General features: G+C 39.2%; 1 protein-coding gene and 1 long non-coding RNA gene across 51 annotated transcripts; one reads left to right on the forward strand and one right to left on the reverse strand.

Moving 5' to 3' along the window:
* Nucleotides 1–3,856: 3,856 nt before the first annotated feature.
* Nucleotides 3,857–60,393, forward strand: LOC127852926 (uncharacterized). Of its 50 annotated transcripts, XM_052386968.1 has the most exons (40): nucleotides 3,857–4,023; nucleotides 6,397–6,548; nucleotides 7,774–7,943; nucleotides 8,303–8,463; nucleotides 8,765–8,844; nucleotides 12,669–12,748; nucleotides 15,240–15,438; nucleotides 18,630–18,709; nucleotides 24,406–24,546; nucleotides 26,160–26,262; nucleotides 26,993–27,129; nucleotides 27,747–27,854; nucleotides 28,781–28,847; nucleotides 29,245–29,345; nucleotides 29,779–29,943; nucleotides 30,207–30,329; nucleotides 31,087–31,179; nucleotides 31,573–31,630; nucleotides 32,000–32,149; nucleotides 32,521–32,600; nucleotides 34,179–34,288; nucleotides 36,083–36,187; nucleotides 36,804–36,882; nucleotides 37,880–37,994; nucleotides 38,321–38,401; nucleotides 40,467–40,576; nucleotides 41,401–41,517; nucleotides 43,460–43,621; nucleotides 44,394–44,522; nucleotides 45,979–46,109; nucleotides 48,676–48,807; nucleotides 49,536–49,659; nucleotides 51,845–53,593; nucleotides 53,792–53,857; nucleotides 53,990–54,055; nucleotides 54,320–54,385; nucleotides 54,518–54,847; nucleotides 54,914–55,045; nucleotides 55,244–58,432; nucleotides 59,120–60,393. In XM_052386968.1, exons 1-33 carry the CDS (start codon nucleotides 3,971–3,973, stop codon nucleotides 51,992–51,994), a joined length of 3,846 nt encoding a protein of 1,281 aa, XP_052242928.1. In that variant the 5' UTR covers nucleotides 3,857–3,970; the 3' UTR covers nucleotides 51,995–53,593; nucleotides 53,792–53,857; nucleotides 53,990–54,055; nucleotides 54,320–54,385; nucleotides 54,518–54,847; nucleotides 54,914–55,045; nucleotides 55,244–58,432; nucleotides 59,120–60,393. The 50 variants fall into 50 exon arrangements, with proteins under 50 accessions (XP_052242928.1, XP_052242921.1, XP_052242933.1 ...); XM_052386961.1 differs by having other exon boundaries at nucleotides 54,320–54,847; XM_052386973.1 differs by lacking the exon at nucleotides 54,320–54,385 and having other exon boundaries at nucleotides 54,584–54,847.
* Nucleotides 28,897–30,777, reverse strand: LOC127852930 (uncharacterized). Its single transcript, XR_008036369.1, has 3 exons — nucleotides 30,602–30,777; nucleotides 30,183–30,326; nucleotides 28,897–29,956 (listed from the first exon to the last, which is right to left on the reverse strand). It is a non-coding gene; the product is annotated as an uncharacterized LOC127852930 (long non-coding RNA).
* Nucleotides 60,394–60,948: the final 555 nt, after the last annotated feature.

The following is a 60,948-nucleotide window of genomic DNA, read 5'->3' on the forward strand; positions in this document are numbered from 1 at the left end:
TATATATGTTTACTATTCAACCAATATTTATTATCTTAAAAAAAAACTAAAAAAAATGTGCTCTGGTGATGATTCGAACCCACTTCGAACCAACACTCGAACACTCTTACACTTCTCTAAACAATGGCTTTACTGTCGCGGCTATCCCGCCAACGGAAAATCATTGCTTGTGAGATTCAATACCGCCAATAACACGTGACAAACTATCGATAAACTTTGCGTGTTTATTTTGTTCACATACTGTCAAAATCCGATTCAATCCAAAAAAAATTTCCTTCTGAGAAATTTCTTTACATCTATAAATCGCATACGTTACTTTACGATTTATAAAATGTATACCGCTACGCGAAAACTCCGTGCAAACGTCGCGATGGAATTCCAATCATTGACAGCGTTTTGTTTTAATTTACTCTACCACTTTCATAATTACAAAGTAATGAATACTGTGTAAAATGAAAATTTTAACTCATTAATACTGTAAGAAATAATATGCATTTACATGCATACAATTTCAATTTTTCAGGCCTTTTTCAGATAATTTATTTTCTTCAATGGGTTAATATTAGACTACAGACTAATCTAGGCAAAACTATACTGTGATCTGTATAAACTAATACATGAAGCTAGGTGTAACTCCTACACATTTCTACTTGATATTTTTTTCTAGAAAAGTGTTAGTATAAAGAGTGTAGGAGTATAGTTATAGACTAGAATAAAGAGTGGGATATTTGGTGGCTGATGGATCTATAATTAAGTAATAGTTCAACACCAAAAAAATACAAGTGCAAAGGTAAAATGGGTAATTCACACAACAGTACACCTTACCTATGTTATGACAGACAGTTGATCACTGACCTATAAACAGCCGACTGACCGCCAGGTATCTATTGTTATACGGAGTTTAAAATGTAGGACTAATCTACATGTGTATATAATCTGTCAGTGAGTTGGTTGCATATAAGTTTAAACAATGACAATTATGCACACAAATAAAACAATATTACCACTTCTATATGAATAACACTAAACACTATGTGTATGATAAACACAATGACACACTAAATAGAGTTTATATGAAATAACTCCAATAACTAAATAGAGTTATATAAAATAACTCAATTGTTATGATTTAAGTAGTGTCACACATAATTGCACCAAAGTTTTGATCCCTTAGAACATCCGTAGAATAGTGAGTCGGTGAAAACGATCCTATTCCCGGGGTTTACATTGGGTATCCTGACAATCCTGCTAGCTAATTATACTTGATCTCGTGTGCACACAGTTTATGGCAGAATAAAGGTATGTAGGGCCCACTTGCCTTCCAGTTCAAATGTGTACATGTACATGTTGTATTTCTACAAAATACCTCGGTACCGATCTGTGCGTCTGTATTCATCCATGCTTGTGTATCGTCACCCCTGCCAGCTTTACTACGTTGGGCGACAGGTGGACAGGTGAAGATAAATATAGATGTTAGTTTACCTGATACTGTATATGTCTACCTACGCCTACGTACATCTACGAATACGATGAACTTGACGGTCGGACCTGAACTGTATACTAAGTAAATTAGGTGATGTAAAGTTAAACAAAATCATTTCAAGCATTTGTACATTTTATTATGCCCCCTTCGAAGAAGAGGGGGTATATTGCTTTGCTCATGTCAGTCGGTCGGTAGGTCGGTCGGTCCGTCCACCAGATGGTTGTCAGACGATAACTCAAGAACGCTTGGGCCTAGGATCATGAAACTTCATAGGTACATTGATCATGACTCGCAGATGACCCCTATTGATTTTGAGGTCAATAGGTCAAAGGTCAAGGTCACGGTGACCCGAAATAGTAAAATGGTTTCCGGATGATAACTCAAGAACGCATACGCCTAGGATCATGAAACTTCATGGGTAGATTGATCATGACTCGCAGATGACCCCTATTGATTTTGAGGTCACTATGTCAAAGGTCAAGGTCACGGTGATTCGAAATAGTAAAATGGTTTTCGGATGATAACTCAAGAACGCATACGCCAAGGATCATGAAACTTCATGTGTAGATTGATCATGACTCGCAGATGACCCCTATTGATTTTCAGGTCACTAGGTCAAAGGTCAAGGTCACGGTGACCTGAAATTGTAAAATGCCTACCCCCCACCCCCCTCCAATTTTTGTTTAAACATCTTATAAATTACCACACCCCACATTATACCCCCCTTTCACTCCTCCCTACCACCCACCCCCCAATTTTTTTTCTTATAATATCTTATGAATTACCCCACCCCACATTGTTACCCCCTCTCACCCTTCTACCCGCCCTACCCCCCCCCCCCACCCCATCACATTTTTTTAACCATCTTATTAATTACCTCACCCCGAATTATACCCCCTCTCACCCTCTACCCTCCCACGCCCCAACCCCCCCCCCCCCCCCAATTTTTTATTTTTTTGTGTCTTATCAAGTGGGCACATTTGGTATTGCCGTTTGGAATAAATTACAATAACATGTAGCAATATGCATCACACCACTTTGTTTTCTCGATCACATTGCAGTGTAAAAAGATGTAGCATTCCAAAAAAAAAGAAGAACATTTTTCCAAACCTATTTTTTTTTTCATATTCTTGTTCTTTTGTGTCTTTCTTATCCAAATTTTGTTTCGCCTAATTTTTTCGTATGTACAATTATTTTACTGCAGGTGACCCCTATTGATTTTTTACTATACAGCCTTGCATCATGCATAGATTAGTGTACAAGTAGTACTGCTTTGTTAGTTGTTAAATATTATATGTTAAAGAATAAAATTAGTCAGTGAAAACCAAGATTTGGTCAAGGAAGTCAGTGAAAAGTCGGGGAATTTTATTTCATCAGGTTGGTGGCAACCCTGATAAACTACATAACAACTTCATATTTGGCTTACTGGGGGGCATTGTGTTTCTCAAAGAAATCTTGTTTATAAAGGAATCATTTACCGATCTGTAACACCAGTAAGGGCCGTCCAACGTTTTGGTATATTGACAAAATTTAAAAAAAGTTGTTTCAGATTCGCAAATTTTCGTTTTAGTTATAATAGTTTTGATGAAATAGTAATACTTACCATTTACCATGCTTCTTTTATATCTATTATTTGCATCTTTTTATGATTTGAAAACCGGAAAATTATAAAGCCTCGTGTGACGCGAAACGATTGAATAATTTGTAAAGTTTTGTTGTTGTCGCTTTATTTTGGGATACTACGAGGATTGCTTATATAGGTAAAAAATACATCCGCTTTAAGCATGTGCTTGGATGGTTGAGTGGTCTAGGCAGGAGACTTTTTACTTCAGGACTCCAAGGGTCAGCGGTTCGAGCTCTGTTGAGGGTTGCTTTTTTCATTTTTTTAAATTGTATTCTTTTTTTACTGGAGATATATAGTTCAAATGTTTAAATTTATCAATATAAAGCATCTAATGACAAGCTTCAATACATGCCAAAATATGTTGGACGGCCCCTTTAACCACAATTTCCGGAAAATTTCAAAAGGTGAACGTGACAATCTACACAAATGGTCCATACATTGAAAATAAACACACCATTGTAATTTATTTATATTTCATGCACGAAATTTTCTAGTATCATAAATACGTCGCTTAACAGTAAAAAAAATGCATTCGAACACTTGTCCTTTTTTAGCAACTGTGACATTGTCGCTTACATGATATTTCTCTATAGCACAAATTTTGTAAACTTACAAAGTAACAAATATGTGGACAACGCCATTTAACCGGACTCTAATCGAATCAGAAATAAATATGCTATGAAATCAGTGATACTGTTCGTTTTACTTGCATATCGACCAGTAAAAGTGATGTTATCTATGAGTTGTCACGTGATGCACATGTGACATTTATAGTACGGCGTACATGTACACAATAGGCATATTGATATAAATCGTGTAAATAGTTAACAAACGCTCAAAACTACGACATATCGGGGTAAGATATGTCTGTGCTAGGTGGTAATCTTGGAGTAGAGTGCCCAGTCTGTAAAGCAAGGTACGTGGAGTTTAAGTGTGTATTTAAATAGTCAAATTAACATGTACTGTAGTACAGTGTTTATTTCGAATATTACGTTACAGCCTATGTTATATAATTATTCAGACAATCCCATAAGATTTGAAGCCAAAAGGACATTCTGTAATTGGCTTAAAAACTTGCAGGACCGGACTGGGATTCAAAGGACCGAATCAACACATCACGGACTGAATAATTTGAATTTAGTGACATAATGATACGTGAAATCAAAGCGTTGAAGGCATAATGATACTTGAAATCAAAGCGCTGAAGGCGATAAATTTATTCATTTATCAAAATTAGGTTATAGCTTTTTTATCGAAAGTTAGAAATAAAAACAACCCATTCCAATTTGACACCGTATACAAATTCAAAATGTACAATAAGGCTTTTGACCTTTACATAACGCCAGCAATCACGAATGCATACATTCGAATATTTCATACTCACAGGCTGATACGAAAGAAATTCTCTGAACTTGGGCTTCATCGATGTGTCTGTGCAGAGATTAAAGGATGTAACACTGTTCGCTGCATGTTCAAATGACACATAGACACAAGTTGTTGCCCAGTTACAAACAGGCGTTAAAATTCATCTCGCAGAATTTCACGGTCTGTAATCGGTCGCTTAATCAACAGGGGAAGACATAATTGACTATCGATAAACACAGTTTTGTTTTCAATATGAGAAAACAAACACTGCCGAAATAGTATAGGGTCATGATAAGAGGGAAATCGTTTCATTATGTAAACAAAATGTATGTCGTACTCGGTCAGCAAGTCTTGAAATCGTTCATTAACGCCTGATATACCCGCCTGAAAAGGATACCCTAATTTGCCAGTTTGCTATATTTGCTATTTTGAATTTAATTTTAGCTCGAAAAAGAATTGTGCTAAAATGTGCCATTAACAAGACGCCATGAGATTTTTAAAGACCCGCGTCATAGTAAAATGGGTCTTATGCCTCATGCACCATCGTAGCAATTGCCCACCCAGCCTGTGCATCTTGCAGTCTGGTCAGGAGATACATAATGAGACCACAAAACCTTGAGTTATTTTATAGCAGACAGCATCGCCTCTGAGCCGACTCCGCAAACGCGCAGGCTAGGCTTGAGCTACGCTGGCCGGAACGCCATACTAAGGCCCCATTTTCGCATGGCGCGACTATGAAAGCGTGATTTGAATGTGTTGAAAGAATACCGTGGGTTAATCAAATGTTAATATACGATAATTTGCGATGGTGAAGAAAGAAATTTAGGTGTACATCAAATATTAACATACGAGATAATTTCATTTCGATGGTGAAGAAAAAAAAAACTGCGCGTTAAGCAAATATTAATATACGATATACTTCGATGGTGAAGAAAGAAAACGGCGTGTTTTTATTCAAATATTAATAACGGTATATTTCGATGGTGAAGAAAGAAACTCATGCCTATGAAAATGCAAAATTGTGAAATAAAAACGCATTAGTTAAACTTCTGTTTTTAAGTTAATTATAAAGAAACGTACATTTTCAAACATCGCAGAAAAAATGCAACGATCAGTAACGTATCGCTACTTGTGGTTCTCGTGCCTGATAAAACTGTAATGATCTTCGTATTCGTCTTAGAGAAAGACCACGTTAATTTATGAGGTCTTCAGGGCTCGCAATACGGTGGGAACCGTACATAAGGCAACAATAACACCAGTTTCTGTAAAGGCGTGGTGCAATATCAAAAGTAGTTTGAAAAAAGTCATTCCAGTCTATAAAACACACTTCAAAAGTCAGCGATCGAGTTTTCAAATATTTCGTTTTATATCAGATTATCTTGTGTGCTGTATTGGTTTAGTCATGTAGAGTATGTGAATTTGAACATGTTGGATATGTATGTATTTATCTTTTTACAAACTCGAATCATCCAACACTTACTCTTCTCATTCACAAATAATTATATCACTTTTAGAGAATTAAACGGTGACACTCTATAAATCAAACTTAAATATCAGTACACAGATGGTGATTGTAACTCTAACGATTTACACAATTTAAAGTTTACGACAAAATCGTCTATATATCAGATTTTAGCTAACTGGGAAACCTCGCTTAATAATGAATTGTAGATGTATGTGTTTGTAACGAAAGGGTATCATACTGTATCAATAAATCAGGTTAACGTAATACCAATTAATGCCTTGTTTTGTTAGATAAAGAAAACATTACTTGTTCATAATAGCTTGTTCACAAATACATTTAAATGTGATAGTATTTGTATTCTTAAATACGATATATTGTTACTAATGTGACTAGGTTACTTCACCACCGTCATATGCGGTCAATATGATAATCAGAACAGCAAATCTTGTCTACTCACAGGCACCTGCCCATTAATGGCGGCACACGCGACGTCAATGCAGGCGGAGTGCAGGTGGGGACTTGTGTCAACTGCGGACACACCTTCAAGTTCCGGGCCGTGACCCCGTACAAGTCCACAATATCATTCACTGTTAATGGCAAACAGTACACCGGTAAGCAAAGCATATGAATTTTCGTCAATTTTTAGCTAAAATTCTTATATAAAATGCAAACTATTCTACTCGCTCCGTCCTCGTCATAAGCTTGTAAGCGTCCGAAATAAGGTTAAAGTTGGTTCCATTAGCTATTCTCTCGCGTATGGCTTGAGAAAACTCATTTAAAATTGAACCATTTATTGTCTATATTAAAACTACCATATAGGCCAAGTTTGGTAACTAGTTTGACATTTGTCAAAATATATGGTCATTTTACACTTTGACATTTGTCAAAATATAGGGTCATTTTACACTTTGACATTTGTCAAAATATAGGGTCATTTTACACTTTGACATTTGCATATAAACCGTTAAGACAGGTTTATGCTTTTCGGTAAGCTAGTTTCCCTTGATGGCTTGCAGGATTTCATTCAAAGTCAATGTCACTGTCATTTAATATGGAACTGGCTTCGGCTTATGATCTCGAAAACGAATTGAGCTATTGTGATGCCAGCATATATAGTTTGTAAGATAAGATGCATTTTATGCCTATTGGACGAACGGTCAACCGTTATGGTTTGGGCATGGAATGGTTTGTAAGTAATGAAAAAAGGTTTCCCCCAATATATTAGTCGTTATGTTTTTAAAGGATGTGTTTCAAATTTAAAAAATAATTACTTGAAATCTAAAAAACATCACACGATAATCAAACGGGGACAAGAACCAGAAAATTCGAGAGCGCAGACCTCTGACAGCTCTTGTTTTCAAAGGGATAACTTTTCGATGTGATCTTAACCGAGTTGCTATAAACGTCAACGGCATATTGAGCTAACAGCATGAACAACTTAAAACTATGTATCATACTCATGGCAATTAAATGGCTATTTTTTGTATTTTTTGTATTATTATGTTGCGTCTTATTTTACTCAATCTTCTACCTCTTATTTGTGTAGCTCATATATCTTATAGCCAATACGCTAAAATACATGTACTACTGTACATTGAACTGCAGTTCTCTGAATGTGTCATTCTAAAACAAATATAATAATTGATAGACAAGTGTTATTTCCTGATTTGAGAATAAGAGACCATCAGACGTAATTGTTTATGTAAAACACACACACACACACACGTAGGAATGGCCCCGTTTTGTTCATAGTTAATAGTTCATATTTAACATTACATCACATGTTGCCATATTCTACACACACTTTTAACTATGTTTGTTTATGTCCACGTACAGTTGGCAATGAGTACGGGCCCGGTTCCGCTCTCAACGGTTTCCTTAGAGACGAGCGCATCTCGCCGGGCACCAAGCACATGTGCTACCAGGGAGGTTGCGGCACCTGCCTCGTGGAGGCAAAACTGTATGAACCAATCAGCCAACAGTATCTCAGCTACGCCGTCAACTCGGTACGTGGTGATGCTGTTGTGACCCTTTCGGTTGCAAATATGAATTATTAAATTAATAATTTGCACTCACTGCAGGGCTGTATCTGTCGCGTTTTTCTCATCGTCTCTGACCGACATCTTTCGACATATTTCCGACAGAAAACAAAAACGCAGGGACGAAAGCGTAATTTTACTAAATGAACATTATATCATGTAAAAAAACATACTAGTACTTGTATAACATGTGTTCTTAGAATATTAAATGCGTGTTATGTTGCTATTTCAGTGCTATTCAAGTAACGGCTACTCAGCTAATATTTTACATGTTCTACCTTTGTTCGCGTTCACAAAAATATGTATATATATTTCCGTTTTTACAGTGTCTGGTTCCCCTGTATTCTTGCGATGGTTGGGAGATTCGCACCGTGGAGCACATTGGAAACCTGCGAGCCGGACTCCATCCGGTACAGAAACAGATTGCAAATTACAACGGGTCCCAATGTGGGTACTGCACGCCTGGACAGGTCATGAACATGTTCGCGTGAGTGCTCGCACCTTATGTTGGTTTCAAATTATATTTGTGGTATATTTCTATAACCGTTTCATGCCAGCGTCTTAGTCATAGCAATTGAATTTGCTCACTATGGTAATGCCACAAGAAGACCATTCTAATGTCGTTGTCACGATGTTAATTGTATAAACAAATTCAAGTACTTTTACATAATAATACATGTGTTATGTTATATTCCGTACTTGTGTTTACAAATAACGTATGTCTGAACACATAAGCAACCTTAAACAGGTACGTACATAATTCAAATCAATGCTATGCGTGTTTGCAGTTTGACAGAGTTCTACGGATCGAGCCTGACAAAGCAGAAGGTTGAAGACTCGTTTGACGGCGTCATCTGCAGGTGTACAGGTACATGTATATGTCCTCTTGTCTTAAATTATTTCGTGCGTGTGTGTGGTATGTATGTTCTGGTAAAAGTACGTATACTATATGTATATTGTATGTATGTTCTGGTAAAAGCCCGTATACTACGTGAGTGTGTATTGTATGTATGTTCTGGTAAAAGCCCGTATACTACGTGTGTGTGTCGTGTGTATATGTTCTGGTAAAAGCCCGTATACTACGTGAGTGTGTGTTGTATGTATGTTCTGTTAAAAGCCCGTATACCACGTGAATGTGTGTTGTTTGTATGTTCTGGTAAAAGCCTGTATACTTCGTGAGGGTGTATTGTATGATTGTTCTGGTAAAAGCCCGTATACTATGTGAGTGTGTGTTGTATGCATGTTCTGGTAAAAGCCCGTATACTATGTGGGTGTGTGTTTTATTAATGTTCTGGTAAAATTCCTTATACTAAGTGAGTGTGTGTTGTATGTATGTTCTGGTAAAAGCCCGTATACTACGTGAGTGTGTGTTGTATGAATGTTCTGATTAAAGCCCTTATACTAAGTGAGTGTGTGTTGTATATATGGTTTGGTAAAAGCCCGTATACTACGTGTGTGTGTTGTATGAATGTTCTGGTAAAAGCCTGTATACTACGTGAGTGTGTGTTGTATATATGTTCTGGTTAAAGCCCGTATACTACGTGAGTGTGTGTTGTATGAATGTTCTGGTAAAAGCCCTTATACTAAGTGAGTGTGTTGTATATATGTTCTGGTAAAAGCCCGTATACTACGTGAGTGTGTGTTGTATATATGTTCTGGTAAAAGCCCATATACTACGTGAGTGTGAGATGTATGTATATTCTGGTAAAAGCCCGTTTACTTCGTAAGTGTGTGTTGTATGTATGTTCTGGTAAAAGCCCATATACCACGTAGGTATGTGTTGTTTGTATGTTCTGGTAAAAGCCTGTATACTACGTGAGTGTGTATTGTATGTATGTTCTGGTAAAAGCCCGTATACTATGTGAGTGTGTGTTTTATGAATGTTCTGGTAAAAGCCCTTATACTATGGGAGTGTGTGTTGTATATATGTTCTGGTAAAAGCCCGTATACTAAGTGAGTGTGTGTTGTATATATGTTCTGGTAAATGCCCGTATACTAAGTGAGCGTGTGTTGAATGTATGTTCTGGTAAAAGCCCGTATACTACGTGAGTGTGTGTTGTATATATGTTCTGGTAAAAGCCCGTATACTACGTGAGTTTGTGTTGGATGTATGTTCTGGTAAAAGCCCGTATACTAAGTGAGTGTGTGTTGTATGTATGTTCTGGTAAAAGCCCGTATAATACGTGAGTGTGTATTGTTTGTATGTTCTGGTGAAAGCCCGTATACTACGTGAGTGTGTGTTTTATTAATGTTCTGGTAAAAGTCCTTATACTAAGTGAGTGTGTGTTGTGTGTATGTTCTGGTAAAAGCCCGTATACTACGTGAGTGTGTGTTGTTTGATTGTTCTGGTAAAAGCCCGTACATAACGTCTTACCTAGAGCCAAACGCACATATGTTACATATAAATTTCTGGATCGGGTCGCGTATATGCGAAGCGGCGTGCAAATAGTTACCCTTAGACCTTTCCTGGCAATTCTACTACATTTTCGTTTCTCCTATCACTTTAATACTCTGTCTTAAAATGGTTTTATGAGCTGTTTATGGTCGCACAACAAGGCTTCCGACCAGAAAACGCACACACTGTTATTTTTTTTTTTTTTCAAAACCGAATTTAATATATTTAATTCTGCAATACTGTCGGAATATTTTGTTTATATTGTGTCAATATCAAAATATGACATTGTCATAAACGTAAGTATTATGATTTGGTTAATAGCTAAATTAATTGTGCATAACAGACACAACGATAGATGACTACTCATTTCAAACTTATGTCCGTGACCAAAGGCTTGATGGTATTTCTACAGCGAGTATATTGGCTATATAACCGTCTTTGTACACGTTATTTTCTGTTTTGCCGGATAATCGACTATTCCTCTGAAATAAAACAGATATTTTCCAGAAAGCAATCGTCATGATCCCCGGTTCATATCCTTTTGTCTTGAAATCTTCCTAGAAAATGTAATTCATAACAATAAACTTCCAATATTGACGTGTTTTGTTCGGAAAATACACAAGACATTTTACCGCCACGGATTTTTCCAATTAGGGTATGCACGAAGGACTTCAATGAATATATTTTGTTGACAAGTCGTGAAAAGTTCTTCCGGAAATAAGTTTGGTAAACTCTGCACGTATATTCTTATCGCTTCATTTAGACCGAAAGTTATTTTGAAGCAGTTTCCCGTTAAACGGCGTAGGTATTTTATAAACCAGCAACTTTCACTGAAATTCCGGATAACCCATGTATGCAAAACAGGGAATGTGTTTATTTATTATAATATGACATGTTCGTTACAAAAGCATAAATGATAAACACCGAAGTCTATTGAGAGATGGAAACTCAGTGCTTAATTACACAGAACACCATCACGATTTGGTTACCTCAAGGTTACCTATTGCATTCGCCCTCTGTACAGCGTCCATCATCGTGCGTCGTGCGATGTGCGTCATCAACTTTCATCTCGCTGGGTGATTTGCGTCCAAAAATAGGTAAATGGAACCAAATCTTAGGAGAAACATTATAACCACTCTATATGCCTCATTCATGACTCAAATATGAATCTTGGTTAGAATGTATATCTTGAAAATATCAAGTCGAAGACCGATTGGAGTAACGTGCGTCAAATACTAGGTAATCCGTTCACATCTTAAAAAACAAACTTGTTACGACTCAAGAGCCCACGAAGCCCACATGTATGCCCAAATCTTTATGAAACTTAGTCAGAATGATGATCTGGACATTTTCTGAGTAGAATTTATATCTTGGTCACGTGCTTCAAAAACCTAGGCCGCATGGTCACATCTTAGTCAAACCTTTGTTACCACTCTAGAGACCATATATATGACTCAATATTGATTAAACTCGATCATAATGTTTCGTATTTGAGTCGCGTGCGTTAAAAATCTATAGAACAAGGTCAAATATTAGAAAACATTATATGACCACTTAAAAGAACCATGTATGGCTTCATTTTGCTGAAACTTAGTCAGATGTTTATCTTTACATTACCTAGGCCGAGTTAAAATCTGATTAATGTGCGTCACAAAAGGTCACCTATTCATATATTTAGAAAAACAAATGTTACCACCATAGATGCCACATGTATGACTCAATCGTAATGACACCTATTATGTTAACCCTTTCAGTGCGGGAACCGAATTTTGAAGGCCTTTGCAAACAGTTTGGATCCAGATGAGACGCCACAGAACGTGGCGTCTCATCAGGATCCAAACTGCTTGCTATCCTGATAGTATTCTTTGAAAAAAATCGAAGAAAATGCTTATTTTAGAAATTCAGCAGACGACATTTTAGCAGAAGACAAATTTCCCAGCATGCAAAGGGTTAATCTTGACAATATCTTGCCAAGTTTGAATCTGAGTCACGCGCGTCTAGAAATTAGGTCATAGGGTCAAATAGGTCATAGGGTCAAATCTTTTAACAACCCTTGAGAAAACAGATATGACTCAAGCGTGAAGCCACATTTATAAGTAAGTCATGACAGAGCTCGGAACTTGCTCAGAGTTTTGTCTTGACTTTACGAAGGACATCTATGAATCTAGGCCAAGCGGGGTCAACAACAAAATCACGATATGAAGTCTTCAGCGTTAATGCTTAATGATTTGCATCTAGTGATTCTTGTGATTTCGATTTCAACTTGTAACATGTATCGCATACCGTTTGTATTGCAGGATATAGACCCATACTGGCAGCATTCAAAGACATGGCCGCTCCGTCTACTCCATGCAGTGGATCTATAGGCGACATCGAGGTAACCTGCACTACTGTAGTGCGTTCAGTTACAGCGAAAGTTCGCTTTAGTTCGCGAACGGTCGCGAACGTTCGCTATTGAACGCTCGGTTCGCCGCGAACGTTCGCGAACCGAAGCGAACCCTCTCGGGAGGTGGTTCGCTAGCGAAACCAAGATGGCGGAAAAATAAATTTGTTGTTTTTGTTCAGTGTAACTTCGATTTTTTTTCATTTTTTTGTAGTACATAAAATGAATTGAACAATAAAGTGTATAGGAGGTTTGGGGGATTCCGATAATGACGCCACGTTTGCGCATCCTCAAATTTTGGCCGTCAACACTGCGGCCATTCTGTTATTGTCTGCGTTTGATGATCCGCATCTCTGTTCTTATTTTGTTTAGAAATGTCATTTCATTGAATTTAGTTCTGAAATGTCATTTAACTTACTAACATATATACATCATTATATTGATTTGGATACCTACTATAGTATAAGGATACGTGACATTACTTTATTTATAATTATATGCATTAAAGACGATGTACTTATGTATAAGTCTTAATAAACTGTTCTGTTCTGTTCTGATAAGGTTTCAATCATATTCGGGACCCTTTTTAAGAACAACAAAATACTCAGAAATTTAAATTCTTTCAGATAAATAGAATCCAATGCATTAACACAAATAAAAACGAAAACAAACAATAAATTGATTGATTTATAACATAACATAAAGAAACTATTTGAACCTATATGTCCGTAAAAACTTACCTTGTTACAGATTAACTAATCCTCTTGATACATGTAAATGTTTTTATTTAATTGTTTACACCAATTTTGACACTCCTTATTTTAGCATTTTTAACCACCCATTGTTTAATTGCCCCTTTGTTCATCACAAACCGATTATCTCGATATGATCGGATACTGTCCAGACAATTACTAAGAAAACATGGTGTCATAAACCCAGCGACCTATATTTGTATTACTCAGTATGGGGTCATTAACCATATGTGTCTGGTCATTAAGCACAATTTATGATACCTCCGTGTCATCTCTTGGCATATTAAGCCAAAAACTTAACAGTTGCTTTAATAAAATATTTGAACATATTTAAAAAAAATAGGCGTACATTTGTCCGAAATGGATTATCAGGAACTATTAAGTATATATATTAGCCAGTTTAAACATAACACTTAAGTGTTTTATAATGACAATACATTTAAAATATTGTACAAATTTACTGGTAGACAATTATCGTATTAAACGGGTACCTGCAAATGTAAATCGATATAATGACGTGTAAAGATCGTGATTTACTGCAGTGTTCGAAACATCATCGTGAAAACAAGGAAGAACGTTTATGGTATAATAAAATGCCAGATTTGTATCGCTCATTATCACTAGATAAGAGTTTTCAATATACATGTACATGCAAAGACAGTTCAATTCGCAAAATATGCATGTGTTTTTTTTTCCATTTGAATGCTAAAATTTATTAATATTTTCATTAAATGTAAACGAAATGAAAATTAATTCAATGTAAAAGACAATTACAACTACATTTGAAGATTTTAATGCATTGCGCTATTTTAGGGCTTTGTTTTATAACTGATTCAATGCACCTCTTACACTAAATTTCGATCGCTAATGAAAAATAACACCATCGCATCCACACCACTTATAATTATAATCAAATTATTATAGGTTTTATTATTTTTGAAATATCTGTTGGTTAAGTACTTTCTGTGTTATAACGCCATCAAAATCGCAATCAATTTTCTGGGAGCCGCCATCTTAAAACGTTCGCGCCGAACTTATCGTTCAATAAGACCGAATCGGAAACGAGCGATCATTGGCGAACGTTCGCTGTAACTGAACGCACTACTGATCAAAACAGTACTAGAGACCTGCACTACTGATCAAAACAGTACTAGAGACCTGCACTACTGATCAAAACAGTACTAGAAACCTGCACTACTGATCAAAACAGTACTAGAGACCTGCACTACTGATCAAAACAGTACTAGAGACCTGCACTACTGATTAAAACAGTACTAGAGACCTGCACTACTGATCAAAACAGTACTAGAGACCTGCACTACTGATCAAAACAGTACTAGAGACCTGCACTACTGATCAAAACAGTACTAGAGACCTGCACTACTGGTCAAAACAGTACTAGAGACCTGCACTACTGATCAAAACAGTATTAGAAACCTGCACTACTGATCAAAACAGTACTAGAGACCTGCACTACTGATCGAAACAATACTAGAGGAATAATGATGAGATATTACACGTTTGTTTTATCATTGGGGTTTTGATAACATGTATATATACATACAGTATTGATGCTTCTTATTTGTTTTAAGTGTTGTTTAATATTTTAGCGTTATTTTCCGAGATCTTCATTATTGTTTACGGCCCTGGAGTAAAGTCATTATAGAAGTTTCAATTACAATTTATATATACATGTTGTGTGCAAGCGTTTTTTTTGTTTTCTTAATCACCAGGATTTGAAAGAACGCAGGTGTTCAAAGACTGGCAAGTCGTGCACCGGAAGCTGCTCCGGTCACCAAGCGGTGCCGCTTACGCACCTTGTGTTCGCCGACACCGCCTGGTATAAGCCGACCTCGGAGGATGAAATCACGGCCATACTGAACGCCAGCAAGGGAAAAACAATCAGCTTCCTGTTGGGAAACACGGCACACGGTGGGTAGTGCATATCTATACGCTTAAAGTGTTGTCCCAGATTAGCCTGTGCAGTCCGCCTAACTGTCTTGTTTAAAAAAGACTTTATATAAACAGAAAATAAAAAAGCGGAAAGTGTCGTCCTTGACTAGCCTGTGCGGATTGCAGAGGTAAATCTGGGACGACACTTAACGCGCATGCATTACAACCCCTTTTCTCAGAGCGCGGCTCACATGTATACATGAGGCTACGTGTCTGCAGGTACACATCATGAATTGATGGTCGGTTGTTTACATTCGTCATTTCGATTAAAAATCTGTGCTCGACCACATGGGTACATGTTACATTATGACTCGCACTTCTGCTTTACTTGACATTAACGATTACCTTGATATATACAGTTTGATAAGCATGGACCGACACCCAATAAACTAAAATTATACAAAAGGTTGGTCTTGATATTATCGCTCATTGGGTCATTGTCGACCTGAAATGGCTTGAAGTTACCCGGGGGTGACTAGAAGCCGATTCATGTCACCCTGGGGTGACTTCAAGCCGATTCTAGTCACCCGGTCGGCTTGAAGTCACCCCAGGGTGACATGAATCGGCTTGAAATCACCCTAGGGTGACAAGAATCGGCTTCTAGTCACCCCCGGGTGACTTCAAGCCATTTCAGGTCGACAATGACCCAATGAGCGATATTATCTGAACTAGAATAAAACAAACTGTATCTCGAGCTTAAATTACTGTACTGACCTTTGAAGTGAAGCTCGTTTTCATCCTATGCATTGTTTGTTGACCTTTTGATTATTACTTCAACCCAATTAACCACATCACTATGCTCAACATCATGCGACTGAAACATGTCAGATTTTGATGACCTACATGAACTAGTTAAGATAAACAAAGAGTTGCTAGTACAAACAACAATATCAACCTTTCACAGTTGCCCGGGCATATTTATCACGGTAGTTCATGTATAGTACTTTTTCCGTACATATTTTGATATTGAACATATGTGCCAAAAATACCGTATTATTACGAAGAAATGTTCACTATTTGATTTGGTCTCTTTGCGAAATTAAACCCATTTATGCCTAGCGTCTAGAAAAAGGCCTTGGCAAATAGCGTAGACCCAGATGAGATGCCGCATGATGCGGCGTCTCATCAGGGTCTGCGCTGTTTGCTTAAAGGGATCTTTCCACGGTTTGGTAAATTGACAAAATTGAAAAAAGTTGTTTCAGATTCGCAAATTTTCGTTTTAGTTATGATATTTGTAAGGAAACAGTATTACTGAACATTTACCATGGTCCAATATAGCCATTATATGTATCTTTTGACGATTTGAAAACCTAAAAATTATAAAGCGTTGCAACGCGAAACGATTGAATTGTTTGGAGAGTTCTGTTGTTGTCGTTTAAATTTACGAAACTACGAAGATTGCTTATATAAGGTATAAAATACCAAATCTGTGTATGCTCGGCCGAATAGCCCAGAGGGCTAATGCGTTTTTACTTCAGACTAACTCCAGGACTCCGGGGGTCACAGGTTCGAGCCCTGGTGCCGGCTACTTTTTTTTCCTTTTTTAAATTTTATTCTTGATATTTTACTGGACGTTTTAATATCCAATGTTCACATTTATCAATATAAAGCATTTAATGACAAACTTCAAAATATGCCAAAATCTGTGAAAAGGCCCCTTTAAAGGAATATCTGTAAGTAATATTATTAATATAGCAATAAATATTCTAGACATCCCTAATTTTGGAAATGAATTGATTCAATTTAGAAGGATGAGAGTCCACTAGTCATAAATGGGTTAATATAGAACTCCGCATAGCAAAAAACCAGACAAAATTGCCCGTTCTTAATACTAAATTAAGATCAAATACAGATCGAAAATAAATGAATACTTAAAGGGAAATTTTCACAGATTTTGGCATGTATTGAAGTTTGTCATTAAATGCTTTATATTGAAAAATTTAAACATAGAATCTAAAAAGCTCCAGTACAAACCTAGAACAACATTAAAGAAAGGAAAAAAAGTAACCCTTGACTTGGCTCGAACCACTGACCCTTGAAGTAAAATTCGAACACTTAGACCACTCCGTGCTCAAACAATACGCTTGTATTTTATACTACGTATAAGCGATCCTCGTAGTATCACAAAATTACAGCAACAAAAGAACTCTCCTAATTATTCAATCGTTTTGCGTTGCAACGCTGTATAATTTTAAGGTTTTTAAATTGTCAAAGATGCATATAATATATATTTTAGAGCATGGTAAATTGTCTATATTACTGTTTCCGAACAATGAAAATGTGTGAATCTGAAACATTTTTTTGTAAATTTTGTCAATTTACCAAAACGTGAAAAAAGACCCTTCAACACGGGGCGATAAATTTAAATATGTTAATATTGTGACTGGACTCGAAATCTGGTTTAAGCTGTCGCGTATGGAATTTGAGAGTTCAGCTGTAGTAGCGTGCTAGTAATGTTATTTCTATGAGTCGCGTTCTGAGAAAACTGGGCATAATGCATATGCATAAAGTGTCGTCCCAGATTAGCCTGTGCAATCCTCACATGCTAATCAGGGACGACACTTTCCGCTTCTATGACGTTTTTCGTTTAAACGAAGTCTTTTCTTAGCAAAAATCCAATTTAGGCGGAATGTGTCGTCCCTGATAAGCCTGTGCGGACTGAACAGGCTAATCTAGGACGACTCTTTACGCACATGCATTATGCCCAGTTTTCTCATAACACGACTCATAAAAAGTCTTTGACCATGTTTATGCGCGTGTAGTGTGGTTAATGACCTCATAGGACGTCTTATATCAATTAAGCGTATTCAATTTGCATAGTATACACTACCTTAACATCGCGAACGGTAATGATGCAGATGTCTTAAGTAGAACACACCAGTATAGCTTGACGTTTTCTTTATATCGGATCACTATCATGAAGTATGGATTGTTGATTACTTGAGAAGGGAATTTTAATAGAAAGCATTTTCATATCATGTATTATTTTATTTCGAAACTGCAATGTGGATAAATATTTACATTTGCATTTTTCTGATTTTCAAGAATTGCCTAAAATGTTTGTTATGTTGTATTTGCGGTAACAGCAAGTACATGATTGTTTTGTCTACGGCGGGCCTTAATCTGCGTTGTATCACTGCATCGTAATCAATGCCGTCCTGCTTTTCCAGGAGTCTACGGAGACCAGAGTCCTGATAATTTTCAAGTGGTCCTGGATCTGAGCGGCTTCATGGAGATGTACAGTATATCGGTGAGAGGTCAGCCCTCCGCTTCCGACCCCATTTATAAGCAAGCATCGCGAGCCATCCCATTACTAAGCAGACATCGCACCCCACCACCTTGATAAACAAGTACCTCTCCCAACCCCCTCGATTAGCAAGCATCGCTCCCCAATCGCTGGAAAAGAAAGCATCGTCAACAGCCTCTTGATTAGCAAGCATCGCTCCCCAGCCCCTTGATAAGAAAGCATCGCTCCCCAGCCCCTGGATAAAAAAAGCATCGCTCCCCAGCACATTGATAAGCAAGCACCACTTCCAACCCCATTCATTAGCAAGCATCGCTCCCCACCCCCTTGATTAGCAAACATCGGTCCCAAACCCCTTTTATGAGCAAGCATCGCTCAACTCCGCCTTGATAAGCAACCACCACTCCCCCGCCTTGAAAAGCAAGCATCGCTCCCCCATCCCCTTGATAAGCACGTTCCGCTCCTCAATCCCTTGATGAACAAGCATCGCTCCCCACCTCCTTGATGAACAAGCGTCGCTCCCCTCGATGCATTGCTACCACCCCCTTGATTAGCAAGCATCGCTCTCCACCACCCTTGATTAGCTAGCACCGCTGCCCACACCCTTGATTAGCAAGCATCTCATCACACCCCCTTGATAAGCAAGTGTCTAATCAAACCTCTTGATTGACAAGCATCGCACCCCACACCCTTGATTAGCAAGCATCTCATCCCACCCCCTTGATAAGCAAGTGTCTAATCAAACCTCTTGATTGACAAGCATCGCACCCCACACCCTTGATTAGCAAGCATCTCATCACACCCCCTTGATAAGCAAGTGTCTAATCAAACCTCTTGATTGACAAGCATCGCACCCCACACCCTTGATTAGCAAGCATCTCATCACACCCCCTTGATGAACAAGCAATGCTACCCATACTTTTCATTAGCAACCATCGCTCCCCACCCTTTTGATGAGGAAGCATTGTTTTCTACCCCCTGGATTTGCAGGCATCGCTCCCCACCCCATTTATAAGCAAGCATCGTTACCCATCCCATCAATAAGAAATCGTCGCTCCCCACCCCCTTGATTCGCAAGCACCGTTCTCCGTACCCTTGATTAAAAAGCATCTCATCCAACCCCCTTGATAAGCAAGCATCTCTCCCCATCCCCTGAAGAAGCACCGCTCCCCACCCCATTCATTAGCAAGCACTACTACCCACTACAATGATTTCCAAGCACCGCTCGCCACTCCCTTGATAGCAAGCATCTCTCCCAACCCCTTTGATAAAAAGCATCGCTCCCCTCCACCTTGATTAGAAGAATCGCTCACAACTCCCTTGATTAGAAAGCATTACCTTAAACCCTTTGATAAGCAAGCCTCGCTCCCTACCCCATTGATTTGCAAGCATCTCTCCCCACCCTATTGATTGTCAAGCATTGCTCCCCATCCCTCCTGATTAGCAAGCCCCGCTTCTCTTCCCCTTGATTAACAATCATCGCTTCCCAACCCATTGATACGCATGCACCGCTCGTCACCCCCTTCATCAGCAAGCATCCCCGCCCACCCCCATGATTAGAAAGCATCGCTCCCCACCCACTTGATTAGAAAGCAAAGCTCCCCACCCCATGATTTGCAAGCACCAATCCTTATGATAAGCTAGCATAGCTTTCCACCCGCTTAATTAGCAAGCATCGTACCCCAGCCCCATGATTAGCAAGCATCGCTCCCACCCCCCTTATGAGCAAGTATCGCACCCCAGCCCCATGATTTGCAAGCATCGCTCCCACCCCCCTTATAAGCAAGCATCGCACCCCAGCCCCATGATAAGCAAGCATCGCTCCCCAGCCCCATGATTAGCGAGCATCGCTCCCCACCCCCCTTATAAGCAAGCATCGCACCCAGCCCCATGATAAGCAAGCATCGCTCCCCAGCCCCATGATTAGCAAGCATCGCTCCCCAGCCCCATGATAAGCAAGCATCGCTCCCCACCCCCCTTATAAGCAAGCATCGCACCCAGCCCCATGATAAGCAAGCATCGCTCCCCAGCCCCATGATTAGCAAGCATCGCTCCCGAGCCCCATGATTAGCAAGCATCGCTCCCCACCCCCCTTATAAGCAAGCATCGCTCCCGAGCCCCATGATAAGCAAGCATCGCTCCCCAGCCCCATGATTAGCAAGCATCGCTCCCCAGCCCCATGATTAGCAAGCATAGCTCCCCACCCACATGATTAGAAAGCATCGCTCCCCACCCCCTTGATTAGAAAGCATCGCTCTCTTTCCCCATGATTAGCAAGGACCAGGCCACACCCTTATGATAAGCTAGCATAGCTTTCCACCCGCTTGATTAGCAAGCATCGTACCCCAGCCCCATGATTAGCAAGCATCGCTCCCACCCCCCTTATTAGCAAGTATCGCACCCCACCCCCCCTCCTTATTAGCAAGCATAGCTCCCAGCCCCATGATTAGCAAGCATCGCTCCCCAGCCCCATGATTAGCAAGCATCGCTCCCCAGCCCCATGATTAGCAAGCATCGCTCCCCAGCCCCCTTATTAGCAAGCATCGCTCCCCAGCCCCATGATTAGCAAGCATAGCTCCCCAGCCCCATGATTAGCAAGCATAGCACCCAGCCCCATGATTAGCAAGCATCGCTCCCCACCCCCCTTATAAGCAAGCATCGCACCCAGCCCCATGATAAGCAAGCATCGCTCCCCAGCCCCATGATTAGCAAGCATAGCACCCAGCCCCATGATTAGCAAGCATAGCACCCAGCCCCATGATAAGCAAGCATCGCTCCCCACCCCCCTTATAAGCAAGCATCGCACCCAGCCCCATGATAAGCAAGCATCGCTCCCCAGCCCCATGATTAGCAAGCATAGCACCCAGCCCCATGATTAGCAAGCATCGCTCCCGAGCCCCATGATTAGCAAGCATCGCTCCCCAGCCCCATGATTAGCAAGCATCGCTCCCCAGCCCCATGATTAGCAAGCATCGCTCCCCAGCCCCATGATTAGCAAGCATCGCTCCCCAGCCCCATGATTAGCAAGCATCGCTCCCCAGCCCCCTTATTAGCAAGCATCGCTCCCCAGCCCCATGATTAGCAAGTATCGCTCCCACCCCCCTTATTAGCAAGCATAGCACCCAGCCCCATGATTAGCAAGCATCGCTCCCCAGCCCCATGATTAGCAAGCATCGCTCCCCAGCCCCATGATTAGCAAGCATAGCACCCAGCCCCATGATTAGCAAGTATCGCTCCCACCCCCCTTATTAGCAAGCATAGCACCCAGCCCCATGATTAGCAAGCATCGCTCCCCAGCCCCATGATTAGCAAGCATCGCTCCCCAGCCCCATGATTAGCAAGCATCGCTCCCCAGCCCCATGATTAGCAAGCATAGCACCCAGCCCCATGATTAGCAAGTATAGCACCCAGCCCCCTGATTAGCAAGCATCGCACCCCAGCCCCATGATTAGCAAGCATCGCTCCCCAGCCCCATGATTAGCAAGTATCGCTCCCACCCCCCTTATTAGCAAGCATAGCACCCAGCCCCATGATTAGCAAGCATCGCTCCCCAGCCCCATGATTAGCAAGCATCGCTCCCCAGCCCCCTTATTAGCAAGCATAGCACCCAGCCCCATGATTAGCAAGTATCGCTCCCACCCCCCTTATTAGCAAGCATAGCACCCAGCCCCATGATTAGCAAGCATCGCTCCCCAGCCCCATGATTAGCAAGTATCGCTCCCACCCCCCTTATTAGCAAGCATAGCACCCAGCCCCATGATTAGCAAGCATCGCTCCCCAGCCCCATGATTAGCAAGCATCGCTCCCCAGCCCCCTTATTAGCAAGCATAGCACCCAGCCCCATGATTAGCAAGTATCGCTCCCACCCCCCTTATTAGCAAGCATAGCACCCAGCCCCATGATTAGCAAGCATCGCTCCCCAGCCCCATGATTAGCAAGCATCGCTCCCGAGCCCCATGATTAGCAAGCATCGCTCCCCAGCCCCATGATTAGCAAGCATCGCTCCCCACCCCCCTTATAAGCAAGCATCGCACCCAGCCCCATGATAAGCAAGCATCGCTCCCCAGCCCCATGATTAGCAAGCATAGCACCCCACCCCCCTTATTAGCAAGCATAGCACCCAGCCTCATGATTAGCAAGCATCACTCCCGAGCCCCATGATTAGCAAGCATAGCACCCCACCCCCCTTATTAGCAAGTATCGCACCCCACCCCCCCTCCTTATTAGCAAGCATAGCACCCCACCCCCCTTATTAGCAAGCATAGCACCCACCCCCCTTATTAGCAAGCATAGCACCCCACCCCCCTTATTAGCAAGCATAGCACCCAGCCTCATGATTAGCAAGCATCACTCCCGAGCCCCATGATTAGCAAGCATAGCACCCACCCCCCTTATTAGCAAGTATCGCACCCCACCCCCCTTATTAGCAAGCATCGCTCCCGAGCCCCATGATTAGCAAGCATCGCTCCCCAGCCCCATGATTAGCAAGTATCGCACCCCAGCCCCATGATTAGCAAGCATCGCTCCCCAGCCCCATGATTAGCAAGCATCGCTCCCCAGCCCCCTTATTAGCAAGCATCGCTCCCCACCCCCCTTATTAGCAAGCATAGCACCCAGCCCCATGATTAGCAAGCATAGCACCCAGCCCCATGATTAGCAAGCATCGCTCCCCAGCCCCATGATTAGCAAGTATCGCTCCCGAGCCCCATGATTAGCAAGCATCGCTCCCCAGCCCCATGATTAGCAAGCATCGCTCCCCAGCCCCATGATTAGCAAGCATCGCTCCCCAGCCCCATGATTAGCAAGCATAGCACCCACCCCCCTTATTAGCAAGTATCGCACCCCACCCCCCCCTCCTTATTAGCAAGCATAGCACCCAGCCCCATGATTAGCAAGCATAGCACCCAGCCCCATGATTAGCAAGCATCGCTCCCCAGCCCCATGATTAGCAAGTATCGCACCCCACCCCCCTTATTAGCAAGCATAGCACCCAGCCCCATGATTAGCAAGCATAGCTTCCCATCCCATTGATACGCAAGCACCGCAACCAACGCCATTTATAAGCAAGCGTCGCTCCCCACCTCCTTTTTTTACCCCCTTGATTAGCAAGTACTACCACGCACCACCCCTTGATTAGAAGGCATCGCTCTCCACCCCCTGATAAGCAAGCATCACGCCCCACTCTATTGATTAGCAAGCATCGCTCCCCATCCCTTGATTAGCAAGCACCAGACCCCACCCTATTAATAAGCTAGCATAGCTTTCCACCCGCTTGATTAGTAAGCATCGCTCTCCTTCCCCTTGATTAGCAAGCACCAGACCCCACCCTATTAATAAGCTAGCATAGCTTTCCACCCGCTTGATTAGTAAGCATCGCTCTCCTTCCCCTTGATTAGCAAGCACCAGACCCCACCCTATTAATAAGCTAGCATAGCTTTCCACCCGCTTGATTAGTAAGCATCGCTCTCCTTCCCCTTGATTAGCAAGCACCAGACCCCACCCTATTAATAAGCTAGCATAGCTTTCCACCCGCTTGATTAGTAAGCATCGCTCCCGATCCGCTTGATTAGCAAGCATCGCTTCCCATCCGCTTGATTAGAAAGCATTAATTTTTATAAATGAAAAACGATGTGCTCTTGTACAAATAGTGTCGAATAGTTGGATATAAGCAAATCATATGACATTGATATATTACTACTCAGTTTGACTCGGACATCATCTTTGGGGCGGGGTTAACGCTCACCATGTTGATTGACATCTTCACGCGCATGAGCCAGGAACAGGCGTACTTCGGGGAGTGTGCCAGGCTACTATCCCGAGTGGCGAACTTGCCTGTCAGAAACGTGAGTGTCATATGCTGGAAAGAAGATGTAAAGTGGTTGCTTATTTTAGTGTCCACTTTTGAAGTAAGGGCTAGTAGTTTTTCCTCAAGAGCAAATTCTCCTGGTGGATATTTTACCCCCAGATTCCGTTCCTGAATGTCGTGTGCCACATACGCGTATGCCACAATATGTGTCGTGTTCTGAGAAAACTGGGCATAATGCATGTGCGGAAAGTGTCATCCCAGATTAGCCTGTGCAGTCCGCACAGGCGCATCAGGGACGACACTTTACGCTTTTATAACATTTTTGTTTAAAGGAAGTCTCTTTAGCAAAAATCCAATTAAGACGGAAAGTGTTGTCCGTGATTAGCCTGTGTGAACTGCACAGGCTAATCTGGGACGACACTGTACGCACATGTATTATGCCCAGTTTTCTCAGAACGCGACTCATATATTTTATTCCAGACAAGTGAGGAATATCATGTACAATACCAGACAATGCATTCAACGTAATACAAACAAACCATGTTTGAAACTGATTGAAGCATTGGAACGCACAATGTGAAGCATTGGTAATTGAAACCAGCATCAACTATTTTTCTTTAAATAATGTAATGCCAATCATTGTTTGAAAACATATAATACCGGATGCTGATAAAATGACATATAAACTGGGAAAGATGCTCAGGTTTTCCATCATTATATAAACCCAAGAAAAACATGTGATACACATCAGGTACCATCACTTCTTTCTGTGATTCTGAGTTTGAACTTAATAAGAACGACTTGACTTCATATTTAGTGAATACAAATTTGTATGGATACGAAATAGTTTTAGCGGTGAGTATAGAACTATTTGGCCGCGCCTTTTGGTAACAAATTGCACAGGATGTTTCAAGACTGGCAAACAATTTAAACGGATGGTCGCTTATTATTTCTCATCGAAACTATTATTTGTAAACGGAATAATAGGTGAACGTCGGTATTCCTAACATAACACATTTGTCAATTCGAAATAGCCCAATTTAGTGTTTTTATACAAACGTAACATTATAGTAAATATTGAATTTATGTACACGTAAGCCTCGTACAGATGTTGCACATCGTATATTTGGTCTTAATGTGTGATCGTGATGATTATATCGGATGTGAGACATTCCTGTAGCAAATGGGTGAATATTCTCTTGTGTCTTCTCGTGAATGGACCAGATCTAATGGACCATGCATTTATTCGTTTACATGTGTTTTCCTTAATTTTGGGATGTTATGAAATGTGTATTTATGAAGAAGATCTGCGATCAATTTACTAACGTTTGTACTTCCGTTTGTAATTAGATGCCATGTGAATCTAAGGTACCGGTAAATACCAGAAGAATAACGTCATCGAAATAAAAAATCTTTTAAAATGGTAATACTATCTCTCTGAATAGACATTTGGTCATAGAATTCGCTTTTGTAGAGAAAGCTTATTGCAGCTAAGATATGATATTTGAGCTTCAATATTATACAAGTTGAGCTTTAGTTTATAATGGCTATATGCACGAATATATACCCAAAAAATCTAGACACAAATATTGACAAATTAAGAAAGCTTATTAACCATTATTTATTATTGGTTCCCCGTTTCAATGACAGAGGGCCACGTGGGCGGGTAACCTCGTGATGAAGTTCAACCACAGGGACTTCCCCTCGGACGTGTACGTCCTCCTGCACGTGCTCAGGGCCCGGGTGTGGACAGGTGAGACCATTTGTCAAAATATAAGCCTCCCTCTTAAAAAACGGGACTTAATGCATGTGCGTAAAGTGTCGTCCAAAATTAGCATGTGCAATCCGTACAGGCTAATCAGGGACAACACTTTACGCCCTATTTTAATTTTCGTGTAAAGAAAGTCTCCTATTTGCAAAAATCCAGGTAATGCGGATAGTGTCGTCCCTTATTAGCCTGTGCAAATGTACGCACATGCATTTAACCCCGCTTCTCAGAACGCGACTCATTGGTATGAACTAAAGTATTTAAAATGACCCGGTAAGTAAGCAGGGAACCATTTGACCACATGTGTTTTGAACCATTGAAGTATAAACCATTATAACATCACATTTAACAAATCAAAAACGCTCACACTTGTATAGGCGTATGGTTCTCGTGCACCGAGGGATAAAGTCGTTATATTGGCATTTTCTTTGAATATAAACATAATGCTTCCCATTACCTTTCAGCATGTTTACTAGTACTTTGTATTGTGTCGTAATTGTTTTAAAATAAATATGTTTGAACCAAACCAATTGGAAGTAATTTTATAACATCTTAACCCTTACAGTTATAATCACTCGGCAAAAATGTGTATGAACGTCATCTACATTGATAGAAACTTGTAAAATCACGGCCTTTCACATTAATGGAATCTTGAGGTAAGTATAGCAAATTGACAATACCGGTTGAAATGGAAGTGTTTGCTTTGCTATGGCAGGTTTCATGGGTGACTCAGTGGACATCAGCAACTTCATGTCCACGTATACCAGTGGTAAGCTGGTATTCGCCTTTGACTACACGGACCTCGATCAGGACGAGTACATCAAGTTCTACAAAGTCACGCCGCGTGCACAGGTGAGCGGGTAGGGTAATAAAATAAACATATACCAAAATGCTCGTCCAAATGATCAGACAGGCTTGACTTTATGAACATTTATAACGACCCTTATTCAGGAAGGTTCGTACATCAATGTCTACATCATCATAATTTGGTCACCGGTAAGAAAGATATAACAGACATGTAGCTTATGTAAGAATACATATACACGTGACTTCGCCGTATTACTCAACAACAAGTCCATACATTATATAAGTCGCATACGCTCATTCAGTGAGTGTCATTAATTATATACTACTCAAAATTTGCTAAGGATCACCTTTTGTTTTCACATTATCTTCAGTTCAATTTAATTTAATTTAAATTGTTATTTTGGAGGTTTTGATATTAGAATGTGTGTATTTTTTATTGTATTTGTATGTATTGATTTAAGTTGATGCGCGACGCTGGCTGGATCCAGCTAGGGGTGAACTTCAAATTACACATACTATAACAAGTGATATTTAGAAAATTTTGAGTAGTATATGAACTTTTATACAGCGATAAAACGCTTGAGGTTAATATTAGAGGCAAGGTCACGCATAGTATGCCGGGACGCATGGTTTGCGAACAGCTTTTAGAAACTTTTTTTCAGAACTCGTACTGCTACGTGACGGGCGGGTTCCGTGTGCGCCTGGATAAGACGAATTGGGTTCTCAAGGAGGCGCCTGTGCTTGCCTTTGCCGGGCTGGGCACGCAGTTTGTACGTACTGTCGCTCTAAGCTGTTTTATGTATGCACATAGTCGTAAGAGATCATTTGGTCGGTTGACGGTCTATTTTGTTACTGTCTATGTATGCTGTTCGGCTATTCACTAATGTATTTGCCAATAAAATTGACTTCAATTGATCGGGTCTAGGTTGTATAAATATTGTCAGCATGTGAAAAAGGGATTATAAGACTAATTGAGCAAAGAAAAAAGGTAAGGTATGTGTATCTAGTTCGGCCCGCTGTGGATTTTGCAACCTATTGTATACACGTTTGAAGTTATTGTTTCTCTGGAAAGCATCCTGAAAAACGTATACCATTGTTTGGCGAATCGACTGCGCAACTACAGAGCAATCACATTTGCATCCCTTGCATTGTTTTTGCTTTTGCATTAGTATATCTTTCGATAATTGATTGAAATGTCCGAATCTTAATTAAAGGGATATTATGGGCATTTAACAGTTTATAGGTGTCTATCGCAACCGTTGTTTATTTTTGGTGTTTTCACACACTTATATTTGTTAATGCAGCATCAGCATACTAAAACAATAGCCCGGAAAGAGAAAAGTTATGCATTCGATATCAACCGTACTTTCGTGTTGACAACTGACGACAGAAATGATTCGATGTACGATGTGAATCTAAATTTAGTTTTAGTGCAGATTCGTTCATACGACACAAAGACACCATTTTGTTTAACGGATCATTTTGGCTTAGAGAACTGGGTGATTCATGTAAAATATCGAATATAATATATAGTTTTTATAAACAACTGGTAGCAAGATGAGTTGCAGTTACTTGGTCAGTTACTACATTTTAACTAACTCTTTTGACCTGCTAATTCGTTTCAGCTCAATTCAGCAGTGAAAAAATACCATAATATCACTTTAACCCTGATGTCGCTTTATCTGGCGTATTTCAGGCTCGTGCTACAAAGACGGAAGCATATTTGAACGGGAAAAATATTTCGGACCCAACTGTCCTAAGAAGTAATATAAATTAGATGAGTTCTTTACGAAGTCTAACAATATTAGTGAACTCGTTCCATTAGAATTTATAAAATCAACGTACATCCACAAACAAAAATGCCAAAATAAAAAGAGGATAAAAAGCATAATTAAATAATTTTAACATTTATATTGTGCATAATATCGATAGTGTATGCGTGGATTTACGGCGGACTGACGCACGCACACGTGCACGAACACACAGAAAGTGGTAGTATTGTTTTCTCGATACTTTGTATGTCCCTTCACCATCTTCAGAATGGAAGGTTAAGGAGCGGGCTTTAAATTGTTTTATGTGATCTTTATCAGCATGCATAGTGTGATCAACAACCCTTGATCAATGATTCACAATTAGGGCATGTCCAATTGTCCATTTCAGCGGCTTTGGCCACTCTTCAAGGGGAGATCATCGCGGATTCCTCCCCCGCACTGTCGAGTGCAGCATACAGGACGAAATTGGCGGTGTCTCTTTTCTACAAGGTAACCATGTGCAAAGTTATTTTTTTTTCGGGTTAGCATTTTTCAATATAAAACAACAACACATTAAATACACAGTTTTTTTGTGATATTTCTTTAAATTTTGAAAAAAGGTCTTCCCCAGAATAAAATTATACCCCTTCCATGAAACTTCTTAACACAAGTGTATCTTATTTATATCGTTTTATATGAAAACAAGTACTGATCTGGTTTATTGTATGCTCATTAGAATACAGTTACGGAATGTTAAGTTAGATAGCACGTGCTTACCGGGTATTTAGTTTAAAGCGTCTAAACTATACATCTTCGTCGTCATAACATTTTTTGAAGCCTCGTGCGACTTATAATTATACTTACTTAATATTATACAAATACACAATGAAGTAACAACACATTTCGTAACATTTGTCATATTCGAACATTTCATGGTGCCAAGTTCGTGTTGTACATGGTTGGTGACCGGGCCGGGCAGCAATACAGGTCGGGGGCCAGTCAGCTGTACTTCCTGCGCCCCATCTCGTCCGGTCAACAGACGTACGATACAAACACGATGGAGTATCCGGTCACGGAGCCCATGAAAAAACTGGAAGCAGACGCCCAGGTCTGCAGTTCGCCTTAATACAATAGATATAAAATGTGTGTTCATTTCCGCTGTTTTGTGAAAAGGGAACGAAATATTTCTAATTTTTTCAAACTGAATGGTTTCTAAGGTCAATATAGCATGAACATTTGAGCGTTGCGCTGTGTCATTTTTTTCTGATGTATATAATGTTATTTTCATTTGGACCCACCCACAACGAATCAACTACGTATTTTAAATATGCGAGAAATAGTTGTTACGTGTAATCGCTTCTTTCTCCCCAGGCGACGGGTGAAGCCCTGTACACAGACGACCTCCCGGCATACCCGGGACAGCTGGAGGCCGCGTTCGTGTTGAGCACAGTCGGGAGCGGTACCATCCAGGCAATCGACGCCACCGCCGCTCTGGTAAGCGTTCATCGGAGATGTATTTTATACCAATGTATGGAATGTATTAATATCAACAATATGCCCGGCTTGACTACATATAAACTTGTGAGCGATTGGTCATGAAAATTTGTATAAAGCTGTTCTTTCGTACACCTGATTCAAGTTGTACAGTAGCCAGTTACTGGCATTAGAATACGCACGTAAACTGATCCCTACAATACGACTGAAGTAATGTTAAAATGATGATAAATAACATCTTAATGAACAATAGAAATATTTCGTATACTCACAGAATACTGTGGTGATGGTTTATACGATGATGATGTTTTTGCTCTGTACTTTAAAACAACAGATGCGTGATATATCAGAAGTCCTAGTCACATAATCTGACGTTGAACAATTTCGGTTTAAATAATACTTAATATGTGCGCATATCTCTTCCATAATTGCGCAGTTTTTACGCTAACAGTACAGAGCCTCACATTTGCTGATAGCGCTTCATAAATGTCATATGCCATCCCAATGGAATCCTTGTTTCTGTAAATATGTCAAAAGTATAGAACAAAGCTAAAATACAGTCAAGAAATAGTTTCTAGTAACAAAATGGATTGTTTGGAAAAGTTATGGTCGACTTTCATGGATCTCTCATTCGTCTCAGCATATTGTTACTGCATGTCTATTTGTCTGTTAACAACGTGAAAGAGCACACTTGCTATTCGTTGTGGCATTTTGTGTAGTCCATTGTCATTTAATCGAGAGATTTAATGGTTTGCAGAAAATCCCGGGCGTCTCCATGGTGATAACAGCAAAGGACATTGTGGGACAGAACAACTGGTTTATTCCTGGCGTTGGCATTATGCAGTATGAGGTAAAATATACAGACCGATGTAACAACCTTTGCAATTGTTGGTGTTATTTTTTTTCCAAAATAGATTTTAAAAAATGTGTGAAAGAAAAAAGATTAAAAACATAAAAACATCAATCCATTGAAAATATTTACGTTTTGCAATGCCGGCGCATGAACCCATGCCCTTTTAAATCTAAGAGTGGAATCACTCGGCCATGAAGACTGCATGAATATTGCAGACGTATTTAACATCCTCTTCATACAATGTCATATATTATACATGTTATATAGGTGTTAATTCTTCCAGGTCAAAAATCTCAACACCTATTTTTTCTCGTCTGTATTTATATCGTTTAAAGGTCTTACATTTCCGTAGCCTTTCCATATATATATACTTTGTTACTTTATTTTTAGTTGCTGGCAAGCAGTAAAGTTCTTTATTGTGGACAACCAGTCGCTATTGTTCTGGCCAGTAGGTGTATTTTTATTAACTTGCCAACATGTGTAGCAAATTGACATAATTACAATAAAAAACATCCGTTTGATTCCTATAATGAACACTGCTATTATTAACAAGATAAAATGTTAACAAAAAAGTTAACTTTTTCAAGTATATTAATATATATCAAACTTTTAAAAGAATATAAATTAGGAACAATTATCCCCCCTTAAAAAAAAAATTCTTGCGAACTCACCAATAAAATAAAAACTCTTAAGAATAATTAAATAGTGTATTTACAGTACTTTGCCTCTACCAGAACAGAAAAGGTAATACATCAAAATAAAAAAGTTTCTTTGTTACAATTAGTCTACTCCTATTTTGTCCTTTTCCCCAACCCAGAGGACTACGGGACCGCATTGGGGGCAGTGTACGCGGTCAAGGTCACCTACACGGCGGTCACTAAGCCCCTCATTAACCTGAGGGACGCCATACAGCAGAAGTCCTTCTTCCCGGCGCCTTGTGATGACCTCATGGTCGGCAACCCTGATGGTGCGTTGCAACTTACGTGTTACTTACGAGCTTACTATTACCGTGTAGAGCCATTGTACTCGTACTATTTTCTATGTAGACTTTTCTCATGCATATGTATTGTTGCTTTTTTTGCAGCACACATAAGTAGTTGTATAATAATGATGCCTTTTTATACTACTAGAAAATAACTTAGCTCTTACTCTATATCTTCCTCACATTGTATTCAAGTTCTAAGTTACTCAACTAACTGAGATTAAAATACCTTGCTACATGATACTGCAGTAGTATGATTCTTTCTGCAGTGATAATAAAATTTGCAGCATTAAATAAATTGTTAGAAATATATGTCCGCATCATTATTCTCTAGTATTTCGCACTGCTTATTCCAGACGCTATCTCGAAGTCCGCGGTGAGGATAACCGGTGAAATACAGTTGGGGGACCAGTACCACTTCCACATGGAGAATCAGGTGAGATATGGTTGGGGGACCAGTACTACTTCCGCGTTGAAAATTCAGGTGAGAGACAGTTGGGGGACCAGTACTACTTCCGCGTTGAGAATCAGGTGAGATACAGTTGGGGGACCAGTACCACTTCCACTTGGAAAATCAGGTGAGATATGGTTGGGGGACCGGTTCCACTTCCACATGGAGAATCAGGTAAGATACAGTTGGGGGGGCCAGTACCACTTCCACATGGAGAATCAGGTGAAATACAGTTGTGGGACTAGTACCACTTCCACATGGCGAATCAGGTGAGATACAGTTGGGGGATCAGTACCACTTCCACATGGAGAATCAGGTGATATATGGTTGGGGGACCAGTTCCACTTCCAAATGAAGAATCAGGTGAGATAAAGTTGAGGGACCAGTTCCACTTCCACATGGAGAATCAGGTGAGATACAGTTGGGGGACCAGTACCACTTCCACGTGTAGAATCAGGTGAGATACAGTTGAGGGACCAGTACCACTTCCACATGGAGAATTCGATGAGATACAGTTGGGGGACGAGTACCACTTCCACGTGGAGAATCAGGTGATATATGGTTGGGGGACGAGTACTACTTCCACGTGGAGAATCAGGTGAGATACAGTTGAGGCACCAGTTCCACTTCCACATGGAGAATGAGGTGAGATACAGCTGGGGACCAGTACCACTTCCACATGAAGAATCAGGTTAGATACAGTTGGGGGACCAGTACCACTTCCACATGAAGAATCAGGTAAGATACAGTTGGGGGACCAGTACCACTTTCACATGGAGAATCAGGTGAGATACAGTTGGGGGACCAGTACCACTTCCACATGGAGAATCAGGTAAGATACAGTTGGGAGACCAGTACCACTTCCATATGGAGAATCAGGTGAGATACAGTTGGGAGACCAGTACCACTTCCACATTGAGAATCAGGTGAGATACAGTTGTGGGACCAGTACCACTTCCACATAAAGAATCAGGTGAGATACAGTTGGGGGACCAGTACCACTTACAAATGGAGAATCCTAGCATTGGATTGCTTTTGAGACCATTTGGTTCAAGGTCATTGTTAATAAAAGTATACAAAAAGTTTCCTCTCAATACTAGAGTTTTAATGTAATGTGCTTTAATGTAGTGAGAAGGTCGTTTAAAATAGATAAAGACCTTTCTGGCAAACTTAGTTAACTTATGCTAATTAGTTGGTAAAAATTTGAAAATCTAGTTCCTTGGCATGGTTACATTTCTTGTCGTAATTTACGAAAGTTCAGCTTTAAGTTTTCAAATACTGTATAACTACTATCGATACTCAACTTTGTGGACATTCTATCAGGTGACTGACAGATAATTTACTATAAACAAGCATAATGGTCGAACTGTCTTCGGACAGCTCTTGTTTCTTTATTTGAAAATACATGGATACTTAGTTTATATTGTTGGAAGATTGTTGCTCTCTCAAATATAAAGTGTTTTTTTTCGGGTGAATGTCTTGAAAAAACAATTGACGTCGTGCAATCAATAGAAAGATCCATGTGAAATACTGTTTCTAAATACCAGAAGTGTTCATTGCTAGGCAAGCCTGTGCGTTCCCAAGGAGGACGGAATGGACGTGTTCACCACCACCCAGTCGATCGACTTCACTCAGACGTCCATATCCCAGGTCACTGGCCTCTCCAAAAACAGGTGAGCGGTATGGTCATAATGGATGTGTCAATAACGATAGATCCAGAATAAGAGAATGTGCACATTAATAATTTGGTATGACCGGAACCATTGTGAAGAAAGTTGAAAAGAATCAAAATGTTAATTGTTTTAAAAGATTGCGAAAAAACACTGAATTATTTGAGATTTGTTTATATTGAGAGCAACATTTAGTTCAATCTCATTGTTTCACGTAATTACTATTATTTAATAAAAAGTACATGTAAACAAATTTTTTTTTGGCAATGTATACACTATACTTGAATGAATTGTGTATAAGCTTAAGGTTGACCACATTAACAAAGTTGAATACATGATATTTTACCGAACTTACCATTAACCAAAGAACCGTATCAGGTCGGAAAAAAAGCGTGCTGCTTCATAAAATATATGTAAGGGCAAATCTATACCAGTTACCTATCAGTGCCAGAACGTCGAGTATACCAATATAAACACAACGTCTATCGCTAAATATAAGTAAAATACAAGGCGTTATCTAACTGTAATTATACCCCCATTACCATTGGGGGCTATATAGACTGTATGTCTGTCCCAAAAATTTCATCCGATCTTTACCAAACCTGGTCAGAAGTTGTATCTAGATGAGGTCAAGGTCAAGTTTGAATATGGGTCATGCCGGGTAAAAAACTAGGTCACGGGGTCACATAGTGCGTTTTAAACCGAAAGTTTGTCCGGGCCAGAACTATGGCATTTATTGTGAGACTTTAAAATCATTTGGCACATTTGTTCACCATCATTGGACGGTGTGTCATGCGGAAAAATTACATCGATATCTCAAAGGTCAAGGTCACACTTTGAGTTCAAAGGTCAAAAATGGCCATAAATGATCTTGTCCGGGCAAGTACTATGTCGTTCATTGTGAGATTTTTTGGCACATTTGTTCAATATCATTGGGCAATGCGTCATGCAAAAGAATTACGTCGGTAACTGCTACGTCAAGGTCAGACTTTGAGTTCAAAGGTCAAAAATAGCCATAAATGATCTTGTCCGGGCCATTAATTTGTCATTCATTGTGAGATTTTTAAATAACTTGTTACGTTTATTCACAATCATTAGACGGTGTGTCTTGCGAAAGAATATATCTCAAATGTCATGGTCACACTTGAAGTTCAAAAGTAAAACATGGCCATAAATGAGCGTGTCCGGGCCATAACTATGTCATTCATTGTGAGGTTTTAAAATGACTCTGTATATTTATTTTGTTCACAGTCATTGGAAGGCGTGTCATGCGAAAAAATTCAAGAGTTCAATGGTCAACATGGCCATGAATGATAATGGCATAATTTTTTTTTTAAATCGCCATAAATTACATTCTCTTGTTTTATGACGACAGCATGCAAAATAGTCTGTGTAAATGCGGCATGTGAGGGTATACGTCACGTCTGTGACAAAACTCTAGTTTTCAATATGTGTTTCAACATTCACAAGCGCTTCTACATTGGTCTCAACCCTCTCCCCCTCAGCGGCAAAGTGAAAATGGCTGTATGCAAGCAGCACAAAACAACAACGGAACAACCTCCCAGTCGCCGGCAGGATGTTCAGATTTTATGGTGCTTGCTGCTCAGCAGTATTTTAGAGTTTAAAAATAAAACCTTTACAACTTAAATCTAGCAAGAAATGTCGTCAATTTATATAAATTTTCTAAGGGACAAGACGGGAGTCAAAGTGAGTATCAAAGCTGTAAAGGGTTAACAAAGTGTACCTCAACATTTATTTTTGACTTCAATATTGATTGTCTCCCCCTGTTTGTTCCAGTATCAACGTGGAGGTGAAGCGGCTGGGCGGTGCGTATGGCGGCAAGATCACTCAAAACTGCTGGATCGCCGCCGCCTGTGGGCTCTCAGCGTATCTTAGCAAGACGTGCGTGCGACCGCTAGCAAATACTGATAGCTCTTTAAAGGCGAACACACGACCTTACCAATCTATGTTTCTCAACTATTTATTTAGTTGTTTTTTTCAATTTTGTCAACAATGTGTGTTTTTGTTTTTTATTAGTTTTGTTTAAAACGAGTGTTTCAAATTAAAATTGAAGGATATGAAAAATAAATATTCATTTATATTTCAATCAGTTTTTAAAACATATGCTGCAACGTTCTGCAATATTGAGCATTTACATTAATATACCATATTGTTTTCGTCCTGTTTCATGAAAGAAATGTATTTTACCGCTAAATCTTTTCGGCAGTGTTTAGTATAATTACGAAAGTGTATCATTTAGGTTTAAGGAGATTCCACAATCACCCTGGTAACTACATGCAAATTAAGAAAAACGTACCGACGATATGACTTGGTAACACGTTCCATGAAGTCTGTCTTTTGTCGTTAGTGTACGTGTATGCATTTTTATCATTAATTAATTAATCAATAACAAGGACATCAACCACAATAGTTCGTTCTGTCGAGAGTGATTATTTATTTTAGAATCTGTGTCAGTTACCTGTCATTAATAATGCAGTACTCCTATGTTTATTTACAGGCCAGTTAAACTGCGGCTCACCCTAGAGGACAACATGATGATGCTGGGAAAGCGATTTCCATATATTGCCGATTACGAGGTGAAATACTCCACACACAATAACACTCGTTTCAAAAATAGTTAACGGGAATCTCATAAACACTTTTTAACAGTAGGTTACTCCCTTTGTACAAACACGTCGACACGTTTTGCGGTAGTGTTTATAGGGTAGTTGTCCACCAAGATTGTTCAAATCACACTCTTTGGGCAAAAATTAATGTCAGCTTGGGTAACGCGAGTTTCCCTTAAATTACCACTCCCTAAAACACATATACCAAAGATATCAAATACACAAACCATATATACAATGTAACTTATACCAAATATGAAGCTTATCTGATAGTCGTCTACCAAGTTTGTTGTAATTATGTCCCCTGGGTCTCACAACAAAATGTTTTCGAGATACTGTCACGTGGATGACCACATGTGTCGCGTTCTGAGAAAACTGGGCATAATGCATGTGCTTAAAGTGTCGTCCCAGATTAGCCTGTGCTAATCAGGGACGACACTTTCCGCCTAAACTTGATTTTCGGTAAGGAGGGACTTCCTTGAAACTAAAGATACCATAAAAGCGGAAAGTGTTGTCACTGATTAGCCGGTGCGGACTGCACAGGCTAATATGGAACTACACTTTACGCACATGCATTATGCCCAGTTTTCTCAGAAAGCGACTCATATATGTATCACGCGTTATTAGCGCAAATAGGTTTTCTCTGGCTTTTTAATAACAATTATCTATGCACAGTGTCATACTGATTGTAGTATGCGCAGCAATACCACAACAACTTGTTGCGAATGAAGCGCACAAAAAACGTTGGTTGCTTCTGTTAACTATACCGACCCTTACTTTTCTACCAACCTTAAACATTTTTCAGGTTTAGTTTCGTAGTTTTGCTGAAGTCACTAAAATATTATGTAAGTTTTCGTCGTTTTTGATACATTCGATCTAATTAGCTTTATAAGTTGACGCCTGAACATTTGAGCAGGTCTATCCAGTATATTTTCCACTGCACGTGCAATATGTTTACGTTCCCTAGGTGGGCGTGACATCAGACGGGCGACTGAACGGCATCAAGATGTATTACTACGCTGACTGCGGTGCCAATCCTAACGACAACTCCCTGCCTTTTATGCAGGCTTGGGCCAACAACGGTAAGGCAGCGATGATCTGATGAGACATTTCTGTTTCGATGATGAGCCTTGATAAGTTTTCATGAATTTGTTGTGTGTACTTGTTATGAGATATAATGCAACATTTTAAAGTGCAGCCCATGAAAATAACTTTTTTCTCAAATGTTTTGGTAGATATGGTGCGAGATATTTTTTGTTTGAAAACCATTCTAAATGTATAACGATCGAAATTGGTTTGAGCGTAAGCATTATTAATAATGTGATTTTTGAAATACAGATTTTCTGCACGCCGATTGAGTTATTTTTTCATATATGTCGCCTGCTTTTAAGAGTCTGTTACGTTCCAGCATACGCTTGCGACAACTGGTACATCAAGTGTGTGGCCGTGAAGACGAACAAGCCCATGAACACAGCCGCCCGCTCGCCTGGTAGACATCATGTGTTACCTAAATGTTTGCGTCACACAGTGACGTTTAAATAGGTTAATCTAATGTAACGAACGCGTTCATGTAAATATAAACGTTTATTTTACCTCACTTTTATTTACAATGCTCAACTCCCATAGGCCATCGTGACATAGAAATACTGTCAGACCCAGCGGGAATAAACTTACTGTCCAAAATATACTGTATCCCGCTGCCATAGCAATCACGTGCCACCAGCGGGAAAACATTTACTGACAAAAAAATACTGTAACCCGCTGCCTTAGCAATCACGTGCGGAATGTTCGAAAATTATACTGTCCCATTCGCGCATGCGCAGTACGCAGTTTTGCGTGTCCGTTGTATTTGGATAATTAAATAGAGGATATTTGTTGGATTCGGTGGATTATCGATTTTAATTCACGAGTGATCGTAGAAAATAATATTTTCACGAGTGGCGCATATATATTTTCTATGATCACGAGTGAATTATAATCGATATTCCACCGAATCCAACAAATTTTATTTTTATTTTATGCTTTTTGCACAGTTTATATACATTGTTAAAGAGTTTAACTAAAGAATTTCGCTGGGATAATGACGTCATTTCGTCAAAAAATGACGTTATTTCACAGTAAACAGTGAAAATTATCGAGAATTTTCACTGATAATTTTCATTGTTTGAAACAGTGAAATTATCAGTTTTAATTCACTGATATTTCTCTATAAACCACCGGAAAGCATAAAATAAAATATCTATTGCAGCTGAAACTGTGCTGTAGAATAGATTAATGCCATTATTTTAGCTTTGACAGGAGTCAAAAAGAAAATCAATTTAGTATACTGTAAACGACACGCTTACCTCAAAGGCAACTTTAATCCAATGCTAATAACAATAAAGTTACAACGATATACACTTCCAGTGTCTGTTCTTAAGGTGTTATGCATGACAAACACACAATCCGAAATACGTTTTGGATTCGTTCGATGCTTTAAACCAATATTTTACTGTAATAAAAAAAACACCACGTCCATATTGTTGTCCCAAAATGTTTCGTCACCGAAGTGACGTCACACAAGTACGTCATAAAATCCGTAATCAAGTGATGAAAATAAAATACGGAAAGCTGGTTCTGTAATAGATCTATATTTTTAAAGAAATAATTGACGACTAAGAAAATTGATGGGATAAACTAGGTCGGTGCCGAATAAAGCGAAGTTCATTTTGCTCTGCCCGTAAATCTGAACCACTCAACATATTAATGGTTGTTCATTGCTGAAATTAAATTCAATTATTGAATATTAAAATTGTTCATGGTTCATATAAATTGTTCATTTTTGAATACTTTATTCGGTATAATAAACTAAATATTACATGTCTGACAGGGTGACAGTAAATTTGTCAACTTTCGGAAAAATACTGTCAACCTTGGCTTCGCCTCGGTTGACAGTATTTCCTCAAGTTGACAAATTTACTGTCACCCTGTCAGCCATGTAATCTTTATATAATATAAACCCGTTGTGTTCAATTGTATTTTATAACGTCTAATATGACGACCTGACCTACCTACATATTTGTAGACATCAGTATTCAACGTTATTTTGATGCAACATATAGTCTTTCTTTTTATGCCCACGGTAGGGTGGCATATAGCAGTTGAACTGTCCATCAGTCCGTCAGTAAGTCCGTCCGTCCGAAAACTTTAACATTGGCCATAACTTTTGCTATATTGAAGATAGCAACTTGATATTTGGCATGCATGTGTATCTCATAAAGCTGCACATTTTTGGAGGTGAAGGTCAAGGTCATCCTTCAAGGTCAAAATTCAAAAAATGCAATCCAAGGGAAGTAATAAGCTTTCAAAGGGAGATAATTTCTAACACTGCAAAATGATGTATTGAAATTTTATTTCAAAGCGGCGCAATAGGGGGGCATTGTGTTTCTGACAAACACATCTCTTGTTAGAGTATACGTTTATGTTTTTATAAAAACGAAAGTTAATAAAAAATCTCTTCGAACTGTCTGTAGCCAACTTAACCTAATGCAAACTTTATCCTGTTGTATTACCAGGCTCGCTGCCGGCAATCTTCATCATGGAGTCGCTGATGGAGCAAGTGGCCAAGACCCTTAACAAGGACCCCACTGACATCCGGGTCCTCAACACGTTTTCTGATGGCGCGGTGAGAAAATATCCTCTCCACTGCCAAATGAAGCCGACGACCGCTTTGTTTTGGGAATAAAACCTATGCTCTTTGTTAGACAATATACTACTCGTCTGTAACCGATGATATATTCGGAGTTTTGCATAATATATGTAAATAAAAACGAATTATACTACTGATACGTAAGAATCGAACACATAGGGCATGGGCGCGCTTTGAATGCGCACCCGAATAAAACTTTTTGTTGACCAATAAGCATAGTTAGGCTACACCCCATATACTATATAAATTGTATTTTGTGGTGGTTGAAGGGGAATGCTTTGGGATCTGATTATATTTGAGCCTCGCCCTGACAAAGCCTGTTTAACCGTTTGCATGCTGGGAAATTTGTTGTCTGCAAAAAATGTCGTCTGCTGAATTTCTAAAATTAGCATTTTCTTCGATTTTTTTCAAAAAATACTATTAGAATAGCAAACAGTTTGGATCCTGATGAGACGCAACGTTCTGTGGCGTCTCATCTGGATCCAAACTGTTTGCAAAGGCCTTCAAAATTCGGTTCCAGCACTGAAAGGGTTAAATGCATTTGCATATAGTGTCGTCCCATATTAGCCTGTGCAGTTCGCACATGCTAATCAGGGAGGAAACTTTCCGCTGTTTTGGTAGTTTTCGTTAAAATGAATTCTCTTTTTAACGAAAATCGTGTTTAGGAGGAAAGTGTTGTCCCTGATTAGCCCGTGTGGATTGCACAGGTTTATCTGGGATGACAATTGACCCACTCGAGTTCAATCCATTTGTTCACATAGCGCGGCCCATTTATGATTTTGTCAATATTTGTTATGCAGGTGGATCCACTGACGAAGATGCCGCTCACGAACTGCCTGCTGCAGACCCAGATTGCCAGTCTTCTCACTGACGTAGACTACCAAAACAGACGGATCGCCGCAGACGCTTTTAATCAGGTACAGCGAATCGCTCTTCTTGGTTGTAATATTTGCTGCATGTTTGATGGGTCGTAAATACCTATAGGAGGACCCACCCGAAAATATATTTTCAAACTTACACACGCCGGGGGAGATAAATTGCACATTGGTCGCCTTGGTAAAAAGCGTAAGAACCAACATTTTCTTGAACCGGACAGCCTTAAACAGTGATGTAAACTTGTTAAAAATAATTTCTTATGTAGTATTAATATTGTTTATATAATAACAAATTAATATTTTATAATTGAATATTCAATGTGTTTTCGTTTAGCCTTGTCAAGTGATATTACCTGTTTACAAACGGACGACACATAGTTATTATTAGGGCCGTGCTCTGTTAAAATGGATGTAATGCATGTGCGTAAAGTGTCGTTCCACATAAGCCTGTGCAGTCATCACAGGCTTATCAGGGACGAAACTCTTTTCCGCCGAAACACATTTTCGCTCAGAAGATACTTTTTTAAACAGAAAATATCATTAAAGCGGAAAGTGTCGTCCCTGAATAGCCTATGCAGACTGAATAGGCTAATCTGGGACGACACTTTACGCACATGCATTAAATCTCAATTTCACAGAGCGCGGCCCTAGTTATGTGTCTTTTACAATGATTGAGTCTCAAGTCTTGTCATAAATGTTAATAATCTACCTTATCGCAAAAGCCTGGACTATCATCATTCATAAGCGGTATTTGTATACGTTACAAATTCAAGATTGGGAATACGCTATTTCATGCCGATATATAAGACGAGGTTAATCATATAACCAGTTCAGTAGTGGAAATGCTCAAGTAAATTCCAATATGTAAGATATGGTTAACCCAGGAGTTTAAAAACATCTTAGGTTTAACCTAAACAGGTCACATTCCATCGTCATATATTTTAAAATTTCGCTAGCCATGTTCTCGTTTGCTTGCGGAAAATTAAAAGACGCGCACCGAATAAAACAGCAAGAATTCGTCGTCAAATCAAAAGCACAAAAAAATGATGGCAAAGCATAAACCACAAAACCTTGTTTCCACGTGTGAATGGAAACAATAGCATTAAATCTAAGGCTTACTCTTCATCATGCGATTATGGTTCCAAACCATACGAATGAGCTACATCATAATGTATTATACCAAAACATCACACCATACACGTGCCATTTATCAAATAATGGTGCTGGGTGTATTTGGTTTTGCTCACGTTCGCAGAATTTACGGCAACTTTCTCTCTTAAAAATGCCAGGAATTGTTTTTTATATTACTTTTGTAACCACAGGCAGTGGTATCATTTAAAAAACCCGATTGTTGAACACCTCCCTCGGAACCTCACCCCCTGACCCCACCCTGGGACCCCTAGTTCTATTGAAGGTTAGTTAAGGTTGATACATATGTTGGGACCATTGTTCTATATGATCTTCACAGAAAAGGTACAATTGGAAAAATTCGTTCATAATGATTATGTGTATATTTTTGAAACAAAGCGTTTCCAATGGTATTTGCTTGTCAATATTACCGAATAGCGTTGGTCAAAACCTGTTCCAACATAAACAAACCAGCAAAGGGGCCTGGCATGGGATAGGGTTGGGTGAAAGTAGGGTCCCGAGGTATAGGGGGAAATAATTTTTCGATTTTTGTCAATGATACAGCTGCCTTTGTTTGCGACCTTAGTTACGAATTTTCTTGACGCGTTCAATACAATAAGATATTGAGGGACAACCAGTTTAAGATCGCAAACCCTCTATTTAAATCTCAATGTTGTTACTGGTACACTGGCATCTCACATTGAAGACGCCATTTGACCGAACTAACGCAGTGTGATAATTAAGGTTTTAACACAATTATGAGAAAACTTTTCTTAATGGTTATATTGGACGGGAAACAAGGTAAAGCTCGTGATAAAAGTGCATTTCATCATTCCTTACACTGTCCCAACTATAGTCGAATCGGTGGAAAAAGAAGGGTCTGTCGGTGGTACCGCTGAAGTTTGGTATAGACTGGCGCGGTGCGCGCTACGGCAGCCAGGTGTCAATCTACTGGCCGGACGGTACAGTGGCCATAACACACGGGGGCATCGAGCTGGGGCAGGGCTGCAACACCAAGGTGATAATATACTCATCAAAATAACTCACCTTATAATGCATAGCAACTTTCGTTAATATGTGCGGGCCAAAAAGACAACCAAATGAACCAATTTGTTGTTGATGGTCGTTAGGTGCTTGTATGTGTTTTAGTTTCTTACACCAAAGAACAGTTTAAAAAACAAATGAACAAATAAATAGCTGAATAATTACAGGACACATGCAAGTATATATGCATAAACCGTAAGCTTTTGACAGAGAAATCTGCACGCCTTTAGTTTATATCAGAGAATCGAATTCGGCCTAATTGACTAACTCCGACTTTAGATAGATTATAGGAAAACTAGTTAACATATGAGTGCAAACGAAGTTGACATATGTAAAATCCTTACAAAATGACATGTGATATTAACGATATTTAGTTTTACCCATTTATGCCTAGCATCTAGAAAAAATGCCTTGGCAAACAGCGTAGACCCAGATGAGACGCCGCATGATGCGGCGTCTCATCTGGATCTGCGCTGTTTGCGTAAAGGAATTTATGTAAGAAATATTCTAAATATAGAAGTTAGAATACTAGACATCCCTAATTTTGGAAATAAATTTATCCAATTTAGAAGGATGGGAGAGTCCACTAGGCATAAATGGGTTAATAAAACTTCTCTAGATGCACAAAATGTGTCAGCGTTGTTTGTACAACGGATGAGATGTATGTTAGTGAAGGGTGGGGGGGGGCAGAGGGGGCGGATACGCATATTGCGCTGTTTCGGCTCAGCTCTGTATTTGATGTACAGGCGGCGCAGGTTTGCGCATTCGAACTCGGGATCCCCATGGATATGATCAAAGTCAAGGCCACAAATTCCAACGCTACGGCAAACAGCGTAACCACCGGAGGGAGCATAACGTCAGAAAATGTTTGCGCTGTGAGTATTTGTAAATTGTGTACGCGTATTATTATGGGTTAACGGTCTTTTTTAATGAATGTGATTTTTAATTAAGGTAATACTTTAAACTCAAATGATAAGAAAACAATGCACATAAATGAAAAAATATAATAAGAATCAAACAGTTACAAGCTTGGTGTTCTGAGAAAACTGGGCATACTGCCTGTGCGTAAAGTATCGTCCTAGATTAGCCTGTGCAATCCGCACAGGCGAATCAGGGACAACACTTTCCGCCTAAATTGGATTTTTTTCTAAGAAGAGACTTCATTTAAACGAAAAATGTCATAAAAGCGGAAAGTGTCTTCCCAGATTAGCCTGTGCGGACTGCACAGGTCAATCTGGGACGACACTTTACGCACACGCATTACGCCCAGTTTTCTCACAACACGACTCAATTAATCTAGTACCTGTGTGTATTTCAGTTATTCATCTGAAAAGGCCTTTCCTACTGTTTTATCATTTATCTAATACAATAAAGTATACATATATTATTTATGCGAATTCAGTATTTTATCAAACTCATATGAGCTACCCCGTCTGTGTTATTTCAAGGTCTAAACAGTCGATGTTAGACTATGTTATCTATAGTGTGATGAGAACTATACGTTCATTTACTTAAGAAATAATTGACGGGTAACAGTTGGTTATTGCGGTAATAACCAACGGTATGGAGTTCCGATGCGTATGAATTAAACCACGAGGGCGTAGCACGAGTGGTTTGATAACAAGCATCGGAACGACATACCGTTGGTTATTACGCAATAACCAACGGTTTCCGTCGATTATTTCGATTCTAACACGATTTCATTTATAAGTTATCCGCGATTTAAAGGTTATAAATGAGAACTATATTAACCAAACGTCTTCCACTTTTCCGCGAAAACGTGACGACACCACAACAATGACAATCAAATGACGTATTCTTCATTCATAAACAGTGCGCGGACAATCAAAGTGACGTCATACTTATCTCCGTTAGTATATCGGGATAATAACCCACGGTAGTTTTAATTCTTTGTATGTGGAAAACAAGTTACGTGCCGTGGTAGAATTATAAATAATTTTGTTCCAGACTTTAATGGATTTGATGATTAATTTTTTAGCATACATGTTTCTGTTTCTGCTCTGCATGTTTTTTTCTATGTAGTTGTCCACTGTCGGCGATCGTATTGTTAATGCAAATATACTTCGGTTGTGAGAAAGAAACATACGTAAATCCAGGTTCGACCTTTTACTACCGATTTTATATTCAACTGACAATTATATATAACAATAACAACAATGATGACATCTTAAGACGTGAACGTTCGCGCCGTCGGCGACGTCGCATGGCGTCGCGCCAAAATCACAACATCCACATTGATTTGGGCCTTCTGGAATAATTGCATATAAAATCGTATATACATCTCAGTGTGAAATTGTCACTTTACCACAGGGCGTGATTGAATGTTGCAATCAGCTCAACGCACGTTTGGCACCCGTGAAAGCCAAGATACAGGATCCAACCTGGCTGAAAATTATCCAGAAATGTTATGAGGGTGGGGTGGATTTGACCGCCAGATACTGGTATGTATTTAATGCTCGCCCTTTCACGCGTGATGAAGTCAATCCAAACCATAAACACGTCTGCTTCCAATCATCGCGTGTTGCAACGCGGTTTTGTTCATCACTCAATTGTGTCCGACACACCACACTAGATACCCTTACTAAAACACTAAATCAATAGGATAGGCTATTCATCCATTTATCAGTGCATTAACCCATTTACTATTTGCACTTAATAGCGACAAATGCGTGTGTCACAAGTAGATCATATTTGAGTCACGAGCGTCTTGCCTTTTCAATAGTTGGTCTCACACGATCTCACACGCCCACTGAGAACAATACTGAGGTATAAACTACCAAATATACAGCATGTTAGGTGTAACTGCTTTTTACTGTGAACATGGCATTAAAGCATGTGTGTTTTTGGTCTGGATTTCTTACAGCGCTGATTGTTTTGTTATGTTATTTGGTGCATTATTGGTATGACACCATTCTATGATCATAAGATCGTCGTGTTGTTATGGATTAGGTGTCCGCCTAGAGACCGGGAGGTCATGGATGCGATTCCCACGGTAGGAGCGTTCTTTAGATCTCTCCCAAAGACACCAAGTACTGGTTCTAGGCCCACGAAACGGACTCGAGAGCGTTTATATAAGCCTGAAGCTTTTGATGCAATCAAGCTAAAATAAATAGGTTTAAACTTTTAACTAATGCTCTTAAGATTACAGTTTTTCCAAAAAATCCGTCGTGTTTGCAAAAGGTTACGACATGGTAATATCTTGTATAGTTCCAATGCGTGTGGTATGAATTACAGCAAAACATTCATTAAACGCCAGCGTGGTATTAATAAATCGTATGATTATTGGTTAATCGCTTATTGATCGTTTCTTAAAGTTTGGTGTTTTCAACGTCAACGAAACAAGAAGCGTAATTTAAGTTCATGTAAATAGACTTATCCAATAAAACTATCCGTATTGTAGTCGAATTTCAAAAGTAAATCCGATTCTTTGTATTGTTGTATTGTGTTGATTGCCGTACTGTAAGCATTAAGTAGAACTGAGGCCTTAATCAACGAATTTCAGTGAAACGGAGTGTATATTTAGTTACTTAAATTTGTTATTAAATGCATTTTTCGTTGAACAAGGTTTTGCTGTAAATGTTCATGCTTCCTTTTCCCATGTTTGTGGTTCTTATCTGCACCCTGGCAGTGTTAGTGCGACGTGTTTGATATTTTTGTTTGGCTTTTATGTATAAATGTTAATGCAAATGCTTTCCTGCAATAACTGCAGATTTCTCTAACGTGCGTCGGTGTCCACAAACGATAGTGTGTCCCCATATTAATGGAGCCTTGTTCTGAGAAAACTGGACTTAATGCATGTGCGTAAAGTGTCATCCCAGATTAGCCTGTGCAGTCCGCACAGGCTTATCAGGGACGACACTTTCCGCCTAAACTTGATTTTCGGTAAGGAGGGACTTTCTTTGAAACTAGAAATACGATACAAGCGGAAAGTCTCGTCCCTGATTAGCATGTGCGGACTGCACAGGCTAATCTGGAATGTCACTTTACGCACATGCATTAAGCCCAGTTTTCGCAGAACACGACTCAACTATTCGGGTATTTTCTGTTGCTTCATGCGTTGGTGTCACCCTGTTCACAACTTTGCATAGATAAAATATTAAGTGATTGTAACTGTGTTCTAATGTAATTGCTGAAACTTTGATGTTCATTCATATTTTATTTAGCTCGATTGCATCAATGTCGCAATGCTAATCGAGACTTACGGTGATTCTCGACCTATCCGTCTCTCGGGTAAAGCCAGTACTAGGTCTCCCGAGAACGTCACGAGAGTCAAGAACTGGTTTCGATGCATTGATAAATCGATTACGGACGACCCAAAAAGATTACTTATGACCAATCAACACATACCGATTGATTTGCTTAATTATATTTCTAGATGATTTGTCTTAGAGCGGTATATTACTATGATTTGATTTTGAGTTTTCTTATGTAAGTTCATGACATCATGTTTTTTTTGTTAAGCATAGTACTATTGTTCTGTCTTTATGATCTCAGAATGATATTTAATTCTATTAATAAAAATAAATTATAAAATAAAAATTCCATTGTACGTGCATATACGCCAATAAATTGCAGTGTCATCTTCTTGAAAAAATGTTTGCAATGTATGTGCATGTATAATGTTTGTTTTTAGTGATATTAAATAAAAAAATAAAAATAAATGTAAAACTTTCTTTAGTGTAAGTCATAACGCAGATATACACCAAGACAAGTTGGAAAGGAGAAAATATCAACTAATCGAGATCAAATCGAATCGTTAACCCTTTCAGTGCTGGAACTTAATTTTGAAGGCCTTTGCAAACAGTTTGGATCCAGATGAGACGCCACAGAACGTGGCGTCTCATCAGGATCCAAACTGTTTGCTATTCTGATAGTATTCTTTTAAAAAAATTCTAATTTTAGAAATTCAGCAGACAACATTTTAGCAGACGACAAATTTCCCAACATGCAAATGGTTAAATCTCAATCCAGTATGTGGATCTGATACAAGTTGTGTATGCTTTACAGGAGGAACCCGGCCCAGACGACGCCGTTCCAGTATTATACGTACGGGGTCACCGTGGCGGAAGTAGATTTCGACGTGTTAACTGGGGAGCACCAGCTCACACGAGTCGACGTGCTCTTTGACTGTGGGCAAAGGTGAAGCAACAGATTTGCTCTTGCATACACTCTTCTATATGATATTTTAAAATCTAGGAGTCAAAAACAACTGTTTCTGACTAACCCATTTATGCCTAGCGTCTAGAAAAAAAATGTCTTGGCAAACAGCGTAGACTCAGATGAGACGCCGCATGATGCGATGTCTCATCAGGGTTGCGCTGTTTGCTTAAAGGAATTTCTGTAAGAAATATTCTAAATATAGAAAAAAATACACTAGACATCACTAATTTGGAAATAAATTGATCCAATTTAGAAGGATGAGAGAGTCCACTAGGCATACATGGGTTAAAATTTAACTTAAAACTAATGTTCCCGATAAAATGGTCCTCAATGTGCGATAATTGCAGGCTATTTTATCTTATACAATTAATTATTTTGAAGTTTGACGGCTTTGAACTCGATTGTCGATGGTGTATAGCTCGCCAAAATTAACCATACAGTAAAATTTGTTTGTGTAGGTATTAAAGTACGTTTATGATGAAATTTCATTGGGAATCGGGTTAAATAGATAAACAAGTACATCCAGAATACGCACTAGGTTGTTTTCATTTAGAATCGCGTATTCGAACAAATCCACGAGTATGAATATAGGACACAACTCAAGCGTACAATATTTGTAAAGTTACGGATTTAAGTCGGTGAGGTGTAATGTATACATATGACCTTTGAAATTGAATAAGACATGCCATGTACCATATATACCACAGCGCTAACCCTGCGCTGGACGTGGGTCAGGTGGAGGGAGCCTTTGTGATGGGCCTCGGGTACTGGCTGACCGAGCAGTGCCGATATGATCCCGACACGGGGGCCCTTCTGACCAACAGCACTTGGGTGAGTTGATGGGGCTTGGTCAAAATTACGTGGGTTGGTAGGTTCCGTATACTTATGTACATGGATGAGTACATTTTCGCCCACATGATCTTTCTTTTGGTTTTTTTTCCTAACATACAAATGCCGCGTTGACCTCGTGACTCGCAAAAACATCGCCCGACCACAAGGTTTTATAGAAAGGAATTGAAGTTAAAACCAAGTGAAAACAGTGTCAAACAATAAGTGTGCAATATCTGGTCGCATATTCAAATTTCGAGTGACATATGAACGCGATAGATATTCTAAAGAAAATTTAATCTTTAAAAATGTGTCCGGCGTGTGTGATAAGACTTTCAAATATAACCGTGATGTGACATTAAATTGCGCCACCACTAAGCCGTGGTATGATGTTAATATTGCTGTATGTGTAGAATCCATGCATTTGATGATGTTTTAAGGATTTACTAATGAAAACATTAAGCGTGTCTTTATATTCACAGGCACTCGGCATTAGCTACTACCCCCTGCCCCCCAGCTACAACCCCCTCACCCAGCTGCTACCCCCTCCCAAAACTCTCGAAATTGTCCATTAGTAATACAAAATAGCATGACAAAAAAGTTAGTCGAAAAATAATATATATAGTAAAAAAAAACGACTAACTTTTTTGTCATGTTATTTTGTATTACTAATGAACATTTTTGAGAATTTTGGGAGGGGGTAGCAGCTGGGGGGAGGGGGTAGTAGCTTATGTCGAGTGCCTGTGTTTATATTTAGGTGATATTGAATATACATTTATTTTGATATATAGTTGAAAAACGGCTCTGTCAACATTGACAATTTGTGATATCACTGTCAACACAGAAATGTTTGTTTGTGCATGTCTTTCACTTATTTATGAGCTGACGCAATCATTTTGAAAATCAAAGTGTTTGCCTAAGCGCCCTTAATAACATTTTCGGTTCTCCATATCTTTATTCCGCTGGAGGCATTCTAGGAAGCGGCTGAAGATCCCATTAATTTACAGCTTAATCCATTTATGCCTAGCGTCTAGAAAAAAGGCTTTGGCAAACAGCGCAGACCCAGATGAGACGCCGCATGATGCGGCGTCTCATCAGGGTCTGCGCTGTTTGCTTAAAAGAATTTCTGTAGGAGATATTCTAAATATAGAAATAAATATACTAGACATCTCTAATTTTGGAAATAACTTGATCCAATTTAAAAGGATGGGAGAGTCCACTAGGCATTAATGGGTTAATAACATATGTATAAATTTACAATGCAACGTTATTTTTATTACAGCTTTGTCCAAACACTGCATACATAAATTAAGTGACACCGCTGCCATCCCTGTTATAGCAATCAAAGTTTAAGACATGTGTGGCGCGGCTAAGAGTACTTGACATTTGTTCTGTTGTGTGGCTGCTATACAGATTTATAACGTTGTAAGACACATAAAAGAAACGATGGTTTCAAATTATGATGCAATAAATTATTTGTATTACTAACGCTGTAAAGTTATACTGTAAAACATGTAACTATTTAGACAATAAAAGCCCGTTGTCATGTAATACTTGTGCAACTTTAAACAATCATTCGGACATTTCCACATTCCAGCACAAACTCTCAGACACTTTTTCGACCCTCGATATGTTTACATTTAGTCGCTCACTCACGAACAAACTCAATTTTCTGTCTCTCATCCATTTACTCACTCACTCTCTCATCGAGTGGCTCTCTCACTCACCAAATGCCTCTTGTACACTCTAAATCACACAATGGCTCTTCAACGCACTCAACTCTTTGTGCCAACCTTTCTCATTAAACCAACGGCTCATGCACTCACACTCTCAATCACTCAATAGCTTTATCACTAACTTAGTCTCTCACTCACCTCATGGCAGAACGACTTTCTCACTCAACTGTTTACATACTATATACTAGTACATCGCTCACTCGCTATTTAGATCACTCAATCTGTCGCTGTTACTCGTACGATTGCTTACTAACTCACTCTATCATTAACCCAATTTCTCTCTCACTCACTTACCAACCGATCACTAACTCGCTGTCTGGCTTACTTATTAAGCCATTCATTCAACCGCTCACACATGCAGGCACACACGCAGGCACGCACGCACGCACACGTGCACACGCACACACACACGTGCTGACACGCTCACCCACTCGTTTGTTTTCTGTTCGTAGGAATACAAGCCGCCTTCTTCTAAGGACATACCTGTTGATTTTCGGATCAATCTGGTGAAGAAAAATCCGAACCCAGCTGGTATCCTCGGAGCTAAAGGTCGGTGGTTCGACGATTTTACAGCAGTACATTTTATGAATCGACATGCGTAAATAGACAGGTGAAACTGACGTGTAACAAATATCTTGACAAAACTTCAAGACTCACTTGCATTGTTACATGCTCTATTTCAGAGTTAATGCTACTGTGTTTTTTTCAAATATAAATACATGATTTCGCTGATTAATTAAAAAAAACAAATACACCTTCCGTCATGCAGCCACATAAATGTATGTGTTCCATCAGAACATCATATCTGATTACAGATGAGATCAAGGCCACTGTTACGTAATATAGAGACATTGTTTCCGCTCAAAAACTAAGTAAAAAATGAACTATTTTATTGGAACTACGTATGCTATTTTCTGTATGTCAAGATCTAGCATGAACTTGCGACGTGATGTGGGTTTAAGGTCAAGGTCAATGTTAGTGGATGTAGGATTGTTGGTACTCAATAACGCTCGATTGGTTATTGTCGGCTCGGGTACTACTTACATGTACCCCGGGTACTCTTAAGTATACTAACATGTACCCCGGGTACGGTAAAAATACTCAAACGTACCCGGGAATTTTAACGCTAAATCGGTCGCTGTCGGCTATTTTTTTGAAAATAATTATGTTCACATTTATTGCAATTTTCTGTTAAATGGACTCATTATTATCGGAATTCTTACTAAAATTTCATGTTGATGCATTTTTGTTTCAAAAGAGATGTTTATTTAAGATATATATTTTACGGCAATTGGTTGCGCGTCTTACAACATCGGATTTTGGCGGGAATACAACTCGGGTACAGTCTAATATCGACCGGGTACGTTTAAGTATATTTACCGTACCCGGGGTACATGTAAGTATACTTAACGGTACCCGGGGTACATGAAAGTAGTACCCGAGCCGACAATAACCAATCGAGCCTCAATAACGTGACAGCAAATTGATCAATTCTAATGAATGTTTATACATTTATCTCTCATATCCAGGGCTTGAACATGGGATGGGTGTGGTCAATGTGACTGTTACTAAATATATCGGCCGTGCTCTGTGAAAAAGGGGTTTAATGCTTGTGCCTGAAGTGTCTTCCCATATAAGCCTGTGCAGTCCGCACAGGCTCATAAAGGATGGTATATTTCGTTTCAAGAAAGTGTCTTCTTAGCAAAAATCAAGTTTAGGCAGAAAGTGTCGTCCCTGATTAGCCTGTGTGGACTAATCTGGGATAAAACTTTACGCATATGCATTAAACCTCCTTTTCACAGATCGAGGCTCATATGTTAAAGGGGCCTTTTCACAGATATTAACGTGTTTTTTAGTTTGTCATTAAATACTGTATATTGATAAATGGTAACATTGGATCTTAAACGCTCCAGTAAAAAAAAAACAAGAATACGAGACAAAAAATAAAAACAGTAACCCTCGAACATAGGTCGAGCGCTCTGACCTCTGCCATATTCAAGTAGGTTTCTGCTAGCTCGTGTCTATAATACTACAATGAAGGCTGTCTGAATAGTACCATATTCAAGTAGGTTTCTGCTAGCTCGTGTCTATAATACTACAATGAAGGCTGTCTGAATAGTACCATATTCAAGTAGGTTTCTGCTAGCTCATGTCTATAATACTACAATGAAGGCTGTCTGAATAGTACCATATTCAAGTAGGTTTCTGCTAGCTCATGTCTATAATACTACAATGAAGGCTGTCTGAATAGTATCATATTCAAGTAGGTTTCTGCTAGCTCATGTCTATAATACTACAATGAAGGCTGTCTGAGTAGTACCATATTCAAGTAAGTTTCTGCTAGCTCGTGTCTATAATACTACAATGAAGGCTGTCTGAATAGTACCATATTCAAGTAGGTTTCTGCTAGCTCGTGTCTATAATACTACAATGAAGGCTGTCTGAATAGTACCATATTCAAGTAGGTTTCCGCTAGCTCATGTCTATAATACTACAATGAAGGCTGTCTGAATAGTACCATATTAAAGTAGGTTTCTGCTAGCTCATGTATATAATACTACAATGAAGGCTGTCTGAGTAGTACCATATTCAAGTAGGTTTCTGCTAGCTCATGTCTATAATACTACAATGAAGGCTGTCTGAATAGTACCATATTCAAGTAGGTTTCTGCTAGCTCTCGTCTATAATACTACAATGAAGGCTGTCTGAATAGTACCATATTCAAGTAGGTTTCTGCCAGCTCGTGTCTATACTACTACAATGAAGGCTGTCTGAATAGTACCATATTCAAGTAGGTTTCTGCTAACTCATGTCTATAATACTACAGTGAAAGCTGTCTAAATAGTACCATATTCAAGTAGGTTTCTGCTAGCTCATGTCTATAATGCTACAATGAAGGCTGTCTGAATAGTACCATATTCAAGTAGGTTTCTGCTAGCTCATGTCTATAATACTACAATGAAGGCTGTCTGAATAGTACCATATTCAAGTAGGTTTCTGCTAGCTCATGTCTATAATACTACAATGAAGGCTGTCTGAATAGTACCATATTCAAGTAGGTTTCTGCTAGCTCGTGTCTATAATACTACAATGAAGGCTGTCTGAATAGTACCATATTCAAGTAGGTTTCTGCTAGCTCGTGTCTATAATACTACAATGAAGGCTGTCTGAATAGTACCATATTCAAGTAGGTTTCTGCTAGCTCATGTCTATAATACTACAATGAAGGCTGTCTGAATAGTACCATATTCAAGTAGGTTTCTGCTAGCTCATGTCTATAATACTACAATGAAGGCTGTCTGAATAGTACCATATTCAAGTAGGTTTCTGCTAGCTCATGTCTATAATACTACAATGAAGGCTGTCTGAGTAGTACCATATTCAAGTAGGTTTCTGCTAGCTCGTGTCTATAATACAACAATGAAGGCTGTCTGAATAGTACCATATTCAAGTAGGTTTCTGCTAGCTCGTGTCTATAATACTACAATGAAGGCTGTCTGAATAGTACCATATTCAAGCAGGTTTCTGCTAGCTCGTGTCTATAATACTACAATGAAGGCTGTCTGAATAGTACCATATTCAAGTAGGTTTCTGCTAGCTCATGTCTATAATACTACAATGAAGGCTGTCTGAATAGTACCATATTCAAGTAGGTTTCTGCTAGCTCATGTCTATAATACTACAATGAAGGCTGTCTGAGTAGTACCATATTCAAGTAGGTTTCTGCTAGCTCGTGTCTATAATACTACAATGAAGGCTGTCTGAATAGTACCATATTCAAGTAGGTTTCTGCTAGCTCGTGTCTATAATACTAAAATGAAGGCTGTCTGAATAGTACCATATTCAAGTAGGTTTCTGCTAGCTCATGTCTATAATACTACAATGAAGGCTGTCTGAATAGTACCATATTAAAGTAGGTTTCTGCTAGCTCATGTATATAATACTACAATGAAGGCTGTCTGAGTAGTACCATATTCAAGTAGGTTTCTGCTAGCTCATGTCTATAATACTACAATGAAGGCTGTCTGAATAGTACCATATTCAAGTAGGTTTCTGCTAGCTCACGTCTATAATACTACAATGAAGGCTGTCTGAATAGTACCATATTCAAGTAGGTTTCTGCCAGCTCGTGTCTATAATACTACAATGAAGGCTGTCTGAATAGTACCATATTCAAGTAGGTTTCTGCTAGCTCATGTCTATAATACTACAATGAAGGCTGTCTGAATAGTACCATATTCAAGTAGGTTTCTGCTAGCTCGTGTCTATAATACTACAATGAAGGCTGTCTGAATAGTACCATATTCAAGTAGGTTTCTGCTAGCTCGTGTCTATAATACTACAATGAAGGCTGTCTGAATAGTACCATATTCAAGTAGGTTTTCTACTCGCATAAGCCCAAGACCAACCAACGATATTTAATAACAGTAACAATTCGTCTTTGTTTATTTTGGCAATCTTCAAATTCGAATGTAAGATTAAAGAGACTAAAGAAAGATTCGACTTACACGAATGTTTGCGACAAAATTAAAATCGGCTAGTTAGATGCCTATGGAAGCGCATATGGTACACCCTGATGCGTTGATGATTTTAACATTCTATGACGGCATGATATGAAAAAGGTGTCATGGCGTAAAAAATAACTCATCGTGTCGACTAAAACTATGACGGCAAGTCATTTTCACAAGAGCATGACGCCAAAATATATGTTGCTTTGTCGACTTAGATCATGTCGATCAAATATTTTTTCGGGAAAAAGCCGGAAACATTTACGTCGAGACTTTAACTTAATGTCGTTATGGCGAGTAAACTTAAGAGGGAAAAACCTACAAAACTATGACGACAAATCATGTCATGTTATGTCATAGTAAGTCGATATAAACTAAACCGACACGACCATAGTATTGGGGTGTACCATATTCTATGACGGCATGATATGAAAAATGGGTCATGGCGTAAAAAATAGCTCATCGTGTCGACTAAAACTATGATGGCAAGTCATTTTCACAATAGCATGACGCAAAAATTATGTTGCTTTGTCGACTTAGATCATGTCGACCAAATATTTGTTCGGGAAAAGCCGGAAACATTAACGTCGAGACTTTAACTTAATGTCGTTATGGCGAGTACAATTAAGAGGGAAAGACCTACAAAACTATGACGACAAACCATGCTATTTCACAGTCAATCGATATAAATTAATCCGGCATGACCATATTATTGGGATGTACCATATACGCTTCCGTAATTTCACAGTAAGTCGATATAAATTAATACGGCATAGCCATATTATTGGGGTGTACCATATACGTTTCCGTAGATGCCAAAGCAATAACCACGTGTTGATACAAGTATATCGGTTAAACGACGTGATAAGTTTACATTTCGGAATTCCATCTTAAATTTTATCGTTCGATTTAAAAGAGACTACTATGGATCTGACTAACATACATATTTACGACAAAATTCTGAACTGCTGGTTAGATGCCATAGCGATTAACACGTGTTGTTCTATTTGGCATAACGACGAGATGAGGTATACATGGTGAAATGCTAATATTATAAAGGATTTTCTGAAAATGGGAATGTGCGGAATTTCCGTAGCAGTTTCCCAATAACACGTAGAGAGTGTACGGGTTTTCCCCAGGTCGCTCCATTGCGCAATGCCAGGTCAACGTTTTGACCGGAAAACCGCTTTTGTTCATTTACGAAATGTATCTTTGTATTTTGTGAAATGGCTGTAACTAGCCTGCTGTACGTTTACTGTTCCCTCGTCGTTATTCTTTAAACACATCCTGCATTAACCCATCTATGCCTAGCGTCTAGAAACAAAGGACTTGGCAAACAGCGTAGACCCAGATGAGACGCCGCATGATGCGGCGTCTCATCAGGGTCTGCGCTGTTTGTTTAAAGGAAATTATGTAAGAAATATTATAAATATGAAAATAAGTATACTAGACATCCCTAATTTTGGAAATAAATTGATCCAATTTAAAAGGATGGGAGAGTCCACTAGGCATAAATGGGTCAAGAGTAACTCTACTGCCACACTTTATCGTCATTTACCGAATACTTACCAATATGCTGACTTATTGACAACTTTGCCTCGTGAATATTATCGTACTCACTTCTGAAAGAGATGTTATTACGAATACCGTACTGTATAGTTTTTTTCGACGGATATTGTTCTCTTGCTTGAAAGCTTGTACGAATGGGCATGAATTTCCTGATGATTCAACACCTTGTTTGCGACCACAGACTAGCGTAGTTCACTATAACTATTTCGTGACTTTCTCGTTATGCGTTATATTGTCATAATGCAGTGGCTGGCTCGTCCTTATTGTAACAAAATTATTGTTATGCCTGTAGCATTATCATTTTCCTATGTTTTTGAACGCCCCTATAAGCTTTGCATGTATACTATGAAAAAGGTTTTACTTTCTCCATAGAAATATTTGTGTTTAACAAGTAAGCACTGTCTGCGGAATTTTCGTCCTTTATAGCTTACCCATTCGCCAATCTCTTTGAAGGACTTCACACTGATCTCACACACTGATCTCCGATCACCTAGACCAGTTCCTGGGTCACTGGAGGAACCTTTTTTGAATTTTCGACCATGATATTTCTTTTAAGCCTTCAAAATGAATATGAGTTTTTTGTACATGTTAGAAATGAACTATATTGTCTTGTCATGTTTTTAGATGTTACATTCTTACAAGATGCCTCTGTATAAATGAAAGCGTGCTTTGGACGTAAACCTATTGAAAATTGAATTAAGTACATTTCTCTTTAAAAAAAATCTCTGAAAAAGCACACGTTTTCTTCTACGCTGAATACAGCGCGCGGTAAGGAGAGTATCCTGCTTGCTTTCATGAAGGATATTAGAGCCCAATATTTGCAGAAAACAAATACTCTTTTTATTCTTTCAGCGTGCGGAGAGCCGCCAATGGTGATGAGCTGTTCTGCACTATTTGCTCTGAAACGTGCCATTGAAGCTGCACGAAAGGACATTGGCCGAGACACGGACTACTTCCCCTTAGGTAAACTTTAAATGTTTCATTGGAATTTGCGCTTTTCTACTTAACTATTTTTACCACCTATATTTCTGGAGCCATAGGTGGTTTGTTTTAAATAGCATGTTAGTCTAGCAACACTAGAATTTGTTACATTTGTTTGAATCTATGGCAGCCTGCTGTCTCTATATCGACCAAATATGGACACGGATATGTTTTTAGCTTTCTCAAAACAACGCATACTTATTCATCCATATAGAGAAGTACATTACGTTTGTAATTAGATATTGCATAAATATGCCGCCCGTGTTGTTCAACCCATTTATGCCTAGTGGACTCTCCCATCCTTCTTAATTGGATCAATTTATTTCCAAATGAGGGATGTCAAGTATATTTATTTCTATATTTAGAATATTTCTTAAAGAAATTTCTTTAAGCAAACAGCGCAGACCCAGATGAGACGCCGTATCATGTGGCGTCTCATCTGGGTCTACGCTGTTTGCCAAGGTCTTTTTTCTAGACGATAGGCATTAATGGGTTAATGGGGCATGGAAAACTATTTGCCCAAACACGATATAGTTCAGCCAAATGTCTTCTTACATTCGTATTGTATTTCCATTTAAACTTGATGTTATGCTATCTTTTTCAAATTCTTATATTGCAATTAAAGTAAATGCTCCTATTTCATGACCTGTGATTTATTAACTATCATAGGTGCACCGGCTACAGTGGAATACTGTCAGATGGCATGTTATACCGACCCGTCACAGTTCGTTCTGATTTAAATGCGCATCTACAAATCACGAAAAACAGGCGTATAATGTACAGAAATGACCGGGTCGAAACACACTACGAATGTTGCCATGTGTACTTCAAATGATGTGGCCGGGACTTGCGATTTATAATATGTTAACTCTTTTTAAATTTCCTTGTTCAAGATGCTTGATAAACAACTGTTACCTTTGACAATGCTGAAAAATAATAAATTACGGAAATCCCGTTGGGACAAGTGAATATATACTAATAATATATGCTGACTGGTATAATGAAAGTTGAGTTGTTGTGGTCAAAAGCATTTTGAGGCTACATGATTTAACAATTCTTCTGCAGTTGTTGCCTTAACCGAATAGTTTGTGTTTGTAGTCTTTAATTATGTTGTGCAATATTTCAAAATATGCAATGATTGTTGATATTTTATTTTTTCGTTTTTGTGAACGTATTTCTTTTGCTATGATTATTGTTGAATTGTCATGGATATTGGTGAGCAATTTCAAAACCGCACAAAGTGCTCACCTTGTAATGTATTTCAGCAGCGTTATGGGAAAACCGGACTTAATGCATGTGCGTAAAATATCGTCCCATATTAGGCTGAGCAGTCAGCACAGGCTACACTTTCCGAATATATGGAATGTTTCGTTTAAACGTATTGTCTTCAAAGGAAAATCCAGGCTAGGCGGAAAGTTTGAACCAGATGAGCTTGTGCGGATTTCACAGGCTAATCTGGGACGACACTTTGCGCACGCGCATTGCGCCCGGTCTATACAGAGTGCTGCTCATTATTATGTTAGAGGTAAGTTCGTTCTGCTATTACATGAAAAATAAAATGTGACATAAATATTATTAGAAAATGTAAATGACTTTACTATGCTCATAAATGTTCAAGAATTTGGACTGGGCTGTTTTAACCCATTTATGTCTAGAGTCTAGAAAAAGGCATTGACAAGCAGCATAGACCCAGACGAGACGCCGCATCATGCGGCGTCTTATCAGGGTCTGCGCTGTTTGCTTAAAGGAATTTCTGTAAGAAATATTCTAAATATAGAAACAAATATATTAGACATCCCTCACTTTGGAAATAAATTGATCCAATTTAGAAGGATGGGAGAGTCCACTAGGCATAAATGGGTTTAGATTGAATCGTGAACTTTTTTCAATGCTGAGATTGATTTATCGCCATTGACCTGTGATAATAAATGCCAATTATATAATCACTGTTTTGGATTTTTACTGCGAATGTTTTTGATATTGGCACCTTCACCAGTGTTGTGTTGACAGTTGTTTAATGTTCAAAGATCTCTTGATACAGTCCGTTGTGTTCATACTGAGAATATCGCTCGTAACGGAAACAATCGGTTTAAAAAATGTGTCTTGTTCTGATAAACTGGTGTAAATTCATGTGCGTAAAGTGTCGTCCCAGATTAGCCTGTGCAGTCCGCACAGGCTTATCAGGGACGACACTTTCCGCCTAAACTTGATTTTCGGTAAGGAGGGACTTCCTTGAAACTAAAAATACCATTAAAGCGGAAAGTGTCGTCCCTGATTAGCCTGTGCGGACTGCACAGGCTAATCTGGGACGACACTACGCACATAAATTAAGCCCAGTTTTCACATAACAAGACGCAAATAGTGGCCACACGCGCAACTTCGTTTAACATTGCCTTTTTTAAGTAAATAATACAGAAATTGTATACCAACGGATGGAAAAGTTAAACCCGTGTACGTAGAGACATCATTGTCAATGCATTTTTATGCCCCCCTTCGAA

This window comes from Dreissena polymorpha, chromosome 12 (assembly GCF_020536995.1).
Source record: "Dreissena polymorpha isolate Duluth1 chromosome 12, UMN_Dpol_1.0, whole genome shotgun sequence".
NCBI lineage: Eukaryota > Metazoa > Mollusca > Bivalvia > Myida > Dreissenidae > Dreissena > Dreissena polymorpha.

What these genes read in the sequence shown, in the direction of transcription:
- LOC127852926 (XM_052386961.1), top strand. Translation starts at nt 3,971, where the DNA reads ATGTCTGTGCTAGGTGGTAATCTTGGAGTAGAGTGCCCAGTCTGTAAA. An exon ending in AACTGGAAGCAGACGCCCAG is followed by an intron (nt 29,944 to 30,206) that starts GTCTGCAGTTCG and finishes CTTTCTCCCCAG; the next exon opens with GCGACGGGTGAAGCCCTGTA. An exon ending in CACAGCCGCCCGCTCGCCTG is followed by an intron (nt 38,402 to 40,466) that starts GTAGACATCATG and finishes TTGTATTACCAG; the next exon opens with GCTCGCTGCCGGCAATCTTC.